Source organism: Sander vitreus, chromosome 21 (assembly GCF_031162955.1).
Source record: "Sander vitreus isolate 19-12246 chromosome 21, sanVit1, whole genome shotgun sequence".
In the NCBI taxonomy this organism is placed as follows: Eukaryota; Metazoa; Chordata; class Actinopteri; order Perciformes; family Percidae; genus Sander; species Sander vitreus.
Window position 1 is genome coordinate 10,407,313 of NC_135875.1, and position 72,089 is coordinate 10,479,401.

Below are 72,089 nucleotides of genomic sequence, written 5' to 3' on the forward strand. Positions count from 1 at the left end.
TATTGCTTATGATTTCAACTATTTATTTGTAAGAGAAATCATGTTCTATCCTGTTTCAAAAGTTAGATAGTAGGCTATGGCTTCAAAGGGTCACAATTACCAAAAAGGTATAGACTGTTTTGTAAATTGGATTTTCTAAATTAGCTATGCAATAAATGGGCTAGTGAAATATAATAGTGAAACCTGTAATTGGTCCTTACGCGCTGGGGAGATAGGTCTGGCAATGCGAGACACACACACACACACACACACACACACACACACACACACACACACACCCACACACACACACACACACACACACACACACACACACACACACACACAGAGCTGCGGCTGCAGCTGCAGCACCGCAGTTCAGCTGATGGATGGAGGAGGCAGCGTACCATTTGTACGGACTTGTGGGTTAAAGAGAAGCTTTCAGCTCTGAACTGTTAAAGATTTTTTATTCTGCCCGAAAGCAATTGGTCTCGGGTTTGAGGACGCGTGTCAGGATGGCAGCAGTTTCTACAGATTATTCAGGGCAAGGGTCCACCAAGATAACTCCTGAAGTGTTACAGGAGATGCTCCAGTACTACAACCTGAGCCGCCAGGAGTTCATCAACACTTACAAAATCCGGCCGCTCGTCTACATCCCTGAGTTACCGTACAGCGCCAAGACCACCTTTGTAATAATGTATATTCTTATTTTCGTGCTGGCTCTGGCTGGAAATAGTTTGGTCATCTACATAGTTGTGAAGAAGCGGGCGACACAGACGGCGACAGATATTTTTATTTGCTATTTGGCGGTCAGCGACCTGCTCATCACTTTCTTCTGCATACCTTTCACTTTGCTGCAGAACATCTCGTCTGAATGGTTCGGCGGTGAGTTTTAAAACGTAGGCTATATAGGCTTATTTGAAAGTCTACTTTTTAAGACCATGTCACGAATAAGAAGCACTATCTCTGATTTGATTTTTTTTTAATGAAGGCAATTAAGGCGCATTCAAACCTTTATCTTGTTATTTGCTCTTGGAAATCCGACTTCAACTTCATTAAAAGTGGAAAATTAGAACATGAAATAGGATTTAAAAATGTAGAAGCCTTGTTGCATTACACAATATTAAAAATGCATTAACTGCTAAATGCATCAGGATTTCCAAGCTATAAATACTAATAATGCACGCTATAAAACAGAAAGAAGTTTTTCATTTACCCCAACTATGAAGCACAATAACTATCGTGTAACTGCGACTTAAAGTAGCTAAATATTGAAAGGAACCAAACAAGAGCTGACTTGCTCTAACACAGGTTGGCCAGCAAACACACAAAACATTGATCCCTTCAAGGAATGAAGCTGCAGCAGGAGGCTATCTCGAAGTTACAGGTTGAGCCTTGTGTATTCTTTTAGGATTTTGTAGGCTATATCTCAAAACAGACAATGTGTTTGAGTCACACAACTGTGCTACTTAAAGAGTTTGAGGTGATGGGAGGAAGTGATGTGGGAGATATATTCAAAGAAATAGCACATGATAAAGGACTTCTACACAGATTAATACATGCATTGATGAGTGCCACATGTAACTTTTAGGCATTGGAATATTAAAAGCTGTTTCATTTCGTTTTTGCAAGATCCACTTTCTAGCTTTGCATCAAGCCAAGAGAAACTTTGCAATACATGAATGAAGAAGTGTTGCCGTCGCTGAGTTTGTGATGTTCATACTTTGCAGAGGATGGACACTCCTATTCATAAAATAAACACTTAATTCAAGGCTATGCAATACTCCTGCAAAAAAACACGTGTTGATTCAACGTTCTGATGCTCTAATTTAAGTTGCTGTCACATTACAGTCAAATGCATCATTGCTGTTGTAAATTACTGCATTGCATGACATTTAGAGGCTTTTATGACTATATACACAACTCTTCAGCCTCTAAAAGAGCTATATCAAAACATATTTTGCCTCAGTGTCAGTAGAAACTGAGCAGTATCAGCTTTACAGAATGTTATTGCAAGTAGATTTCATATCTAACAGTTCACAACATTGTGACCAAGATGCCAACAAAGATATTTTATTGAAGTGTGTATCATAGCAATAGAAGGCAAGCTCAAAGCATGTGCTCCTATTAAAATGTGGTCACAATTAGTTCAGTGCTAATTTACTCCTGGGTTTCAGCTCTGTGCTTTATTAGCTGTGAAATATGTGTTCAAGAGTAATCAGATGGACATTTTCATTTAAATGAGGAAAAACAGGAAGATGAAAATGGTGAGGGCATGCGTCCATTTTATAGAAATGCATGTTTTCTGCTGTTTCAGTACCTCATTGTTTCACCCCTCTGTTCTTCTTGCAGGGGTTCTGGTTTGCAAAACGGTTCCCTTTGTGCAGACCACAGCCATAGTGACAGGCATCCTCACAATGACCTGCATTGCCATCGAGAGATACCAGGGCATTGTCTTCCCCCTGCAAATGAGGCGGCAGTACTCGTCCAAGCGAGCACATAAGATGCTAGGTATTTTGTTTGCAAGAGTGGCTCAATCTTTAGTGGATGTGTTTGTGTGTTAAAGGAAAGACTGTAATCAACATCTGCACTGAAAAAATAAAAATTATATAACCATTGGGTAAAGCCTCTGGTATAATTGCTTTGAGCAAGTTCATGTGTGCATGATAGCTGCCTCACAGGCTATCCTGCGTTTCTTCTGAGTGTTATGCAGAAGAAATTAACGGTTTGTTTCTGTGAAATCCAATTATAGCAATAATTATACTTGTGTGTAGCTACGCCCAATCATATTTTTGGAGCTACACAAAGGGTAGTAGTTGTATTTATTTTGATGTTTCTCCGGGCTCCATGTAGATGAACATGAATTGGAGGTTTATTTTCTACCTGTATGGATTTCTCTTTTTAGGTTTCAAAATTTGCATTCCCAAATAGAGTGGGATTAACCAATCATTTTGCACAACACAGATTTGGGGCACGTTCAGCTAGTAGTTCTGACCCAGAACGCAGAGATAGCACACAGACAATGTAGAACAGTTTTAAAAGGTTTAATTAAACAATGTGTACTCCAAGTTAGTTGATTGTGTCAGGGTGGGAAAACTCCTGGCTGGTCCGAGATAGAGGCGAGCCAACGGGGAATAGTCCAGGTGGTTTCGGAACACAGGCAGAGGTGAGTACACTGGTGGTTTTCCCAAAATGGAGACTGAGGCTGGATGGTGAGGCTGGGAGCATGCAGGCACAGCGGAGAAAGCAGCAGGTCTGAGCGGGAACTAGTGAGACACAGGGTAAGTTTAAGCACAGAGAACAAAGGCAAAACTAGAATTGTTCTGGGACTTGGAGCCAAGTTACCACATGGGTTGTAGTTAACGAACTGGCACTGAGGGGGTGATCAGCCCGGGTTTAAATACTGCTGGGTTGAATCTGGATGATTAGCTGCAGTTGTGAAGATCGGCAGTGCATGGTAGAAGCGACCACGCCCCTTGACCTACTTTCCTCCAGACCACACCTCCAGCACGCCAAATGGAAGACACAGGAAAAAGCCATCCTGGAGAAAGAGCTGACCATAACAGGACCTCCCCCCTCCACGGACACCTTATGGACAGTGTAGGCTGGGTGGTTGTCAATCATGTGTACAGGAGGTGGAGGATCTGCAGGCGGGCACAGAGGACTGGACGAGACAGGTTTCAGTTGCGACGCATGGAAGGTGGGATGACACCTTATAGTCCACGGCAACTTTAGCCGCACAGCAGAGGGATTGATAATCAAATCAATAATGAAGGGACCCAGAAACTGAGGTGCCAACTTGCGTGATTCGATCCGCAGAGGAATGTTCTTGAGGAAAACCACACCTGTTGTCCGGTTGGTACTGGGAGCTGGGATCCTGCGCCGATCTGCCGAACTCTTGTTCTGCAGTCCTGAGCAACAGCTCACGGGCGTCGCGCCAAACCTGATGACAGCAACACAAGTTCTCCTGAACTGAGGAGACAGCCAACTCTTTTTCTTGATCAAGAAACAGAGGATGATACCCCAGCGACACCTCGAAGGGGGATAGGCCGGTAGCAGAGGTGGTCAGGGAATTATGAGTAGACTCAATCCAGAGAATGTGTTTCGCCCAAGAAGATGATGCTGAGCCGCCGTGAAGAGATGCTTCCAGGTCCTGGTTGGCTCTCTCAGTCTGGCCGTTTGATTGTGGATGAAATCCTGAGGAGAGACCCAGTTGCGCCAAGAGCAGAACAAAAGTCTTTCCAGACTTAAGAAATTAACTGTGGGCCTCGGTCAGCAATGTCTACAGGTATTCCATGGGACGGAATACATGCAAGACTAAGAGGTCCGCTGCCTCACTGGCAGTTGGTAATGCTACATAGTGAGCAGATTTAGAAAATCTGTCCACAACGGTGAGTATTGTATCATTACCTTCCAAGTCCAGGGCTATGTGGGACCAGGGATGACTTGGAACTGGCAGAGGCTGCAGTAAATCCGAGGGAGACTGTGGGAGGCTTTTTCCTCGGGCACAGCTGGTACATGCTGCCACGTAAGCCCAGACGTCAGTTTCAGCTGATAGCCACCAAAAATGTCTTTTGAGCAACGTTAGGGTACGTTGCATCCCTGATGACAAGTGAAACGGGAAGAATGGACCCACGGCAGCACTTCAGACTGCACAGACACAGAGCCGGCCAGGTGGTCATCTGCTGGTCCAGGATTGGATTCTTGGGCCGACTTGACAAGGGATTCGATTTCCCAACGGACTGCGGCTACGACGCAGGTAGATGGCAGGATGGACTCAGGCTCACTGGACTCTTCAGAGACGGAGAACTGGCGGGACAAAGCATCAGGTTTTACATTGCGAGAGCCAGGACGGTAAGTACGAGTAAAGTTAAACCTGCTGAAGAAGATGGACCATCTGGCTTGGCGGGAGTTTAGTCTTTTAGATGACTGGCTAAAGGCCAGGTTTTTGTGGTTGGTCCAAACCACAAAAGGCTGCTCCGCCCAGCCAATGTCTCCATTCCTCCAATGCCAGTTTCACAGCCAGCAACTCCCGGTTCCCCACATCGTAGTGTCTCTCTGCTGGTGACAATTTTTGGAAAAAGGCACACGGATGGAGCTTTTGGTCCGTAGGGGAGTGTTGTGAGAGAACAGCTCCAACACCTGAATCTGACACATTCACAATAAAAGGCAATGTGTCTGGGTGAATGAGCACTGGGGAGGTGGAAAACAGTTCTTTCAGGGTATTCATGGCTTGGTCTGCTTCCGGAGACCACACAAATGGGACTTTAGGGGAAGTGAGCTTGGTGAGGGGAGCTACTACCCGACTAAAACCCTGGATAAATCCCCTGTAAAAATTAGCAAAACCCAGGAAACGTTGCAACTGTTTGCGAGTCTGGGCCATTCAGTTACTGCTTTAATTTTTTCCATGACCTGCAGAAACCTGTCCCTTCTATGATGAACACCAGGAAAGGAACTGACTCACGATGGAATTCACATTTTTCCACTTTTACAAAAAGCTTGTTCTCCAAGAGGCATTTTAGGACTAGACGGACATGTTCAAGGGAATTAGAAAAAAAGTCGTCCAGGTAGACGAACACAAAATGATTTAACATGTCTCTCAAAACATCATTCACCATCGCTTGGAATACTGCTGGTGCATTTGTAAGTCTGAATGGCATTACCAGGTATTTGTGTCCAAGCGGCGTATTAAAGGCAGTTTTCCACTCATCCCCTTGCCGAATCCTGACGAGGTGGTAGGCATTGTGCAGGTCCAGTTTTGAGAAAACCATGGCGCCCTGAAGGGGTTCAATAGCAGAGTTTGAGTGGCAATGGGCATTTATTTTTCACTGTAATATTGTTCGATCTGCGAAAATCAATACAGGGGCGTAGTGTCTTGTCTTTCTTGTCCACAAAGAAGAAACCTTCCCCCACAGGAGACGATGGGCAAATAATACCGGCAGCCAGTGAATCACCGATATATTTCTCCATTGCCTCTTTCAGGCCTGACAGGTTGTAGAGTTGGCTTTAAGGCAAGGGGGCTCCTGGAAACTCCTCAATAGCCCAATCATAGGGTCTGTGAGGTGGCAAAGATAAAGCCTTTTCCTTGCTAAATACTTCAGCTAAATCCAGATATTCTTTGGGGGACCAATGACAAATCAGGCAGTTTCACAGATGCAGTCGGGGTTACAATTTTGGGAGGAATAGCCAAACCGAGACATGTGGAATGACAGAAACTGCGCCAACTGTTTATAGTATTGTGTTGCCAGTCTATTTGAGGATTGTGTAACCTGAGCCAGGGAAAACTGAGACAGAGAACGATGCTGCCACAGCCTTGAAGATAACCTCTCGGTGGTTACCGGAAAGAACGAGAGTTACTGGGACTGTTTGCTGAGTTACCTTTGCCAGTAACTGACAGTCAATGGTCGCCACATTGATGGGGGATGTGAGTGATTCGAGGGGAATGTTAGCCTTCTTAGAGTCAATGAAATTACCCTCTGACCCCGAATCAATAAGAGCTGACAGTGGTAGTGAACCAAATTGGAGAGTTGCAGGGAGAGAAACGAGGGGATGTGGGTTCAACTTCAGGAACTGGGCTCGCCAGTGTACCCACTCTCACTAACGAGCCTCTTTTGGGCGTACAGGACAACTAGCGAGGTAATGGGAGGAGTTTCCACAGTACAGGCACTCACCTGCCTGTCGGTGCAAGCGTTCAGCTGGGGGTAACCGAGCCCGACCCAATTGCATGGGTTCCTCCTCGTCCCTCGTAGTGGGGACCGGTGCTGCCGAGAGCTCTCGACAGGGAGATAAACAGGACTTTGGTGCCTTGGACGCCCGAACATGTGTCCGCTCCCGGAGCTTGTTGTCGATCTTAATGGCTAGAGAAACAAGACTGCAGGTTACTGGGTTCATCGCGAAGAGCAAGCTCATCTTTAACTGAAGGGTTCAAACTGTGCACAAAAACTCCCTGTAGTGCCTCATAATTCCATTTGGAATCAGCTGCTAATGTCCAAAACTCAATTGAGTACTCAGCCACACTCTCAGTACCCTGTCTGAGGTCCAACAGTCTCTTGGAGGCGTTTCCAACATAATCTGGGTGATCAAAACTGTTCTCAACCATGCGGAGGGGAAAAAAAAGAAAAAAAAGTTAGAGTGGTGAGGTGTTGATTAGAGCACATAGCTTCTGCCCACACTAGCGCCTTTCCCCTGAGTAACCCCAGTGCGTAACGTACCTTAAATAATTCCGAGGCAAATGACAATGGCTTCTGTTGAAAAATGAGTCCACATTGGAGCAGGAAACCAGAGAATGGCTCCGGTGGTGTCACTGGGGGTTCCCGGGTGAATGAAGCAGAGTCCATGGCTGAGGAAGCAGACAGAGAGAGGAGTGGGGAGAGGTGAAACACTAGGTGCACTGGGAAGAGACAGTAGCAATTTGAGCAGACAGCTGAGTCACTTGATTGAACAATTGCTGATTGGTCTCGAGTAATTTATGAATTAACTGGTCGTGCTGCCCTAACAAAGCTCCTTGATTTTTGATGGCACGAAAGATGGCGTTTTTCATCTTTTACGTGCGAAATCTCTGCAGGGTCCATTGCCAGCTCGTTCGGTTAGGAGCTAGTTCTGACCCAGAACGCAGAGATATCACACAGACAATGTAGAACAGTTTTAAAAGGTTTAATTAAACAACGTGTACTCAGAGTTACAGTTGATTGTGTCAGGGCGGGAAAACGCCTGGCTGGTCCGAGATAGAGGCGAGCTGATGGGGAAGAGTCCAGGTGGTTTCGGGACACGAGGGAGACAGGCAGAGATGAGTACACTGGTGGTTTTTCCAAAGTGGAGACTGAAGCTGGAAGGTGAGGCTGGGAGCATGCAGGCACAGCAGAGAAAGCAGCAGGTCTGAGCGGGAACTAGAGAGACACAGGGTAAGTTTAAGCACAGAGAACAAAGGCAAAACTAGAATTGTTCTGGGACTTGAAGCCAAGTTACCACATGGGTTGTAGTTAACGAACTGGCACTGAGGGGGTGATCAGCCCGGGTTTAAATACTGCTGGGTTGACTCTGGATGATTAGCTGCAGCTGTGAAGATCGGCAGTGCATGGTAGAAGCGACCACGCCCCTTGACCTACTTTCCTCCAGACCACACCTCCAGCACTCCAAATGGAAAACACAGACAAAACATAAACAAACACAGGAAAAAGACATCCAAAGCAGGGCGGAGAGAGAGCTGACCATAACACAAAACATCGCAACACGTTTATTTAAACTAAAACAGGGGTGCATTGAACATTCTGTATCGTGTGCAAGTGCTCTGCCTTTTTATTACATTACAATGTCATTTAGCTGACGCTTTTATCCAAAGCGACTTACAATTGCTATATATGTCAGAGGTTGCACTCCTCTGGAGCAACTAGGGGTTAAGTGTCTTGCTCAGGGACACATTGGTTGATGTATCACAGTGAGAATCAAACCCGGGTCTCTCACACCAAAGGCATGCGTCATATCCACTGCGCCATCACCTAAAAATTATGGCAGCGGTGGGATTCTGGAGCCTTAATCCAGCGCTTTAGACCACTCAGCCACGCTACCTTGATGAAAACACAGCGGTGCATACTGGAGAGAAACTTAAACTAAAGTATTGATCTCATTACACTGGTATTGATCAATATCAATACCAACGTTCTTTTATTACCACGAGTTTACCTACACATCTCTGCTTATTGGGTATCATCAAGTGAGAGACACACCCACCAAACGATAGAAAACATACCTCAAAGCCTGTTGCACACCGTTTGACACCGTTTGCTGTTTTGAAATTTAACGTGCCCCTGGTAGGCGTGCACTCCAAAAGCCCAAAGATGATTGGTTAATCCAACTTCCTCTTCGAGCCTTAATCTCTTGTACAGTGGGGGCAGAATGTAGGGAAGCAGATGACAAATGACAACAAATGACAGAAATTGAAATTCCTGCTGCAGTTTTCTCTCTCTGCTGTGATTTCAGCATAAAAAATTTAGTTACCTCCTCAAGTATTGACACATTTATGACATGTTTATGTTGTGCACAATTAGAAATTCTAAAGGAGAATATTCCTTTTGATAACCTCAGGATGATTTGGCCCTGTAAACAGCAAAGTATGAACAATGTCACTTACGTCACATGCACATTGAGAAAAATCAAATATATCACCAGCCTTAAAGGTAGAGCCTGACTGATATATCAGCAAATTAATATTACTGGCCGATATTGGCTTATCATACAGAAGCTATCATGTACTTTGACAAATATGCAAAGAGAAATATAGGTTTTACTGTATTATCATTTTGGATAGTAAAGAAAGAAGTGCAAATTTGTCACAACTTAATAATGTGTCTCGGATATGTGTCAGGCTCAAGTTAAAAGAACAATATCAAAGTGTCCTTATGAAACTCCACAACACTCAGTGTTTCCTCATCTGAAATAGTGAGTCAAAACCTCTTTATGTATGATTATTCAGGAAGCAACAAGGTTAGTAAGTGCTGATATTTCAGGTAAATAATGACCAAAATAACTGAAATTAAGTCCAATCATGTGAATACATTTTAAGTCAGTAGCGTGCCGTGCGCTCTCACGCTGTTTGAGTTGAAAAACAAAGAAATGAGGAGGAACCTTGCAGACATTTAACATGATTGGCAGCTTGTGAAATATGAAGATGAATTTAATCGTGCAGCTGCTGTGACTACAGTTTGGCATTAGTCACACACAGGTTTCTCACCTTGAATATCAGCGGCAGCTACCAAACTGTATTTAAACCAAGTATTATCTGCAGATTGTATCTGTAAATAATTTACTTATTTAACTTGTATTCTGCAGGGCTGGTATGGATTGCCTCTGTGATAGTGGGTTCACCAATGCTGTTTGTGCAGCAGCTAGAGGTAAGTGGTGCCACTCAAAGCAACAAAAGTCCTTCCATCAAGTTAAAAAACTTTTTCAGCACAGAAGAGCATATCATTTTTGTAAATATCAAGATTCAGAAAGACAGTTCCACATTATCTTGTTAACTTTCCGTCCCCAAATGTGTCCTAAGAGTCTTGCAATGAGTGTCTCAGACGAGCTAGCTAGCTATTTATCTTGCTATTTTATAAACAATATAATCCTGCAAAATTCTGTCACCTTTTAAATTCCACTCCTGTGTATTTGCATCCTGTCAGAAATCAGTTTTTACTGATTTGAAACACTAACCTCTCAGGCAGAAAACATATACTGTAATTAGAAAATCCGAACTGTCATGGTTGAGGGTTTCTGTTGTAGTTTTTTCCCATTTTATTGTGTTGATTTAGTCTCTGTTTCCTTGTTGTTTTACGTTTCATGTTTCTGTCTTCTGTGTTTTACCTTGTGTCCATGTGTCATGCTTAGTTTCCTGTTTTATTTTGTAGTCTCCGTTTCTCCCATGTTATGTCTTGTTTTACTGCCGTTGACCTGTACCTTTCTATTGTGGTGGCATTATGGTGTTCCTACAGTGTTGTCTGTCTGGTACCCCTTGAAGAGGCCTCTTGACCTTTATTTTTCTTTGCAGTTTCAGTGGACTTGGTAATTGAGTCTTTTAAACCCGTTTTTCTAAACCCAGAGTGAAAAGATTTTTTTTAAATGCTTAATTTTATAATACACTTAGTTTGACATAAATGAGTCAGTTGTATAAAGTACAGAATGCAGAATATAAAGAACACTATTTGTTGTAGGTGTTTTATAAATATTCAGTTCACCTTTGGCTGCATCTGTGACCGGCAGATTAATTACTTCCCTGTTATCTGAAGAGACTCTGGACAGGAGGCACAGACTGACAGCCAATATAATGTTATACTGATATGCTATTGTGGTGGCATTATGGTGTTCCTACAGTGTTGTCTGTCTGGTACCCCTTGAAGAGGCCTCTTGACCTTTGTTTTTCTTTGCAGTTTCAGTGGACTTGGTAATTAAGTCTTTTAAACCCGTTTTTCTAAACCCAGAGTGAAAAGATTTTTTTTAAATGCTTAATTTTATAATACACTTAGTTTGACATAAATGAGTCAGTTGTATAAAGTGCAGAATGCAGAATATAAAGAACACTTTGTTGTAGGTGTTTTATAAATATTCAGTTCACCTTTGGCTGCATCTGTGACCGACAGATTAATTACTTCCCTGTTATCTGAAGAGACTCTGGACAGGAGGCACAGACTGACAGCCAATATAATGTTATACTGATATAATATAAGAAAAATATCACAAACTCACTGTTGAGGAGCTACAGAGAACATATGTTATGATATGGTATGACAAATTAATATGAATATAATGTTGGGTATGCCGCAAGGTGTAAATACAACAGTGCAAAATCATAGTTCTTATATGATATGATTCCTATGTTCAAAGTGATATCAGAAAGTATATGCTAAAATGTGGTATTTTAAGTATTAATTACAATATTTTCAGCGCATTTTAAGTTACTAAATGTTGCAACATATGTCCTAAGTCCCAACAAAGATATGATTTTATAGTAATATTATCTTAAAATGATTAACTGTGAACTAGTGTGTCAATACTATAAGCATACTTTACAATTTCTATATTGTGTTTATCAGTGGCGGGCCATATATTTTACACCTGGGCCTTCAGTACTATCCTACAGCAATTAAACAACTTTCAAATAACTCATCACTATGACACTAGGGCATTATCGTGTGGGATAAAGTGATTTGACACAAGGTTCAACAGCTAGAGAATTGCAATACACTGCTGCAGACATATGAATACACAGTGACTGAATCCATCACTTTTATGCAGTATGACAGGATGCCGCATTACGACGCTGGTCCAAATTAATGAAATTACCAAAGAAACAAAAACAAACTCACAACAACCGGTCACATTTACTCAGACGACGACCACAAAGCAATCAAAAATGCTCTCAAATAACTCAATCAGAATCAAAAAGCTTCCCCACGAATTCACAATTAAACAAATAACCCTAAATTCACATATCCCACCACCCACACACAAAGGCGGAATCAGGTCAACATCTAAAAATCTACACAAACTTGAACCAAAGCCCGTCTACGGAAAGCCGTTCCACTCCCTATTCAGCCCCATTGTACCGAATTTGGTTGCAGTTCCAGCAGAGTTCCACTGAGGGTGATGGCGGTCCAGTGCTAAATGAATGGGACTCTATGGAGCTAGACGGCTAAAATTGTCTCTTTTGCCTGATTATCGTTGAGAAATCTCAGATTTGATTGTAGTTTTTGCAAGTTCAACATGGATTATAGGTCAAAAGTTGAATGAACGAGTACTTGTGTCCTTTCGATTTCTTACAGGTTGAGTTGTTGTTGCCCACAACACGCTAGCATTCTGCTAATGAATGCTGATTGGTCAGTGAAGGACTGATTACAATCGGAGATCCCGCTTGACGGCATCCAAAGCAGAACCAGAATGTCAGAGTGAATATTTCGGCGTGGTCTTTAAAACATTAGCAAACCTCTTTCTAGCACGTGTATTAACAGGGAGAGGCTAACCTGTCAGCTGTGTTGTCGATGCTTCGAGAGAACAAAGGAAGCGACTCAGAGCTTGCCGTAAAGCAGTATCTCTGGCCGTATATGTGTATGACGTCATTGACATTTTAAAAGGCTTTTTAGAACAAAAAAGCCACTTTAAAAAATATCTAACACCCAGCAGTGTGTATTTTCTTAGCCTCCCCTTTCGAATGCAACATTCAAATTACTAGACAAAAAATGATATCCTGAGAAAAGTGGATTTTGAGGGGTATAGCTCCATAGAGTCCCATTCATTCTGCACTGGCCTGTGAGCACCCCCTATATGGAACTCTGGTGGAACTGCAACCAGTTCAGAAGCCGGAAGTAACGAGAGAGTGAAACTTCTTCCCTTATTAGAAATTCTTTGCGACCATAAGCTAAAAAAACCCATAAATATGCCTCCTAAAAAGACAGAAGCTCCCAAACAGCCTACATTAATTGGACGATTTGGAACCTCTCTGAAAATTGAAATTGTGGGATTACCTAATGTTGGGAAATCCACCTTTTTTAAAGTGCTGACCAAAAGCCAAGCTTCTGCAGAGAACTTACCTTTCTGCACAATTGACCCAAATGAGAGCAGGGTACCTGTTCCTGATGAGCGATTTGATTTCCTCTGCCAATACCACAAACCAGCCAGTAAGGTTCCAGCTTTTCTAAACATCGTGGACATTGCTGGTCTGGTGAAGGGAGCTCACTCAGGACAGGGACTTGGAAACGCCTTTCTCTTCCACATCAGTGCCTGTGACGGCATTTTCCACGACTCGTGCGTTTGATGATGAGGATATTATCCACGTGGAGGGTAACGTTGACCCAGTGAGGGACATTGAGATCATCCACAAGGAGCTGCGACTAAAGGACGAGGAAATGATTGCTTCAATCCTTGACAAACTGGAGAAAACTGCCGTCAGAGGAGGTGACAAAAAACTCAAACCTGAATATATCATGTTAAAGGTGAAACATTGGATAGAGGAGGAGAAGAAACACGTCAGATTTTACCATGACTGGAACAACAAAGAGATTGAGGTGTTAAACAAATACCTGTTTCTGACATCCAAGCCCATGATCTACCTGGTCAATCTCTCAGAGAAGGATTACATCAGAAAAAAGAACAAGTGGTTGGCGAAAATCAAGGAGTGGGTAGATGCTCATGACCCCGGTGCTCTGGTCATTCCAGTGAGTGGAGCTCTTGAGTCTAAACTGCAGGACATGGAGGAGGAGGAGGAGAAGAAAAAGTACTGCGAGGAAATGAAGACACAGAGTGTTATGACCAAAATAATCAAGACCGGCTACGCAGCACTACAGCTGGAATACTTCTTCACAGCCGGACCAGATGAGGTGCGGGCGTGGATCATCAGGAACGGTACCAAGGCTCCTCAAGCTGCAGGAAAGATCCACACTGACGTTGAGAAAGGCTTCATCATGGCCGAGGTCATGAAGTACAATGACTTCAAAGAGGAGGGCAGTGAAAATGCAGCCAAGGCTGCTGGAAAATACAGGCAACAGGGCAGGAACTACGTGGTGGAACTACGTGGTGGAACTACGTGGTGGAGGACAGCGACATTATCTTTTTCAAATTCAACACACCCAATGCACCTAAAAAGAAACCATAAGACCATACAATCAGCAGAGGGAGAACTCAGAATATTGTTTAGTTGGGCCTCAAAGAGCTACACTGTCTGCTGGTTTTCATACTTCTCTTTGAATTCAGAGGACCAGCACATGGCTTGGTTGGCCAGAGGTTTTTACTCAACCGACCTCCCAGGTCTATTGAAATGATTAACGTTTCTGTACGAGAATAACACACATTCCTATCTGTAATATTTGGAGCAAATTTTCAAATGGCACTAACTGTACCAGTCATACATTTTTGAAAACACTAAATTCCAGCTTTCATGGTCGAAGAACGGGTATAATTGAACTGAGAAATATATAATTTTTGATTTTACTAGAAATAGACGTATAAACGGTAACAGAACACAAACTGCACATTGTTTTCTAATTGATGCTGGCACGGTCCATGTGTTTTTAATATGCATCAGATGATCAGAGCTTGTCCTCTTTTCTAGATATTTTTTGATCATTTAAGCCACAATGCTCAGAGGCTTTTTGTTGAAATTTATCTTTAAGACGATCTTTCATTCCTCTGAGTAATAACAGCTCGTCTTTCTGTCATTAGTTGACAATTACCCAAATGTGGACTGCTGATTAATTGGCGAGCTTTCACATCATAACGACACTTTTAATTAGTGCTTTATTACAGACACCTGTGTGCTCAATCTGTAAATCAACTCTTATGTCATAAAATAAATTTAAACAGTTCCACCATGAGTGATAGTAATATACAACATTTGTTGTTTGCCACAGGTGCCTAATCAGCATTAATTAGGTAAAGGCCATCTTTAATGAGTTTTAGGTATTTTCCCCTAGAATTAAAAAGACAAACTATTTTCTCAGTTCCTTTATACCTTTTACCTGAATTAAACTTTGTTTTATGCTATTGACAATAAAGTCTCAATACCTTTGCCAATTGTGCTGAAATATACTGTCTATAAACGTTTGACTTGTGCTGTGTTTAGTATTAAGAGAAAATGAAGGCCATCACGCAGTGTTGTACTTTGGGCCAGTACTGTGCTGTATTCTGAGGGGGAAGAATATTGTTATTTTAGAAAGAGCAAAACAGACATCCCTGAAAGTGCAGGAATAAGACACCTGAATAGAGAATGTTGTTATAAACACTGCTTTTATTGACTTTGGTTTGGGCTGGTTAAAAAAAAGGACGACATTTACTTTATGAACTCCACCCTGTGTTACGAGACAATGCTTTATTGTAAATCAGCTACAAGAGCACTGTGGATCACCTGGATTGTGCAGCCTCATGATGCCTCTTGTTTCACCTCACTGAATCCATAGTGTGAATCTTTAATTTCAAGAGCACCCAACGATCCCATCATTAAAGATTCTGTGGAAGATAGAAAATCCCATGAACCTTAGGGAGCCAGGATATAATAAATGTCATCCTCATCAATATGCATGTGTCAATAAAAGGAGACAAACATATATATATACATAATATAATAATCTTGAACTAACATTACTGCAACGTTACTTGCTTCAGTTCAAATCCTGATGTAGGTGGCTAGGCCAGCTACAAGGCTCCGGCCTGTCAAAGAATACGCCCAACAGGGCAAACTCGAAATTTGATTGGCTTAAGAATATGACAATCAACATTGTCCCTATTTGCTCAAACATCAGAGGGATTCACTCGAAATTTTGAAGGCCTGAGATTTTTCACCCGGAGACAGCACAGGGGGCAAATCTGATTGGGTAAAAGCTCCAATTAACCGAAACTTTTTAAGAAAGTAAAAAAAAAGAAGGGCACTAAACAACAGTCAGCGACATTAAAGAACAGCTTGTTTATTGCTAGGCCATATGGTCAAAATGAAATTATTTAATAATAATGTAATAACTATAACATTAACTTATTTCACTAGTAAATTGCTGTTGAATGAGTAAAAACAACCACCAGATAGGAAAAGGGCATTGAACAACAACTTTGAATGCACCACGAGACTGTAGGTTACCAGTTTCATTGAACGCACCGCCTGTGTTTTTCCGACAATGGCAGCTGCAGACTGTTACACCCGGTGTTGAATCCTCAACAGTAAAATACAGTCACACTTTACACCGTTTAGCGTTAGCTGTCAGCATTTTAACCGTGTTTAATCCAGCTACTAGCTAGCGGTAGGCTAACGTTAGCTGCTGTTGAGTATAGTCAAAGAATTTCTAATAAGGGAAGAAGTTCCACTCTCTCGTTACTTCCGGCTTCTGAACTGGTTGCAGTTCCACCAGAGTTCCATATAGGGGGCGCTCACAGGCCAGTGCAGAATGAATGGGACTCTACGGAGCTATATCCCTCAAAATCCACTTTTCTCAGGATATCATTTTTTGTCTAGTAATTTGAATGTTGCATTCGAAAGGGAGGCTAAGAAAATGCACACTGCTGGGTGTTAGATATTTTTTAAAGTCGCTTTTTTGTTCTAAAAAGCCTTTTAAAATGTCAATGACGTCATACACATATACGGCCAGAGATACTGCTTTACGGCAAGCTCTTTTTTCTCTCGAGGCATCAACAACACAGTTGACAGGTTAGCCTCTCCCTGTTAATACACGTGCTAGAAAGAGGTTTGCTAATGTTTTAAAGACCACGCCGAAATATTCACTCTGACATTCTGTCTCTGCTTCGGATGCCGTCAAGTGGGATCGTAATCAGTCCTTCACTGACCAATCAGCATTCATTAGCAGAATGCTAGCGTGTTGTGGGCAACAACGACTCAACCTGTAAGAAATCGAAAGGGCACAAGTACTCGTTCATTCAACTTTTGACCTATAATCCATGTTTAACTTGCAAAAACTACAATCAAATCTGAGATTTCTCAACGACAATCAGGCGAAAGAGACAAATTTAGCCGTCTAGCTCCATAGAGTCCCATTCATTTAGCACTGGACCGCGATCACCCCCAGTGGAACTCTGGTGGAACTGCAACCAAATTTGGTACAATGGGGCTGAATAGGGAGTGGAACAGCTTTCCGTAGACGGGCTTTGGTATAGTGCATCACGTGCAGTGATGTTTCTGTTGCCTGTAACATCTGTTTCAAAGCATCCGAGAGAAGCGCAGACATATCAGTGGCACCGAAATGAGGCGCCGAAATTAGAAATTTTTCTAAGTAAATGTTCCAATTAATGATCCAGGCAGCGCATTCTCGTCTCCCTCCTTCATTTTACAGTCGAATGGTGGCTAGAATGGCTCCGGGTCAAAGTTCAATATGGAATGGATTAAGTAAGGGATAATCACCTCAAGGCAGGGGGTTTAAACAGTTTGATATGCCCGGCTTCTGGTAACCTTCCACAAACCGGGCATATCAAACGGTTTATTGCCCTGCCTTGAGGTGATTATCCCGTTTATTCTACTTGCTTGCCAACATAATAAAACAATTCAAATACTTTAATAATTATGCTTTTTCTTATTCGTATTGCATGCTTATTAAATGTATACTCTGTTTGAGTTCATCTCCGTCAAAAAGTAGTCCCCTTTAGAACTACGGTGAATAACGTTAGCTCAGCTGTAGCTAATTAGTTTCTATAGCAACCACACAAGGTTCTTCCGCCTGCAGGTGTCCAGGTCAGTTGTCACTGTCAGTCTATCCTTCTGGTGGCTCTTCCACTCGGTGAAAACCTCGATAGCAAAGGCAGTTGCCTTTTTCGTGTTTGATTCAAGGGCCCCGTCTTCAATTGTGCGCAGCTCCTCATCTGTCAGATCTCGGAAACGGGTACCCTGGGCCTTGTCTTTTTCTTTTGTCATTCCGTAGTCCTCGTCGCTCTTTAACCAGTCCTCAAATGTCTTCCCTACTCCAAATATATTAAAATTGACCATTAATTCGTCCATTTTTAAAACACTGTAATGTTTAGAACTACGGCGAATAACGTTAGCTCAACTGTAGCTAACGTTAATGAGTTTCTATAGCAACCACACAAGGCTGCATCTGATTGCTACATTGTATCTTGCTTGCGAAACTATGTATCGACTGACCCTCCGATAGATTTCCGACACACTTTTTTAAACAAGGATTATTTTTACAATGGACCTCATGTTTGAAATTTCTGTGATAGAAAAAAAAAAAATACAGGCAGTGTATTGATCTACTTTTTGATGACGCTGTGCTCAGTCAGGGGGCAACCTGCCGGGTTAATGCCCTCCTCCCAGCCAATCAGAATCAAGCATTCTTAAACGAAGTAGAGTAATCGAAATGAATGCGTTATTTTGACAGCCCTAATATATATATATACTGAGATCTTCATCTGTCTCAATCATTCATCCGGGACTAAAGGCCAATTTATGCTTCTGCATCAAATCAACGCCGCGGGTACGTACGTAGGTACATGTAGACACGGACCCCACGTTGGACCCTACGCCGTAGCCTGACGTGCGCCTCTCGGCTACGGCCGAGCAGCATGCGTCGCTGCGACGCATGTCTGCGACCGTGGCTTGGTAGCTTGGTGACTTGGTAAAGTTGCGTTTCCCCCTACTCATTTCCAGTTTCTCCTTCTCCATAAACAACATGAAATCAAGAAGAGGGTTAACTTTTCCTGCTACAGATTTCCGACCGTGGTCAGAAAGCACAGGGGAAACACTTTGTTTCTCTTACTATGACTCTAGATACTCGCTCCGAAGCTAATCGCCGTCAATCTCTCACTCGCTCTACCACACACTCCCAACACACAGGCCGACCGTGCTATTCTCTTTAAGAGATTGAAGCACACACCAACACATAAGTATAAGCTTCAGGCCACTTAGTAAGGCTATGGCCAAAGCTCTGCGTGGAGCCTCCGCAGAACTATAAATCCTGCTTAATAGTTTTTTTCCCCTCTCTCTCAAAGGTGAAGTACGACTTCTTGTATGATCACTACCACATCTGCTGTCAGGAGAGTTGGCGTTCTCTGACTCACAGGCAGGTGTACACCACCTTCATCATGGTGGCTCTTTTCCTGCTCCCATTGGCAGCCATGCTTTTCCTCTACACACGTATTGGCATTGAGTTGTGGATCCGCAAGAGGGTGGGCGACTCCTCAGTCCTCAACACCATGAACCACAGGGAGATCAGTAAGATCTCAAGGTAGGCATCTTGAATCCTGTTAGTATGGATACAACTCCTCCAAGTGGCCTTTTTTGGCTTTGTTTTGTATTTCAAAGAACACAATTGGCTGTAGTTGTAGTTGTGGGAAGCCGGTGAGGGATCATGTCCTTGTAGTTGCACTACTGACTCCTACTGGTTGGACAGGGTACCTGCACAAAGGGAATAGAGAAGCTACATTTGATGTTAGCAACTTAACAACTTAAACCTTTGATTGTTACCAATCAATTTTTACATTCAGTAGTAAAACAAGAAGTAGAAAGCATCTTGTTACCTAGCAAAAGTTAAAGTTGGTCCCTTAAACTTGTCAAGTTCAGGCCACTTAAAGTAGGGACAGATCATCATGATGCCAAACAAAATATGGTAATGTTTAAGGAAGAATAAATTTAAACATAGACCTTTTATACACCCATCCAACCTGACAGAAAAAATTCCAATGGTCGTTTGGTGTCAATTGAAGCATGTCCAATGATACCACTCTCCCACCACCACTACCGATATGTTTTTTGCTTAAGTCAGCTTCAAACTCAAACATTTGTTTTGCTTATTTTAACCTCACTCGAAAGTTTTACCTTCACTGTGCAGTTTTACACTCGAAGGCTGGGTTCATATTCATCTGCTGCAGGAGGAAGGTTTTTTTGTGCTCTCCCTTAATATTTAATATACAATGTACACCCGTGTGGTGGAACCTTAAAACCACCAGTGCACAACCACTGAGAATTTTTCAGTGAAGTAGGAGATATCTGAAATTAAAAGTATTTGCATATGTATTGCTTCTGGTTATTCAATGAGGAGAATGGGTGTAATCTTGAGAATTGCTGCAGTCCATTTAGGTGCATGACTGCCAGGGTCCTGATATTTTCCTGGCTGACTCACCGCTCAAGGGCATTTTAATGAAAGAGTGCAATGATTGGTGTTCTTAGTTGTGGCTGTTCATTTCCTGCTGTAACAAGTCAACATGTCTACTGTGACCTTGTACAGGAAAAAGAAAAGAGCCGTTAAAATGATGATCACCATCGTTCTGCTATTCACCATTTGCTGGGCACCATTCCACACAGTCCATATGTTGTTTGAGTACTGTAAGTATGAATTTAAATGTAAAATGGAAATGGGAACTATTTCTTGGCATAGCTTGAGTGAAAATTGCCATTTATTTAAAGTCTGTGCAGCTCATTAGTTTGAGGTTTAAACTCTGTCTGTGTGCGTTATTGTCCAGATGACCTGGAGAACAAATATGACGGAGTCACACTAAACATGATCATCGCCATTGTTCAGGCCATCGGGTTCTTTAACAGCTTCAACAATCCCATCGTCTACGCCTTCATGAACGAGAACTTCAAGAAGAGTTGTGTCTCCACCCTCTCTCACTGCATCTCAAAGCCTAACCAGCAGGGCGGCGCCGTGGTAGCATCCAAACTGAGCGTGCAGTTCATCAAACCCAAAAGCAGAGAAGCCTTCCTGGAATCAGATGAAGGCGATAGCTCGAAGCGGGACTCGGCAGAGAAAGGACCTTCAAATTCATCGCATGGAGAGAGCTCGTTGGAAATAATAGGAGATAAAATCTTCACCATCCAAACAGAGCTCCATGCAAACAACTCCTCTCAAGTGAAATGAGAAACTGCTCCAAGTTGAGCTGTTTAGCCGATGAATTAAACCCTCAGCCAGCTGCAGTTGCCTCCATATGAGATTTCAGTTCTCACAGCTGCAGGTGCCTTATATGGGATTCCAATTCTCACAGCTGCAGGTGCCTCATATGGGATTTTAATTCTCACATTTGTGGCTCAAAGATCCCATAAAGTCTTGGAAACAAATCTCTGCAGTGCCAGAGGCAAGAGCGTTTTTTAATTCTGGTCTGGAGAACAGCTGAAAGAAATGAAGGAATACTTAAAAGAGGCAGTTTTGCTCTAAAGAAGACTTTTGGAAACCGCCAGGAACAGCAGTCAGACACTGAAACAACAATTTGTTGCCTGAATGGATAAATAATTTCAGTTGAGATGTCTCTGAAACCTGCAGGCCACTCAGCCACTTAGTGAGCCTTTCATGATGTGTCGGGTGGAACCACGTTCAATGCCATGCCAAATAAGCACTACCTATTACCACTGTACTGTTGTGCTACACTGAGAACCGTTTGAAGACACCATAGAGCAGTGGTTCCCAACCTTTTTTCCTTGGCGCCTCCCCTACACATGCCTAAGAAAAGGTGAGGACCCCCCCCCCACCCCGAAACTGAAGTTGAGGTAACTCTCGAGATAGAGCCTTACTTTCTTTTTTGATACAGAGGAGTTATCAGCACTTTTACGTTTCTCCGCCATGTTTCATTCATAAAATAGTGATGCTGTGGCGGCAGGACAAACGAGGATGATAGCAGCTAGCAGCTGACCTGATGACAGCAAGGGCCACAGGTTAAGAGGTCCCGGAGGTTTGGCCTACTAAGTAGCCTGCCTACAATTTTAAGCGAGAACAAAAATGTATAGTTTATATACAGACTTTTGTATACATTATATATTCTAGTGTATTAGTCATAATTTGTTTAACATGTGCAAATATTTTTTTTAACCTCAAACCAGATAAAGACTTGCGCACCCCCTGTGATCTTTGCCTTGAGGGGTGCCCGGACCCCAGGTTGGGAACCACTGCCATAGAGGACACTGAATTTTACAGAGCCGTATGCCTTTTAGCAGCAAAGGATGACGCCTCGGCTTTCATTGCACTGCTAAATTTGTTCAAGTCAGAACGAAACTCGGTTTGGTTCAGGTTCAATTGCAAAACGTTATTTTAATAGGTTGCTCTTAGGCATTTTTATTGATTTCAAAATCTTCTGGAGAAAAAAAATTCTTAGTTCATATAATGTGTGAACAACAATTTTTTACTAAACTGAGCTGCTGGGATAATGGGTTAATTGAATTTAATAATGCAACACGAATCACAGCAGCTTTCTTCTATCACTGTAGTAACATATACATACATCTTACACAGGAAAAACATGAATAAGATGCACTGAAGGGAATTGTGGCATTACACACACACACACACACACACACACACACACACACACACACACACGTGTTTGCTTTGGAATATTTTTGTAATGTTGATATCTAAACGCTATGCTTAAAGTGAATGTTATCATTTTGGTGTACCTTTAAAATTAGTATGATGTTCTGTTATATGTTTTGTAACAATATCTTACAAGCTTTGCTTTTGAACACTGTTCTGTGCCGATTGTTGTTTGTATAGATGTTGCTCGAAACCTAAATTCCTTTAGTTAGTAAGTTATTAGTAATGCATAAGCGAGACAAAGCATAAAGAATTGTAACATAATGTGCCTCAATTTAAACCATAGTAATGTTGGAATCATAATATTCACCACAGCCACCAATGGGAACATTAGAATTATAAAATGAAGCATTTTTGACAAAATTACGGCTATTACCGTCACTGAATGAATAAACTGATGTTAGCCCTGTGGCTGCTGATGGACTTGTAAATGTTTGTACATTTATTGGGGATAGGGGATCACCAAAGTCATTGTGATTTATCCTGTGGGGATCATGAATGTGTGTTCAAAATGTCATGATCATCCATATTATAATTGTTGAGATATTAAATTCTGGACCAAAGCGGAGGTTCAACCAACCAACAGTGATCACTAGAGCCTTGCTGCTAGCATGGCTAATGGTGTCAAGAAGTCAAGCAATGATCTGATATGTTCAATTTAAAATTGACAGTTGTGATGGTATCTGACACAGGGTCGCTCAATAAAGATTTTTTGGAAACTTGATGTTACTGCCTCTAGAAGTTGATTGGGTGCGCTAATCACTGGATGTACACAGAAATACTCTCATTATTTCCTGCTTCATTTATTTTATTACATTATATACATTATAATATGAATAGGCTTCACACGAAAACATTTTACCTCAATGAACCCCTGCTGATTTGAATCTTGTATGAAAACAAATACTTTTTTTTTTTTAGAAAAGACAACCTGAAGTGGGTTTTGCAGTGTTAATGAAAAGTCTCAAAGCTGCAATGCTAAAAACAAGCAGTTCATACTATAATGCAAAACTAAGTGCCAAACCAGAAGAGATCAAGTCTGCTTCATGATTAAAGGGTAATCTATCTTTCTGTCTGCTGCACACTTGTTTAGCGCCATTACATTGAGGGAACATAGGATTATAAAAGATCTTAATAACAGAGGAAACACACTGTTTTACAAACAAGTAAAAAGCAAAAAACAAAAAAGCATCAAGTTTTCTGTATTCTCCTCACAGTTATCCAAACTGAAATCTGAACTGAAATAATAAGCAACTACCACGTCTTACATGCAAACAAACTGTAAAATAAAATGCAGCGTCCTCACAGTCTGTGGCATCAACAACAACGTCCCGCCCCCAAAAAAAGAGGAAACAATCCCATTATCTATTCTATGACATTAGCTTGAAACTTTGGCAGGCACTTCTGTATTTGCTGAAGATAATCTCAAGATGTCTGTAGACAGCAGGCTCTGAGGGGGAAAAAAAACTTCAAAACTGCTGCTCCTTTCCTCGCTGCTATGTGATTAGAGGTATATGGAAGTCAGCACTGTCAAAGAGCAGAGGCCTTTTGACTGGAGAGGGCTGCCTGTCAGCCTTGTGTAGGAGTTTAAACAGTCCTGTTCCGATATTCATAGGTATCCCCATAATGATGCACTCAGACACACCTGAAACAGAAGCACAGGACACATTAAGACCCAATTAAGACAAAGAGTGACGCTCAATTTCACTATAGAGATGAAGCATCAGTTTACCACAGACTGAGTCCTTTTGTCCGAAGTAGGCAGCATCGAAGAGATGATCCGCTGTTTTCTCGAAGGAGGCCAGCATGAGGACACTCTCCTTCATTTTGGCTAAACCAAACCTGGTGATTCCCAGTATCTCCCCCTTTATGGACAGAACACACACATGAAATGACTTCTAACTACACACAAAGATATATATCAAGACTTCAACTGGTCCTACCTTGTAGGACATGAGATCTGCTAGAAGCATGACATGGCGCCGGTCAATGCTCATTCCATGGTTCACCATGGTGTACTGGATCTCATTGATGATGGTGGATCTAGCTGCCTCAATACCCAACGTCTTCTCAACCTAGAAAAAAACAATACAGAAAAGCTTTTAACAGAGTCCCTGCAGTCAATAGATGAATCAAATCATCAGCTCAGGAATGGTAATTACATATTCTACTATAAAGATTGACTTAATTATGTATAGTAGAGATGTGGAAGCATTCTCAAATGTATCTTTTTTTCTCATGCATACCAAGAACAAGCTTCCCACCCACAACAATCCAGATACTTTTTTATAACACTCACAATGTGAGTTGTGGTGTAACAAAATAAAAAGTAAGCCACTGCTTGAACTGAATCTCACTCAAACTGACTTGACCTACATGCATTATAATTATTGGTTTAAAGGTGCTCTAAGCGATGTTGGGTGACGACACTTCTTGTTGACATTCAAAGTATTTTCAAACAAAACGGAGGCTAGCTCCTCCTCATCCTGTCCCCTCCCCTCCCTTCCCTTCCGTGCTTCCGCGCACTAACCCCCCAACCCCCACCCCCGAATCCTTCTTGTCTGTTATTGGCTGGAACGCTGGAACTCTGTTTGTTATGTTTGGTGGTGCAGGTTGGCGAAGTTTGTTTTTGTTGCCGTTTGTGAAGCCTAGGCTGTCTACAGAGACCACGGTGTTCAGGGGACAGGCAGCTCGCGGATAGTGAGGAGATGTTTGCTGTATGTGACAAAAAATGTTGTAGCCTAAAAAACGTGCGACATCGCTTAGAGCACCTTTAAATGTCAGAGCAGGTGAGCGTGCAGAACACAATCTGTCACGGGTATTAGGTTCAGTCTCAAAATTCCTGGTACAGTTAGGGCCAAAATAAGGAAGCATGCAGGGCTCTAATCCAAGCTTCAGCAACACTGGCTTTAAATCTCCCTTTACAGATACCTCATAGGTGTTGTTTGACGTGGTCCTGCTTCCATTCACTCCGTGCGTTGCCATGACAGATCTCAGGTTGTCCCCCTCCACCAGGAGTTTGTACATGGTCTTGCTGCTCTGTTCGTCAATGTGAATGACAGCTCGGGAGACTTCAGGTATTCCTTGAACCACCACCTTTTCGAGTGAGAAATGAGAACAGTTTAAAAAAAATTAACACAGGGTGCCACGTTTCCTTTTTAACTTCGGGCACAAGTTTACGAGTACCTCTCGAATTAACATCCAGCACAACACATTCATACTCTTCATGAGTGTTACCGATCAGTGCTTTGGAAACAAACCGTTTACTCTAATTATCAAATAACAAACAACCAGATTTTCACCTTAGGAAGTTCCTCTTTTAATGACTGCAGCACGTAGTACATGGAGCTTTTGCTGTTCTCTCGTGGAGACACACACACCACCGCCTCGCCGTGCACAGCGATGTCCCCTGGTTTCACTCGTAGTTTAGACATGCAAATGGAGTAACGCACCGTTTCTGCATTTACCTATAAGACAAAAACAAAACTCAGAGGCAAAGCTACCATTTTTATTCAAAACACACAACACAAAAGCACAGATATATATTGTAGCTTAACCAATAAACTGTGAGAGCACCTTGCTGTAGCTGCTGCTGTTGAAGCAATAGAGTAAAAACCTTCACATTTTGCATTATGTAGGATGAGAAAGTAGGAAGAAAGACTTCGGAGCTCCATCAATGGCAGTTTGTTTTAACTTCAAAATAGGTGTAGTACTGTGGTTCTCTATCTGGCCCAAGTTCATTTAGGATTCTTTTGTAACCATGGCAACACGATTTAACAAATCATTACTTAAATGTGTTTTTTTTCCCCCGTTTCCATCTATTTAAGGATTATCATAATTTTCTAATTTATATAACTCATTTTCATAGTTTGTGCAATCATATATAATCAATGTGTAGGTGTGAAAGTGGGGATACAGAAATATTCTGACACTGTGTCAGTAAAAATAACAAATCTGTGGTACCTCCAGTCGCAGCAGCCTTATTCTCTCCAGTGACAGTTTCACCAGGATGAAACAGTCGTCTGGTAGAAAAACCTCTTCTATGTACTCAGAAATCTGTAGAGGACAACAAGAGACCTTGGCCTTACTACAGCACTTCAACAGTCACACAAAGACTCTTCAGAAACTACTCTCCTTCAGTCGATTCCATGGATTTAATGTTAAGCTCAGTACAGAACAAAGATTCGCGACGAGACGTCTGCAGCGTTCTAAAACCTGCCAGTTTACACCAATGTGACGAGAAGGTGCATCATCTCCATAACAACGCCTCTTTGTACTACTAACTTTAGACTTTTAGGCTTTTTTGTAGCTGGATATATCATTTGTTTCATCTAAATATGAATGTGGATAACGTTAGTAATATTGAGATGCTTGGTACAGTTGCATTTCTAGTGATGAATCGGCGAAAACACATTTTATTTCTCCGATTATCTGCTTTGTTCTAACGCCGCTGGGCACTCCCTCTCTTCAGTGGTCGCTTGACCATATAACGTTACCGTGCTTTCGGGCGGTCATTAGTTGTGTTTCCATCAACGTATTTTCATGCGCATTTTGAAGTATCGCATTAGAAAATGTTGATGGAAATGGCAAAAATCAAGTTCAAAAAGTTTTTATGCTTGCTTGAGGTGGTTTTGGCCTTTTTAGAAAAAGAGTTAATGCGCAAAATGGGAGATGGAAACAGCTTTGCTGAATTAGTTGTGACATAGCGAACATGTAACTCACATGACTATAGTCCCGGTATCCATCTGATGGGGGGAAGGATCGGGATATGGGTCCCATCCAGTGCGCCGTACACTTATGGCACAAGGTGCGTAGTGGAGTTGCGGTGCGCTATAGCCTGCTCCTCAGCCACGTCGGGTAAATTGACGAATTGGTTCAACAGCTTGGATCGTACGGCCCTGCACACCGCGTATAGACAGCGGTGAACGGTTGTCTTGCTGACACCAAACGTCTCTGCCACAACCCTGTATTCTGCACAGGTGGCCAACTTGTACGATGCTACCTCTCTCCATTTAGCCAAAGAACTTGACTCTAAACCAGTTGATGGAAACGCTTCTAATTCACATTTTCTTTTGCTTTCTTTTTTGCGACATTTTAAAAGTTTGCTTAAAATTCGTTCGACAATTAGATGGAAACATGGCTATTATGGCTCCGTCCAAAACTCTGCCATTTCGACCAGCTGTTTGTAACATAAAACTAAAATGGATTATGGATCATTTTATAGTTTATAGCTGACTTTACCAGCTGACATCTCTATTGGTGGTTGAAACAGGTGACGTCTCTTACTTTGTAAAACCAGCCTATGCGACTTGAACTGCTGAGTTGCAGCAAAACCATCAGCTGGCTTAAGTCGAGCAGAGACGGGCCGGTTCAGACCGCTGCAACTTTTCCCTGCGACGTTCTAAAATGGTTTTGTCTCGTCGCGAGTCTGAACTGGGCTTTAGCGGTTTATTGATAAAAGAGGGGCAGACACATGCTGCAGATTGGAATACCTCTCCGAGAAGAGTTTTCTCGATCCTTCCCTTCACCAGCCTGGCAAAGTCAGCGTCGTCTTCCACATCCAAATGAGCAGTGATTATAGGGGTGCTGGGAAGAGAGGAGAGGGCTTCCAATGGATTATTCAGAACAAATTAGGGATGTATTCATTAAGACACTATTTCTGTGGCCCGGCAGTGCTCATTCAGCTAAATGCCCTAATTCGGTGTCTAAACCGTGTGGCTTAAGCCAAAAAGAGAGAAAATTTGAAGTGATTCTTCTCCCCCCCCCCCTGCTCACATGACACAGGTAACACAAAGACAACATTTCTGTAATTATATATCATACCTGATGTTCTTGGAGGCATTGATGATCTCTTTGATGCGAGGCACCCCCAGAGTGATGTTCATGGACGCTACACCAGCAAAGTGGAAGGTTTTCAGGGTCATCTGAGTACCGGGCTCTCCGATGCTCTGGGCACACAGGGCCCCTACTGCTGAGCCTGGTTCCATCTGAGCTCTTTGCGAGTAAACACATGATAACAGAGAGTCTCTCAGCGGAATCAACTAGCCATGGCAGTTAGTATACAAATATTAACTACATCATTAGCTCAATAGCCCTCAGGTGATGTAGATGAGTGTGCATGACAGTGTGATAAAAACAAGCCAATCACTTGATAAAAACACTACTCTTACAAGAGAATATCAAAGTATGTAACTTAGGCTCACTATCTTTGTTTTTGCAAGTGAAAGTCTGTTTTTGTTAAACATTTTTAATATACCAAAACAGATTAACAGATTGGTTTTGGTGAGTATATAAAATCAATGTATTCCTTTTAAAACACTGTTTTGTTGAAAACGGGTATCAAACAAAAAGTTCATGCACTTAGGAGTCGTGTACCTCATGTACTTGTCTCTGCAGGTTTCAAGGAACTTCTCCAGCTGGGTGGGGGTTATGCGGTCCAGCTGATAAAGAACTTTTGGCTGCAATAGAAAAGTAGAGAGAGACAAGCAATTAAGTTTCAGACATAGCGGAGCTTTCGTTACATTCAGCACATTAATCGACGGCGGGGGGAGCCTACCTCGCTGGTGCCATTGTCGTTGATGCCGTACTTGTCTCTGGTCTTCTTGATCCTTTCGGAGATGCTCTTAATAAAGTTCTTTATCTCCTACAGTTGAGGGACGTGAATACAACTGTTTCAAAGATCTAGTCAAAAGGCTCATTAACACCTTTCAGAACAGACAATGAAGTGAAATGTATGCTGACACAGAATACACTGTCATGCAGTTGTTAGAGTACAGTGACTCACATCCTCTTTCACAATCTCGTTAAAAACCATCAGCAGTGCTTTAAAGACAGCAGTCAGATGTCGATGACCACATGAATCTAAGCACAATGACGAGGGCTTTTCAAAAGAGCGTCAATGGGGTTATTAAATAAATGATCACTCTGTTCCAGGCAGCTCTCGCTGACACACCATTCTCGATTCAGTTAAACCACAACTCAGCATGCTCGGTCACTATACCTCCAGGTACGTCCCTGAGTCTGTGTCAGTTAACTCCTTCACAAAAGGGGGGAAAGGTTCACATCAATTACTGCCAGCACAACACTTAACTGCATGTAACTGGCTTTGACTTCATGTAATGAATCGTTTAAATCTAATAACTACATCCTTTTTTCTAAAGAAAGTCTAATAACCTTTCATATGTCATTGCCATGTTATTCCTCATTACAGCATACTGTCAAAAGCAGACCATTTACCAGACTGTTACTGCACCTTCAGTCCAGTCCAGTTTTTCAAATAAACTAAAAAGTAACGCACGCGCTGAAATACAGGTGAGAATGTGAGTGTTTTTTTATGTTCATTTTTTGTGCTTCCATATCCATTCAGCAGTTGAATTTGCTATAATGATTGTTGTTTCCTGCAGCAGGGTGAGGCACTTCTGCATGACATGGACAATAAGTTGTTTTATCAACAAGAGAGAGAATCAACAATCCTTTTTTAAAATGTAAAAACATATTGAATCATATGTTAATGGGGGTAATTAATCTCAAACCCTTTTCTGCATTCTGCAAAAGTGAACAACAATCAGAAGTTCCAAGCACTTCTATCAAAGTAATAGTAATAAAAACATATAGAATAATAGAAATAGTTTATTCTTATTTATTTCTTATAACGGCACTGTACTGTGATGAGGTTACCTCCAAGAAGGTCTCTCTGCAGCACAAGAAGTCAGCTCTCTTCATGATGACATCAGCAGTGAGGACCAGCTCGTTTTGACTGAGTGCCGGCTCGTCTGGACACACATAGACTGCCTGGGGGGGGGGGTCAGAAGGAGATCACTGGGAGCCAACACAGCAGAAGCACTTCACAGTCCCTGATAGCTCCCTCACTAAGAGTTAACAGAGCCTGATAGCCAATTCTCATCTCAAAAACTGCCTTGTTCACTAATCAACTCTATTAGAAATAGTGTCACTCTACAGTCAATATTCAATCTATGAGCAATACAGATTCTCAGCTGAGGGAAGATGTTTTAAATGCAAACTAACATTACAGTATATACGCTACTGAACACAGCCAGGCAGTTACAGTAGCGCTTACTGTATGCATCGCGTTGCAGGGTTTCTTGCCACAGGAACATATCAGTTATGCAGAAAATCTGAGTATGAACATGGTTTGATTTTATATGTAAGGTTGTTGTTGCTCCCACTAAACTACTGAATATGTGTGGTGTGTTCTATGGTCATTTGCCCACGCTGGCTCTAAAATGAGCTTCTATAAAATCACAGGTAGCATACATTAATAGTTCACTATATTATTAATCAGCACGTACGTTAACGTTACACATGAAAATTGGTACAGGAATAATGTCCTTGGTCCTGAATTGCTGAAGTTCGTTTTACACTGCTGGTATATTGCAGTTAATAAAACAACGATTTCAAAAACGTGACAGCCTAATGTTAGGCCTATTCATCACAGATAATATTCAAAATTATTTCACTTTGATTTGTCAAAAAACTAAAGTGATTTCCATGTCTCCTTCAATTTGCATTGAGAGTGCATCGAGTAGTGAAATAAATATATTCACTTATGAATTTACACAAAAGTAATAGCATTACTCTATTGCCTTATTTGCAGCAACAGTGTTGCTTTTTGCATTTTTTTCATATTCTTCATAGATGGAGGTAGGCTGCACGCAATCTGTCCATTTTGTTTGTAGAGGAGTCGCCCCTTTTATGTGGACGTGCACAGAGCCTGAAATAGAAAGCCTGGGTTAACGGAGCAAGTTGATAACCACCGTCATGGTACCCGTTATCTCTGATTAGGTCCTCAGGCTTTGTCGAGCCAGCTAAGGCAAAAAACACCCTGCCTCTGTCGAACTTGCTTGGTGGTACACCCCTCTGGAAGTTCATCTCCTGTTGACCAGAAAATCAATTCTAAACTACTGTTGAAATAACTCGGCCCACTACACCACTTCCCCGCAAAAAAACAAACTTCATGCAATTTTATTCACGCCAGGGGTCGTTAATGCAGAAAGGTTTTTCAGTAAAAAATTTATTTGCTATAATTTAAGCTCCTGTGTGTTTTCACATGCTAATCAACTGGCTCTCTGGCTGGCAGTAGGCTTCTCGCAGTGGGGGAATATTCACACTGGTGTTTGTTCTCCCAGAGAACCAACATTTAAAAAAGGCTTCACTGAACCAATGCTATGAGACAGAGAAGCTTGGCTTTCTTAATGAATGTTGCACAGGGCTGATAACACATCCGTCCTTTGCTGTGCCTGTTTTGTATCTGTGAGGTTGAACTTGCCCAGGCAACAGTGAAGACACTATTTGAGAGTAATAAAAATCAGATGAAGGCATAGTTGGGGCACTGATTTGGACGCTCATTACCATGGCAACAGGCAAAGTTTTGAAGCATTAAAGTCAGCCCGGGATATAGTAAATGGCAATATATTCATGGTTTCTAGAAACACATACTATTGCTACAGAGCCAGCACCTACTCCAGCAACTGGATGCCCATTTTTTTCCTATTCATTCCTGCTTCCAGCTGGGCAGATGGATTTTCTAAGCTTTATTTACATGCATAAAACAATGTTTTTAGTGAAACACAACAGACTGAACATTAGCATACCAAACTCTGAGTAGTGTGTAGTGCACATTCATTGTGTTTATCAAAGTTGAGATACGGATATGTGAGACAACAAAACAAAAATGAAAGACAATTATTAGAGTTGAATGTCACTGCACTAACAATACAGATTATCTGACCTAAATGAACTATTCTGTTGATTTGCACATGTGTTGGTGTATGGGTGTGCAGGGAAGCAGGGATGCATCTGTGTGGATGTGTTTTAAAGAATATTTCTGGGGTATTTTTAGGCTTTCATTTATAGAGGACAGCTGAAGACATGAAGGGGAGAGAGAGAGGGAATGACATGCAGAAAAGGGCCGTAAGTCGGAGTTGAACCCGTGGCCGCTGCGTCGAGGAGTAAACCTCCATATATGGGGGCGCCTTCTCTACCAGGTCAGCTACCCAACCGCACTGTGTGGATGTGTTCAAGGAGCAAGAAAACTAAAAAAGAAAGAAAAAGAGGGCCGAAAGAAAATACCATGCCGGTGCAAAAACTGTCCGCTCACCCGCATGTTGTCTAGGACTCTCTTAAACTCCAGCGGCTCATCCTTTCCCTCCATGGCAGCTGGATCCAGACCATCGCCGCCATAAATAAACTGGATGACGTCGCCGGTGGAGCTGCGTACTGTCAGGTCATACTGTGAGCACAAATCCTCCAGGGACTTAACCAAACGCCTCTGTCCAAGCACAGGCAGGAACACAAAAAATATCAGTGACATATGTAACCGACGTATGGAAAAACGCAGCCTCTGTCTGCACTGACCTGAAAGTATACTTACAGTTCAGACATATATCTGAAAACACATCTGAGATGCAACCTAATTAACTCATAAGATAAAAATGTTCAGACTTTTATGTATACATATCATTTGCATACGTGAAGACATACTTTGATTAACTGAATGACGAAAACGTTTTCATTTTTTATAATCGATAAATCATGTAGGTAATTTGTCATGCAAAAATGCCAAACATTCACCAATTTCAGCTTCAAAATGTAACGATTTGCTGCTTTTCAGTGTTTGTATCATTTTAAATTGAATGTAGTTGGGGTTTGGACTGTTGGTTAGACAATTAGCAATATAAGGAATTCATCCTGGGCTTTGGGAATTTGTGCTTGGCATTTCTGGCATTTTTGTTTTTAGACAAGTTTTAGTAAGATGGAAAAGCATAAGAGCAGTGAGAGTAACCAAAACAGTAAAGTTATGGACGAAACAGCTAAACATTTAGCTGTAAATCCCTGTAAAGCTCTATAAAGAGATTTAGTAGATTTTACTAGTACCAGTTTATGCTACAAAATAGTGTCTACTACTTAAAAAACCTGCATAAATGCACACCAAGGTCTACTGGACAAACAATAAACCCCAGACAGGCACACACTGTTATTCATGTGCACTATTCATGTAGTAGAGTAAACTGTGGGGGAAATAATCATCAGGCATTACCTGCATATACCCAGTCTCTGCTGTTTTTACAGCAGTGTCCACCAGACCCTCCCGGCCAGCCATGGTGTGAAAGAAAAACTCTGTGGGCGTCAGGCCAGAATAGAAGCTGTCGGCCACAAAGCCTTTAGCAGCAGGCAGCTGTAGAAAAATCAATGTCAAGTCATTAACAGGCCTGAGTGTTCTAGTGTGCTTATTTTTCTACAGGTTTCCATGAAAAGTAATTCATAAAAAAAAACATTGTATAGCTCAACAAACAAATTCAGAATAGGACATGTATGATGCCTTTGAGAAAAAGATAGCACAATAATTAAAATGAATAAATTGGATCTTACTTTCGAGTGCTTTTCAAAGTGAGGGAGGGAGCGGTTCTCAAAACCATCAGGTACTCGAGAGCCACTTATGGCCTGCTGGCCCACACAGGCAATCATCTGAGAGATATTTATGAAAGATCCTGTATGTGTACAGAGGAGGTACACAAACAAAAATGAATAACGAACACATAAAGAACACATGCAAAGATACCAAATTTAGCATCCATTTGAGCAGAAGAGTCAAGTCGATTTCATTTGTTGTTTAAGATGGAGACAAGCATGTATTTGGAAGTTATTGTTAGAGTAACAAAGTCTTAACAAGTGTAGGAGGATATAGGAGGATAATCAGTTTAAAAATAACAATTGTTAAAGCTTCAGCTGTGGTTTTTCCCAGCTTCCTCAACTGCCTCAGCATTCACAAATAAATCTTAAAATGAAAAAATATATGGAGCCAAAGTGAGATTTCATTATTGGTTAAGTTTCCTTTCCAGCGAGCTTACCTTTGGAGCCGCAAAGAGCCATGATCAGAGGGCTGTTGCTCTTGTCAAGCTCCCTGAGGCAGGCACTGCCAGCTCGGTCTCTGATGACGGACAGCTCTCTCAAAATGAGAGCCTATTGAGAAAGACACACAAAATAAAACAACCTTGGTGGCTGACATGCAAACATTTAGTAAGCGGATGTAAAAAAAAAAAAAAAAAACTGTCAAAAACTGTGTTGTTAACTATGTTCAGAGCCTTTTCAAACAGATTCTACAAATGTTCCAATCCACAGCGAATGAGTAGTGCGTGTTAATACGGGACCCTTTCTGCAAAGTCTCTTCAATACGCTAAGATTTTTGTCTTGTGAAAGCATCAGTGCTTGTATCGGTGCGATGTAGATCTGTGAATGTAGATGTAACTCACTCTCAAAAACAGTAGCCATAAATTGGCTACGACATGGGAGAATTAAGGTACCACATTAGTCATTAATTAGTAAACTAGCAATCTGTGATTTCTTGCATTGTGATCAGACGAAATCACAGCATTCAACAAATATCTGAAATATATTAACATATTACGGTGAAATTATTTTCGCTTTTTGGACAAGAAACACACCAATGCAGCAATGCATTCAAAAGGAAAATGAAGCAGAGGCTTGTGAATTTTGTTTTCCATTTCTCTGTCCAAACTTTAGCCCAGTAAAGGTTTTGGTTTTTGCAGCCAAAAAGATGTCTTGGCATGTATTAAAACTGGGTATTCTGTTTTTTTAGACATCTAGATTACATGTAGGCTTGTTTTTAACACTTCAGTGACTATATTTCAACAGGTATATTTACGAGACGTTACCACAGCATTAATGGCACGTCTTTATACTTCCAAGATGTAGCCTGCTATTGGTCTACTGATTTGATGATAAAAGCCTGACCCATACTGTATTTTTGAGGCTATTGCCAGTGCCAATACAGATATTTAGAGTTTAAAAACTCTCCGACTTAACGGCTGAGATTTTTTATCTGAGCACATACCATACACAACACTTTTAGTAAGGATCACTTAAGTTTGATTATGAAAGAAATTCACTGAGCGTGCAACATTTTTCAGTTGAAAAATTGGCTCTTCAGTTCTTTTTATTGAACTATGGAATGTCTACTAAAGACATTCTGTCGTGGGGCCATTTCTATTATCAGCCAGCCTGTTCTTTCAGCAGCTTCAGTTGAAAGGAAATTAGAAAGCTAAGCAGTTCATATCTTAATTCACTTTCAAGATCATCATCAACCAGCTCTTCCTCTACAGGAAGTCTGTCCACCGATGAGTCACTTGTGGTGTGAATAATAGTTAAGTGCCATGGGGTGAGAGGTTGTGAGCTGCAATCAAATGTATTGAATGACATATTTTAAATGTGATGTGGTGTGCACATTAGAGTTGAAGATCTTTGCCCGAAACCGACGGGTTCGGTCTTAATTTCTATCATTTTACACGGGCTTGGGCTTGCGGGCCGGGCTCGGGCTTGCGCTCCGGGTTGCGTGGAAAATGAGCGGTCAGGTGATGTGTTTCAATTAGCGAAAAATGGATGCTGAGGAGGTGAAACAGAGGCTGGCCTCTGGAGGACTTATTTTATTTCTTTGTTCCTACTTCCAAGTGGCCTATAGCCTATGTTAGTCATGAATAAATGATGTTAAAAAAATGTATAAAAGACTCATTCTTGACAAAAGAGCTGTGTGCGTGCGGTGCAGTCTCTTTTTTTTTTTCTCTCCCTTTTCCGCCGAGTGGTGCGTGTGCCCGCTCGCGGTGTGAAGGGCGGGTCCACGCTATTCTCCGACACGCACTCTAATCACTGCTGATAGACGGCCTTTTGTACAGTCGGGCTGTAAACTGGTTCGGGCTTTTAAAAAGCTGTCAATCAAAATGTACTTGTCCTGCTCGGTCCTTTTCGGGCCAAACTTTTAAGGCCCGATTACAGCTCTAGTGCACATGGCTAATTAAATGACCGCAGCAGTGAGGACCCAGATGACGCATTTAAATTCACGTGGGTGTTTTTGTTTTTCCCTGTATGAATATATATGTACCTCCAGAGTCTCCTCTGCTGTGCAGCCTGGCTGCTGCTGCAGCTTTCCTGTGGATAGAGCTTCGATGTATTCGTCACACTTTTTGTAACCGTCATCCAGCAAGTCCTGCTTGGCCTTCAGCAGACCCTGGCCAGGTGTCACATCACCAATGCCAATAGAAAAGCCACGGTTGGCTAAAAGTTGGGAGTAAAAAAAAACAATACATATAAAAACAATATCTCTATAGACTATCTAGTATGCAAAATTCTTTTTGTGATTGACAAACTATTTTAAAAGGTCTAATATGTACCAAACTACAACAGAGATTAAATCATTCTATAATCATTTTTGAGGTATATTTCTGCAGAGATTGAACGATATATGTCTCAATTTTCAGAACAATGTAAGAGATATGTTGTGATAACCCAGGCGACCACCTACAGAGAAACACCGGAGCGAGTCTTGCGAGGCGGGACATGGCGTTAGCAGCCTCCAGCTGTCCCCAGTCTCTTAGCAGGATGTAGAAGATGTTGTTCTTGGAGCCGGATCCCAAAGTGCCCTTGTCCATGCTACCACACATCAGCTCACTGTTGTGAATCACCACGTCTGAAAATGTGACAAAGGAATGTGACAAGAATTGACGTCATTGGGTCCCAGAATAGAAAAACGACACAAAGGTGAATAAAACACAGCGGTGTCCGGCTGGAGAGGGTCGGTGACGGCTGAAAGACATTCCGCTTTGGAGAGGAGGGGGGATCATTACTAATCATCAGTTTCATTGAATTCAATTGTTGAGGTAATAGAAAAGTAGGTTGGCCCTCTTAGGCAAGGGGAAAATGACATTAGCATTTTTATTACAGTCTCCTAGGGATGGGCATGAATAATTAATATTATCATTTATCGACTTCCACTGGAACCATTGTGATAATAGGAATGCATTATGTTGTCCAAATTGATGAGAAACTCACAACTATGTTTTTATTTCACACAAACGTGACAATGAACGTACACAACCATGATTCTGCTATGTTTTTTACTTTCTCTCTTTTGTTTTTGCTGCTGTATTAGGGTCTTCCTAGTGTCTCGCTCAATCAATCAATCTTATTAGATTACCTGATTGAATAAAGGTTATAATAAACTTATTATTAAGACTTGGCAAAATAAAACCTTTTCATTTGGTGTGTTCCGTGGACATTTTTACTGAAGAAACTCACATGAGTCGTTGTGACAGAGATCCTCTCCCTTGCCACAGTACTGTTTGCCCTTGGTCCGCAGGTTGGCCTTGACGGGACATTCCTTACTCGGCTTCAGAATGAGGCTGAAGATCTGTTTGCCCGTCCACAGAGCAATGGGCTGATGGACAAACAGCAAAATATTAGTGCCAGGCCACAAACACTGAGGGCCCGATGTAGGTACATTTGCGAAAGTAGCGGTATCAGCGCCATGGCCAACCCACAGAAAGCGCACGCTGTGATACATCAGCTTACGTCGTATTTACCAAACCTGCAGTTCATCGGGTAATCAGCGCCTATCTCCACCCACTATACTGTAAATTGCGCGAATTGAAAAGAGCAATTGAATGGGCGATGTCAAAGAAATTCTGCTTGATGCGTGTTATTTCGGCATTAGTGGTGGGGAAATGTAGGCCTATGTATTGACTAGTGCGCTGTAGCAAAGCGTTAAGTACTGGTGCTATGATACGGCTGACTGCAGACTGTGATATTCCCACTGCTGATATTCCCACTGCTGATGCTATGACTGTTTGAAATGATCCTGATGCCAATATTTGTAATGTAGTGAGGAGTTTAACAGCTGCTGGAATGGAATGTGAACGCTGAGTCAGAGATTCGATGTCATCTTTGATTTCTTCCAGTAACTGTAATATTGCATGGCTGCTTAATCTGTAACGCTGAATGATTTTGTGTTCACTCAACTGAAAAGTGTGATCCTTGTGGCAAAAATCTTTTCAGCTCGTCTCCTTGGCCTATGTCTCCGTCTTGCTTGGATTACTGCTGCCATTTCACCAGGAGGCATATGCGAGGAAACCCGTTGCGCCTGGTTTACACCTGCTTTTAAGAGGCGGAGAATTTTCACCACAAAATAGAGGCACGCTTTCACAGGCGTTTTTTTGTACATACCGCGGAATACATAATTAGGCGCACTTTACACTTACCCTCCCATCTCTTTATGGGAAACTCCCACTTTCCCCTTGACCCTCCCATGAATGCATATGCATGACACGGAAAAGCGCTTTTACCTCAGTGCGGCCTGTTTGTACATACCTCACCATGCTTTTACACGCACGTTGCGAAACAAATACGCCTGAAGTGGGCGCAAAAGTGTTAGTACATCTGGCCCCGAGTTATGTAACGTAATTATGTAATGAGTTCAGTACCTTCATGATAGCCGGGCGGGGGAGACAGATCCTGATTTTTTCATCTTTGCCCACAAGGATTGATGCCACTATCTGACAGGTTTTTGATCTGTCAAAGAAAGTGTCCTTCAGCGTCAAGAGGTAGGCACCTAAGAGGTAGAAATAAGCTATAAAGTTAATGGAAATCAAATACAGTGGATTTTTTAATTTTTGAAGTGCTTCCCCCATCAGGTAATACAATGGTTATTCAATACCAGGATGATTCAAATATTTAAAGAAAAGAGAACTAAATGAGCATTTTCTTTAACCATCAGTGACCAGTTTTCCCTTAATTCAATGATAAACAAAAAATCATTGAGTAGCATCACCAGTAGCACCACATCATATAAAAACACTGCCCTGTGACTATCTGCCACATGTGACTGCTCTGACCTGTCAGAAAGTCCTGAATAGCAGCAATCAGAGGTTCGCCATTTCTCGGAGTGACAAGATTTGCTTTTGTCTGGGAAAAAAAAATAAATAAATAGTAATTTGTGTCAAAGTGCAATCAATTTCATACGGACAATACAGTTCCCAGAGACATCTTTTCATTGCTGAATGTCAACACTGATAGGTGTGTATTCTGAATGGACCACATGCTGTTATAATATACCCCCATCAGAACGAGAGCCTCAGCTTTGGCTTCTTCAGTCTGAGGTAGATGAAGGTTCATTTCATCACCGTCAAAGTCGGCATTGTAAGGGGTGCACACACACTCGTTGAACCGAAACGTCCTGTGAGGTTTGACTCTGGCCTGTCAGATTGGGAACAGTAAAAGCCAGTGTCATGAATAAAGAAGCAACGAAACTAAGACTTACTACATGAGTAATCCCTCAAATTTTGTACTAAGGTTTTTATAGGAGTTAAGGAATGAATTGTAGTCCAAAACTGAGCTTACGATGTGGGCCATGATGCTGAGTTTGTGCAGGGAGGGTTGTCGATTGAAGAGGACGATGTCTCCATCCATCAAGTGCCTCTCCACCACATCACCAAACCTGAGCTCCTGAGCTATCTTCTCACGGTTTCCATATTTTAAAAACCTGACAATTAAAATGATATATTTTCGGTTGGTGAACCACATCAGGAAAGCACTGGTTTTTAATTTGCATAGGAAGCAGCCAGCCTCACCTTTTTATCTGAGTGTGACGATTCTGGATAAAGTTGGCTCCGGGATGAACCTCAGGACCATTGCGGACCCGTTTCCTCAGTAACTCCAGATTGGCTTTGTTCACCTATTACATAGTATCAAATTTAGATTACTTAGGTTCTGGCATGAAAGTGGTTGTTTAGTGTTGCGAGGCTCACCCTCTCTGGGTACGTCAGGATTTTGGCCACATGCACGGGGACGGCCACCTCATCGATCCTCAGGTTTGGGTCGGGAGAAATGACAGTTCTGCCAGAGAAGTCCACTCTTTTTCCTGAGAGGTTTCCTCTGAATCGACCTGAATTTTTACAGTAAATAAATCTTAGCCTGCAATTCAAAACGTGCACTTTGTTTTCGTCACTGAGTTGAACAAGCAGAGTACAAATTAAATACCTGCCATGTGCCAAATTACTGTAAAATGTGTCTTAGGGGTTATATCGATTGATAGGAAAACTCACACAAGCCGTTAACATTTGTGACAATATGACTGAAATGCCAACATAAAAATAACTCTCACTCTCTTTCTCTCATACGGTGTATGGGTGAGTAAGCTTGAAATTAGTACCCACATTTGCTTCATTGAATGTTTTACACTGTACCTGATACATCTTTTCTCTACATAAAATAAAAGGCTGGTTAAGAGATTTTAAAGAAAATGTTAATGAGTCAGTTTGTCAGATAGAAAAAATGTTCTTCTTTTATTTACTTGCAATTGGCATTTACTGCACAAAGTTAATTATGTACACTGTGTCCAAATGACAGAAAAATAAAATAACACATTTGAATATACACTATACCTTGTTTCCCCTTAAGTCTCTGCACAAAGCCTCTGGTCCATTTCTTAGGTGCCATGTTGAGGGGGATGCCAGAAAGCTCGCTGTTGATGTAAAGAGCACACTGCAGCTGAAGGAAGTCCCAGTCCTCCATGATCATCTGGGTCTTCGCCCCTGTCATACGATGCTAAATGATAAAAGAGTTTGTTAATCTGGGCCGTCACCATGAAAATTAAGACATCTGAAAACTGCATTCAAGACCATTTTTAGCTGTAATGCAGGTCAAGATCAGATCAAGGCCTCTGCAATCATCGTATAACAACACTGAGCAATGTTTGGTCTGTTACAATTTGTTGAGCAGGTCCATTTAGAAACAAAGAACTGTAAATCGGCAGGATTGAAGGTGTAGGGAAGGGATTTGATCATTTAGGACGGTATTAGACACAGATTTTGCCCTCTGTCTTTATTGTTCAGAAGTTGTATGCTCAAGAAAATGTGATTTATTGTAGCAGGAGGCTGCTGGAATCTGAAGCAACTGTTTTCCTTTGCTAAAGGCTGATATCATTAGCCCGCCACAGCTCTTAAAAAAAAATAAAAATTAGATCCATATTGTAGTCGTAGTAATTGAAATCTACAGTCATCAAACTAGAGGCCCAAGTCTTATATATATATATAAGTCCCTGCAGATACCCTGTGTGTCAGTAGCCGCCGTCAATGATAAGATACAGCACCAACCTTTTTGATGACATCGTTGAGGAAGATTATCTCTGTGAGCTTCATGGTGAGGTCGTCCTCGTTAGTACCTGACTTTAGGTCGCTGACCACAGATGGTCGTATGCAGAGAGGAGGCACCAGGAGGCGGGTGAGAATAAGGTCCGCAGGTTTCCCCGCCTCAGGGTTCATCAGCAGCAGGGGAATGTCTTCTTGGGGAATCCTCTTGAACATGTTTAGCACCACCAGAGGGTTCAGGTTTTCCTGGAGAGGAAATAAGGGCAAAATACAGGGTTGTACAGGGCTTCCACCTGGGGTTAAGTCTCACTTGAACATTTTTGATAATGATACTTATACATTACTTATTTCCATACCTTTTTTGGGGAAATATACCCATGAATTTTTTTTCATTCAGTAAAATATGCCAAACTTTATCAATGAATCAGCTTTTGGTGTTTATTTACATGAGTAAATATGTTGTTGAGCAATAAATGAATAAGACTAAGAATCTGACCCATTGTTCAAAGCCAACTTGTAACACTTATTTCATCAGTAGGCAAAACATATTAAAGATACCTTGCCCTACTTCTGTTGTACCTTTTTATCCTACACAGGCTCATCACTTGCCATACCACACATGGTAGGACACTAATTGACACTAACTGCATAGTGTGAAAGAGTATACAAAGTTCACCTGTGCTCTGGACAGCAGAGGTTCCACCACTTTGTTGTGCTCAATGGCAGTATCAAAGGACTGCAGGAAATCTGACACAAAAACATCCACCACCTTCTTGTTTGTTTTATACTTCTCATGGATGATTTTAAGCAGGCCACACTTTTTCACTGGTCCTGAAGAGTAAAAGAGACACATGACTCAGCTTTTTTCCCCCAATACGACATCAGCAAATATCACAAATTAAATTGTCTCTTTTCACCATTAAAAGCAGAACAATTCAAACAGATTGTCTTTTTGCGGCATTTATCAGAGATCTTCTTCTTCAACCCTCGTTTCTGGAGATAGGCCAGGTTGGGCCTTTTTAATAAATCCATGAACTGCAGTTTGTCCTCTTTCGTCAGCATTATGCTCGAGCATGTCTTGCAAATCATCTGGAGACATGACAAAATACCACAGCACAATGAGAGAGGTGAAACAAAACAAAAAATGGTCACACACAAATGCTTAAATTATTAAGCATTGGTGATATTATGGCTGGATTGTTTACTGCTATGAAAATATAAAAAAAACAAGAACTTCAAGAATTTACAATATAAAAAAAACACATACTTGTTTTAGCGATAAGCACACACACACACACACACACACACACACACACACACACACACACACACACACACACACACACACCTGTCAAAAACGATATATTCTAACTAGTCTAATTTTGATACTCTAGTGACACCTGGAGGAAAAATTATATTTCTGCATGCTGCATTCCAGGTATCTTGTTCAATTCAACTTTAGTAATATCACTGCTTCTTCTTGCACGGTGTGGAACATGGGCCGTTTGACAGAATGTTGGTCTCCCAATTGATTATGAAAAGCATTGATATTGTTTTACACAATGTGCGTCCCCAAATTAGCATTTAAAAAAATATACCATCTAATTTTGCAGTTTTATTGCATAAGACTGTAAACTTGCCTGTAAGATTCCTATTGTGGCTTTGAAATAGCCGACGTGAAAACATGGCAGCTCCAGATCCAAGTAGCCGTAATGTCCCAAGCAATCTGCCAGATTCTTCCCACATGTCAAACATGGTCTGTCTTTCTCACTGGTGCCCTGCAGGAAACATGAGAACAGAGAGATAAGCCTGTAGTATGAGGGTGAATTGCAGAAGTTACATCTGAAATGGCTGACAACATTTTTGTATGTTCACATATTGTGGTTCCTTGCCAAGTGTTTTCATGCATCACTGCGAACAAGAGTAAAATGAGTTTTGTGTCCATGTCATACCATACGGTGGTCCAACACTCCATAGGACAGTGGAGTGTGTTTGGTGTCTTGGCTGTACAGATTCTTACTGACCACCTGAATGTGGGCCTGCTGACGCATCTGTTCAGCAGATTTGATCCCGAAGCAGATGTGGCTTCTGTAACGTTAAACAATAATGAGTAAATCAAAGAAAATCACAGGGTTAATATCTCAAAATTAGAACAGGCTAATGTCTGCCTCACTGCTTTGTCAGCAGCACTGGTTGACCAAACTAGCTAAACAAGTATTCATGTTGTGACACATTTTTCAGCAAGCAAGGGGTGAGCAGTGCAGAGACGAACTTGTCAATATAGCCTGAGCCACATTGCAAACTGACTAACACTGGCTAACCGGCATGCTAACTAGCTAGCTACAGGAGCATAGTGTTCATCAGTCTAACGTTATTATAACGTTACTCACATTTTTTGGGCTACATCTGTCTCCCTGAACTGCTCCTTCACCATTTTGGCAGCTTCTCCCAAACAAATAACAATACGACTGCTATTTTTTCATCATTCCAGCGAGCCAGGCTTTACTTGTAACCAGCACGCTGTCACTTCACTTTCCAATGTTGTGGTAATGCTAGCAGCCAGCAACATGCAATGTGTTGAGCATGCGAGCTACAGTAAGCGCTGCCTACAGGGATCGGTAAAGTACGTTAGCGACTTGACACCTAAATGGTAAAAAAAAATTAGTTTAACATTTTTTTTTATATATGCTGACTTATGGCTTTATGGTATCGTCTATATTGTAATAATATTTATTTGTGTACAATCCAGAGTATGCTGAATCTGCTGGTAAGCCCACGAAAACCTGTATTTGTGACTGATTTGCATAAAACCCGAGTTCACAAGAAGTACCTGAATGCAGCACAAGCCTATGCACAACAACAGCAAGTAAGAGAAACCACGGGAGCACGAGCACTATCAGTCTCAAGTGAGTGCTGACACCTAACGGCTAAAATGTGTAACATTTTCAAAGGGGGTTGACGAGGTGAATAACTTTCATCTACAACGCAAAATCCCTGAAATAATCCTAACTAAAATATGCTATGGGGAGTTATTTATGTATTTAGGAATCAAATGTGAATTTATTGTCAGCCTTATCTTGCTTCAAGCATACAATTCTGACGGTTGCCAATTTGCACTGCTTAAAAAAAATATTATTTACATTTTTACTACTCACATTCAAACACAGTGTAGTTACTATAGTTACAGTGGTTCAGTGTTGCTGAGAGACAGGTTGCTTCAATCTATTTGCAATGTATGATATTTTTTAAGGTCAGATGTCAGGATACAGCTGGATGTTTGACTTTGAGTTAGTTAAAGTTTATTGTGAGGTTTATGTTTATGCTTGAGGTAAGGTCAGGGAACAAATGCACTCTAGTAGGCCAGGATATTCTCAAATATAACGACAAAGGCCAATAACAACATGTACATGTGTTACAATACATTTTGTTCTGTCCCTTTTTGTGCTTATATATGCATTTATTCAGTGATGAAGTGGCATGAATAGGATAATGAGGTTTGCTTCCTAAGGAATTTCGACTCACAAAAGACATCACTGTTGTCCTGCCTCTAGATGGCACCACATTCCAACAGCTGGAAATGTCAAGACAGAGGAGGTGCAGAGACTAAGAGAGAATAAACCTATTAAACTACCTGTGTTGTTTGATGCATTGACGTGGAAGTGCGGATGGCGACTGATGACTTCCTGATGAGGATTTCCTTTCACAATGTGCTTGTGCTGATTAATTGTTCTGTCAACTGATAACCACCGACAGTGAAAATTGCATGGCTGAATCTGATTTTCCATTTTCTTATTCTGCTGCTACTTGCATCATGAAGGACCTCTAATATCGTGTTCAACATAGTCTTTAGCTTTCTAAATTTGCCTCCCAAGGTAATGTATCCCCGAAGAGCTTGGTCTCTCTAAATGTTTACATCTGGGGGTCATCTTGGGATATACAGATGTATCACTCTGTGTAAATATAAGAGCATAAGGAATGATCTTCATAATCATTTGAGGGACTGCTGCTAACAATGTTTTTCAGCTTGAGAGGCATCTCAGTGTTCCCCCCTCAAAGTGCCTCTTAAGCATCTCTGTGCATAAACAATGTATGAAATACAGTGGGCCAATCATCCAAACCCAATCAAACACACACACACACACACACACACACACACACACAAACTGTACTTCCTGTGGAGGAATTGAATATCTCAGACTGTCTGAGATATTCAAGTCTCACTCAGGACTGGGGAGCCAGGGATTTGGTACCTCTCCCTGGTCAATACTAAATAATAACTCAATAAGATTGAAATTCTGAGAAATGTTCTCAGATTACATATGCACAATTCACCTTTGCTCATTTGTATGTACTGAAGCCCTCAGGGTATGTGATGACCAGATAATTGCCAATGTCTACCAAATCTGGAGATTAATCAGTAGTTGTAGCTATGATTATTTAAATTAACTGACCAATCATTTAGTCTATTAAGCCAGAAAATAGTAGGAAATGTCTATCGCAAGTTCCCAGAGCCCAATTTGATGTCTTCAAATGGCTTGTTTTGTTTGACCTACAGTTTCAAATCTAAAATTCAATTTACAGTGGAATTAAACAGATTAACAAGTGGCTAATCCTCACATTTGAGAAGCTGGAATGATGCATTATTAATCAATAATCAAAATTGTTTTTCTTTTAACGGGCTAATTGATTAACTAATGGTTTTAGCACTAAATGATTAGAATTCAATCAGAGCCGAGAGAAGTGCTCCTCTCTCCTTTCATCTGATCAGTGCAGGGCGTCCATTTCAATACTCAAGTGCAACCCAGTGTTTACTCATCATACCATTTACATTATGCAAAACTTATTTGTAGATCAATGTGACCACCATCTTTGTGTAATTAACATGAGTAATTACTGTGCTTAATTTACAGAGCCACCCAATGTTCATAATAGGGCTGCAAAACATTGACCCATGACAATTGATTGATCCCTCCCTCCTTTAATACCTTGCCCCTGCTAATGACTAAGTAATGAGCAGATAGTGTGTAGCTAGGGTGGCTAATACAGCTTCCATATTGGCTGATCCACTTCCCCCCCCCCTTCTCCTTCTCCTCCTCTTACCATGTTTTCTGCAATGGTGTCATCTCCTCGATTAGAGGCCCCTCTTCCTCTTGCTCGGTGTGTGTTTGTCTGCAGTGCATGTTGTGTGCACTGCTCAGTAATCAGCCACACAGACTCGCCTTTGGTGGCTGGAGACTGATTCAATATTCCACGGGGTAATTTATGCAGAACTAATTCTCTATAGGAATGGAAGGGCTTGGAGGAAGACAGAAAGAGAGAGGGAGAGAGCAATGCGTAGAGGAAGAAATCTGTGGTGAAATAATTATCCCCGGTGTCACTGTGGCAACATTCTGTGAAGTTGATGTCAATAAAATATTGAGCTACACAATCCATTTCAATTTCACCTCAAAAAGATGCTGCAGAAGGTCGGTGGCTGCAGGAATAGGGAGCACTGTGCACGTGGAAAAAGCATGCACGTCCACAAACACAAGCACACAGCGAGGATGTGGCTGGCTACGTGTGCTGCTTACAGACTGGCAACTGGGAAGCACATCATTGCCTTTAGTCATTTAACTTGTCAAAACAGCACAGCTCTGTGTCTAGCTCATATTTGGATTTAGTGGGTTTGAATTACTGGAAATAAAGTGAAAGAGGATGAGATGAAAAATGAAATGAGGGGAGCTTCCCAGGAGAGCCACTGGGAGCACAGTATAGATTATGGTCATTTGTGACGGACGGGTTTGTAATAACAGCCCTGTGTCAGAGTGCATTTGTGTGTATGGGTATGTATGTTGTGAGGGCGGGGATGGAGATGGACTTCATTGTATTCTTCTCACAACTTGTATTGATTAGCACAATGCATATGGAGTTGTATGCCGTTGGTCTCACAAGAGCAGTAATGTTTGATCTATGAGATGTGGTTGGTCATCAATCAGCACATCCTGCTTGTGGTGTTAGTCAATAATCTTTTTTTAATGGATGCAACTGTACAGACAATAAGAGAAGACAGATTCTGGATTATTTCAAAATAGAGATAGCAGTGCTACTAGTACTACTACTAGTAGTACTCAACAGTATATGTTTTGGCATTTTTGCTTAATAAATGACTTTTCTTAGTCTTTTTATATTTTAAAACAATACTCACATGCTCATATGTACATTACCAAGTTGACTGTTTAATTGTTCTTCTCCTCCATACTGGCCATGAAAAGATCCCTTTTACAGTTTTACTGGAAGAGATGGAGGTCAAACTGTGTCCTTGTTCTGAGCAAAAATGCATTCTTAAATTCAGCCAAAGCTAATATGAGGCTTCAGCAGTTTAAGTTAGACAAATTAACTTTCCCAAGTAACAGTCTTTTTGGCACAAAATTCCCTATGTATGTACCAGCCACACTGTGGAAACACAAACAAACGAAGAGGGAATTTTTTATTTAAATGACCATAACAATGGAGCAGGTGACCACATGTGACACCCAATGTGAGAGGCTCAAGATCAAGTGTAAACAAAAGTGGACTAAAAGGTACAACCAACAAGAACAACTTCAGCTTTAGGGTCATACTGGAGTAGATGGCTCCAACCCCAAATGCTGCAGTTCCAAGAAGACCAACTCAACCTAGAACAACAGAAAAATAACTGTATTTGTTCAATATGTGACTGACTTATGATCTGACTTTCAATACCCATGTTAGTCAGGCCATCGGTTGTCACACATTGCAGTTACTGAACTAAGTGAAATAATACTCTGGCAGAAGTCCATGACTGTTTTAAAATTATCATGACTTTTATTGATCCCTGAGTGCATGTTGGGCTGCTGTAGAAATAAATAAACATACTGATTCATATTAAACATAAAATATTTTGTCATGTCAGCACACTGTCCCTATTGGTCACTAAGGTTGACTATGAACAAATTTAAACATTGACACAGTTATAGTTTGACAAATGCTTAACACGTATAGGAGTTGCAAATTTGCATCACTGGGTATTCATAAAGGCATACAAATGTGGCAGATTTTTTTGTAACAGCCACATAAGTCCACATGCTGAAGAATAATGTTATCATTTCTCTCTGTCTCTCCACGGACACCCCTGCGCTCTCCTCCCAGACATCTCATTATTTTGCATCTTCGTCACTCTTATTAAAGCCATATATCTTAACTTGAAGCCAGTGCCCATCGATGCAGTGGAATACATACATGTCAAAACATTAGCAACGTGTGTCAAACTGCGCTCTGTCCTGCACTCAGGAGAGCCATGTGCAAAATGAATAATTTATCCAAATGAATTATAATACCAGCATCTCCCCACCAAGGCTTTTGTCTGAGTGAGATTCCTGCTCACATTTCAGTTCATACAGTTGGCCTTGCATAAACTAGATACCTCTCTGGACAGATTTGCATAGAAACACCCTGCAATATGGTGAAAAGGGAGCAATTAGGATTCATGACATCGCCTCCCCTCCGGATGCTCTGCTGCCATGTGAGACGGCAGCAGCTGATTGAAATGGAGGAGCATGGCCTTGTTCATGTGCCTCTGTCTTTCTTCTATCTCTCTGTCCTCCTGGGGGGAAGCAGGGTCGACTCCAGCCTCCAGGTGCAGTCAGGTCCTCTTTTTCTCTTCCTCCAACCTTTTCATTGTTGTCCTCTTCCGAAATACAGATTAGCAGTGGCTTAGGGCTGGTTGGAACTTTTGTAAGGAGCCTCAGGGAAGGAACCTCTCAACCAGCGGGTTAACAACATCATCAAACACAGTGTGATTAGTAGTTAACGGATGCAGCGGGTCACATTGTGCAGTTGTTTGAAACAGGTGATGAAGTCCTTGCTGTTGGTGTCTGGCTGCTTGGAGCGTGTGGGAGGTGTTTGACACAAACAAGGCTTCCAGCTCGCAGAACCAAGAACAGATGGTGCTGGAAAATGAGGCACCTCTCAGAAGCATTGAAACCCCCTCCAACGACCCTCCCCGCACTTCTTTCTCTCCTCCACGCACACTCTGTTTTTCCCTCCTCCTCTCTCTCTTTCCTCCATAAATGAACCTTTTTAATGCCAAGATTATTTAAGAGCACTTGTTATTGGTCATACAAGTGTCATGTTTTTTTTAAATCAAAACCTGAAAAAAAGAACAAAAAAGCAAAGCTGCTGGACGATGAGGATGTCTGATGTCTTTTTCTCACAGTGGGAATGCAAGGTGCTTTTTTGTTCACCTGGATGGAGCCAGCAGATGGCAGGGTTGGGTCTGGGCCTCTTCAGGGAAAAGACAGCAGAAAGCCAAGAAAACATTTCTTGAAGCACTCACTGCCTGTGCTCCTTTAATCCACCACAGATAAATGCCAGCATTAAATAAGAGGATGGATATACAAGTATTTCTATGTATGTGATCTGTGTGACATGGCATAGCGCTAATGTTAAGGTAATTTGACCATACTTAATTATGCTGAAGGTTTTTGGAGTCATGATAAACGTGTGAAGGTATTTAGTAACAAGCGTGGTATTTCTTGGGCGTGCATTGCACTAATTTAAGCAGTAATGAGAGATAATAGGGAGCCCTGTGAGAATTGATGGACAGTTTGTACTGTGCAATTGGTTACTTGATAAGGATGATAAAAGAGTAGCCTAAATAATATTACTGTGAAATGGGATAAACATCAAAATGTCCTGTTTGCTAGGCCGCAAACCCCTTGGTTACTGTTGCAACGCCTGTCAAGTTGTGAGGTAGGCCCATATAGTTATACCATGGGTCCTTGATTTGATGCAAAAGTACACAAAAGCAGACTTCTTGTTTTAAGTTGAAATACAATAACTCTCACTAGTGGAGTTGTTCAGCTTTAGCTAGCTAGCGTAAGCTAATGCAAAAATGTTGGGAGTCTGCTGGGACATGCTAAATTTTAATGATATTACGTCAGGCCATTAGGGAAAAGCGAGATAGACCTATACATTCTCATGCATGCTGCTCAGAGTAATCACAGTCCACGGTTCTTTTGCCAACAGCACTGGTCTCTTGCTTCTCTGCCCTGGCCGGGCCCTTGATCAAGCATTTGTGTTTTTTTTTATCATTACTTTATTAGCCTAATTGGGTGGGGAGAAAGCTATGCCATAATCAGAAATATTATCTATATAGGCTATATTTAGGCCAAAGTAACAAATGTGTCCAAAAAGTTACACAAGTTGGACTACAGTTACAAAATGCAACACGTGTCATGTGCGGAGTCTCCTCCTCTTGCACACATCACACCGGGGCTGCTTGGCTGTATGGTATAGCTTAAGTGCAACATGGAGCTTGAGGATGTAAAGAAAAAAAGAAAAACAGGAGAATTACCTTTGAGCAAGTTTGGAGGAAAGGCGGAGGTATGGAACCATTTTAAACAAGTCGTGGGCAGTGACAACATATGTGTCGGCTTTGTCGATTGCATTAGGCTAAGTGCGGCACGCTGCTTGCCTGTGACAGCAAATAAAACGGGGACTTGGATGATGAACAGACACATGAAGCAGGCTCGCCATGGCAGAAAAGATGATAGTCAGCCTTCAACGTCCTCTTTTGTTACTTCTCCAAGCATGAGGGCGAAGCAAGCCCTCACAGAGAAATGCGTTGAGTTCAAATAACTCTGAATTGTAGTTGAGAACGTCAGTTACAATGGCGTCAGTTAAAAAGTGTCGGGTTGAAATCGCACTCGGGCTCATAATTCCAGTTAATGTGTCGGGCCGGGCCGGTCTCGGACACAACGTGGACGGGCTCGGGTTGGGTCGGGCTTGATTTTTTGGGCCCAATCTAAGCTCTACTCTCGCTCCCTCTCCTCTTGCGCAGCAGGCAGTCGCCGACACTACGGAAGTACAACGGCCGACACCTCTAAAGGCCGTTTTATGGTTCTGCGCAGGCTTCATGCCGTCGATTCTACACAGAAGCATAAACAGGCCTTTAATACATCCATGGCCGACACAGGTACAGAGCTTTATGCAAATAATATGCGATGACATCACCAATATGCAAAATGACCATTTGACGTCATTTGGCGACGTTTGGAGCTAGTGCTAGCTACTTTCATTGGAAATTAAAAGAAATTGGCAACACTGGTCTGCTAGCAAACAACAGAATCATGCCTTAAAGCTGCTTTGTGATGGGATGCACTACCAACAGATAAAGAACTCAAAAGGTTTTATAAGCTGTCAAAACTGGAAAAACTGAGCAAAAGGAAAAAAGGATACAGGCAATAAGACGTGAGACCCCCGGCATGTATGGGAAAACTGGGATCCTGACACTTATGAGTGTAGCAAGCATTTTTTCACTGGTAAGTCAAATAACCTCATGTCAGTTTTTAGGCTACCTATATTTCTGTAAGTTAAGCTAAAGCATTTTGACAGTATGCAACTTGAATAGGGTAATGTGGATTAATCAGAAAGCTATGCAGTAGTACGTTTGCAAGTGCCTTAGCTTGCTAACGCATAGCTAGCATTAGCTTGCTAACTGCTAACTTGTCCCATCATCTTTTTAGTTACCAACTACATCCACACTTCCCTCTTTATCTGTTATTAACTAGCTACAGGCGCCGATTGTTTTCCTTCCCGGTGGCCGTGGTTTTCAGGGTATGACCTATGGGTATGACATGTTGAGCTCTGGCTCTATGGATAATGGATATGTGTAATATGTGCTATAAATGATGATTTTTATTACGTTAAATATAACTGAGCAAATGAGAACTGGATCTGGAATTATTAGTTGTTGTCAGCCCTTCATTTACAATGCCCCAATGATCCATGAATGGTGTATTAGCATGCAATGCTTCCTACCACAGTTTACCCGGAGTCATTCTCATAAATGTTTAAATCCTACACATAGGGGCTTTAAAAATGATCATTTTACAAAAAATTCAGTTCTTTATAATTTGTTGAAGAAAAAAAGTACTCTTTGAAATTAGATTACAGTTGCATTGCTTCATTCCTGGCACGCCCCACCTCCATAGCAGTTATATGCGGGTGGATACCACCAGGTCTGTTCCTGTTTATTTTATCCAGCCAATCAACTCTGTATAAATTAAGGTTTGAACAGTTGCCACGTTATAGTGATACAGGGAAGTCACGGTTTTAAATGAAGAAAGTAACATTTGTCCTTTGCTATGCTATTTTGATTATTAATGATGATATGTAAGAGTTGGAAATTGGCAGATTATATAGAGAAGAAGAAAACGTTGTACACTATCATTTAAGTGTGTGCGATTTGTTTTGTTTATGTATTTATCAATTTAGATGTGTGAGCTGCACAGCTTGAAGCATAAACCTTTTCTGCACGGAGAAAAATGATGCACTGTGAATATTAACGCATGTTTTTTAAAGGTGTCTGTTACTGTTCAATCCCATGTGGAGCAGCATGACACTCTTATAGTTTTAGGTAGCAAACAGCAAACAGCAAATACGGTAGCAGATTAAGGAGTCAAAGATGCATGGTGATTCACAGTTTATTGTATAATTGGTTGAATAATGTACCCAATAAATGAGCATGTAGGCCTATTGCATGTTTATTTGTGTGAATAAGCAGTCGCATCATGACACAGATAAATCAGTCATGCTTATGAGAAGAAAACAAAGTTTAAATGTTTCTGTCATTACATGTTATCCAAACGTAGCTTTATGTGAAGACGTCAAAGATTTATTGAACATGTTATTTTGGCTTTGCAAAAATATGAGATGAATGCAGCTTTCTTTACAGCCAGCATTGCGGTTGGCTTCATTCAGCAGATTATGGCTTGTGTTTCATTCTAGTCGTGTTTGCTTCCCTCCTGATCTCCTGTCTCCTGCTGCAATCTGTCTGAAAAATGCATACATAACGTCCTGTAAAAATAGCTTTCTGCAGGGACTCCACTAAAAAGCCACGCTGCATCAAATGTTTCTGTCATTCTCCACTAGGCTGAGTTGATGGCAAAACATTAGCATACTGCACAATCTGAGAGATCAGGGCTGTGTGAAAGCGTGTCGAGTATATCTGTGTGTATTAATGCACATCGCCTGTAATCCTGTTTTTTATGTAAAGGGTCAGTTAACCTTAATTACAAAAATTGCAAAACATTTTGGGGCGGTGGCAGAAAATATTTAGAGGCAGATATTTCAAAATCTCTGCACAGAAAGCCAAAACTATTTGCATGCCTACGGTAGATACCACAAGTAAGGGAGACAATATGTGGGAATATAACTTGGGTGATCATTTTAAAGAAGAATATTAAATATATTGCTGGAAAAGCCATCTCATGTTGTTGACAATATCAAGCCTGCACATTTTTGGCTTAATTTATCAGAAGCTTGATAATACACGCCCTAATTAAATAATACATTTAACAACAACCCAACTCCTGAATCTGTATGCCATTGGCCAAAAAGACAATTAAGGCAGAGATGAGGGTTATTTTATTACAGACTCCTCTCCCTGGTGGAACAGGAGTGTGGTAGTTTTGATTCTCAGGCTGTGATTACCCAGCCCTCGGCTATGAGATAGATGACTATGAATCAATTGTTTTCAAGGGGACTCTCACTGGGGCGCTTTAGCAGTTAAAGACGAGAGGGAGTCTACTGAAAAAGCAGCCGACCTTGGTTAAACAGACCATCAGGTAGTCTCATCGACTGCATGCAGCACCTTAAATATTCATGCATACTTAAGGGAGAAATGAAACCAGCCACAGTGCTCAAACAAACGCCCCCCTTTGCCTCAGTATCTACCATAGTTAAATGAGCAGTCGCCATGACTGGATGGGAAATGTTTAGTCTTGCTTTGTCATCCTATGAGGATTTAATATGTGCCCAAGACCATACTAGGCCTAATCACGCCAGGCTGCTTCTCATTATGGGTTTAGGTAATGCCTATGAGAGAACGCTTGGCCATGTTTAAGACTAGAGAACAACAAAAAATAAATCTTGCCTACAAGAGCGTATGTGCAAAGGACTGCTGCAACGTACAAGGTCTGCCTGCTGCTGCGTGGCGGCTTGTTGTGTATCATATATTGCGTCATTTAATGGAGATTCATGCTTTGGGACGTGTGTCTTTATCAGAAATGTTTGACATTTGAGGCTTAAACTATGCTTTTATAAGCCGACCTACAAGTAGCATTACACAGTGTGTTTGTACTTCCCTCTACAGTAAGATGACTCTAGATCTAATGATACCACTTTACCCATCTATACTCTTGACAAATTCTTACTCTGTCCTGCCCAGCTGGTCCCGGCCTTGTTTTTTGTTTTGTTTTTCTCTGCAGTCTTGGAATGGATCTGCTCGACTGGAAGAGACCTGGATGCTGTTCCCCACCCACACACACACACCACCAACCCACCTCCTCGAAGTTCTTTTCTCTGACACATTCAATACCACCCAACACTATTGACCTGACATATTGATGTGAAGGGGCCTGGCTGCTAAGAGGCATCTGGCCGCAGCATATTGAGCATGCAGTCTACAAGAGGAGAGGACTTGCACCGCAGTCCAGAAGATAAATTGTACGACAAATCAAAAGCAGCGTGATAGATTTCATTTCAGAATCCAACAATACAAAATATACATCAACAACAGGTGGCGCTAGCTCACCAGTCATCATGTTCCAATCAGGCCTCAAAGCTGACACACTCAGTAGCATCAGAGTGTTATGATGACACATAGTGAATAAAAGCATGGGCTGCTACACTGGGTGCAGTGAGAAACGACATATTTTCCCCCTTGCTGACGTACAGAGGCTGACACTGAGCCATACCACCCCCAACACTCACACACACACACACACACACACACACACACACACACACATGCGCACATACACTACCACCAATCCCATCATGCTTTCTCCCTCCCCCATCCCCTTGAGGAATAAGAGGGGATTATGTCAATGCAATTCAATTGTATGAGTGGAGGTAATGAACTCTTCCTTTTATCTGTTCATTTGCGTATTAAAGTATTTATTTGTGCCTGTTCTCTCTAGATATAAATCAGGAATGTGAGGATGTAAGGATAGGACACTTTTGATGACACAAATTGGTAGAAATTTCAAATAGAGCAAATTGGCTGGTTTTGGATTGATGTAATTGTTGCCTCCTTTCTCACATTTCTATGAAAAATACTGTCTTGGAGGTGGAGTATTTTATTGTCCATACAAATAGCACACATATTTTCCACTCCAACGATAAGACAGCCATTCCATGTTTAGAGTTGGCCCTTTCTTATTTAGGTCATTGGTCTTCAGTCCATTTCATGTTCTGTTGCCTCTACAGTGTCTAAATTGCCCAGCAGGCAGGTGCCATTAGAGCAGTTTGTTTGCAAGGTAAGCAGCTATGAGAAGTGACAGCAGTAGAATTACTAATGCACTTTGGCTGTCATTTCTCTCTGAAAGCCCCTGCAGGGAGGGCTTGATTAAATTGATATTCAACCTCCTGCATGTTGTGTGCCCAGGCCTCATTAGCATAGGGTTTAGATGACACATAGAGAGGAATGGCATTAGTGTTGTAGGAAGCAGTTAGACACTGTGCTGTAACTAATTTTCCAATTATAATGGGTGCCTGCAAAGTAGCGTATTAATGATTCAAATCACATTATTAACAGAGCATGTATGTTTAAGAATCAAGAGAGAATGTTTGAGAAAAGAGGAGGCATTTCACACAGTGGTGGTTCACTGGATGTGTCAGTACACATCAAAAGGGATCAAAACAAAAGAAAGCGTTGTGCAAGCCATGTGACATGTAGACAAAGATTGCATCCTGTCAATGTCGACTCGACAACTAATAAACGGCAAAATGTTACAAGCGGATACACTGTCGCACCTATTCATTTTGAAAAAGCAAATTCCAAACACTTGACCAACCAATGGTGTAACTCAGCAACTTCTCATGCAGGGACAGAATTTTGTGTTGGTAGGGCTGGGGTCCAGCCAAAATTTTTTATTACATGACATTTAACTGACGCTTTTATCCAAAGCAACTTACAATTGCTATATATGTCTTAATTATGGGTTAAGTGTCTTGCATTGGGTTGATGTATCACAGTGGGAATTGAACCCAGATCTCCCACACCAACGGTATGTGTCATAGCCCCTGCGCCATCACCACCCAGATGTCATGATCCTGGTACTCTGTGACGACACTCCCTCTTCATACCAGAGAAGGTGAGGCGTAGGGCTGGGTATCGGAACTCAATACCTTTAAGGTATCGACAGAAATAACCTAGCACCAAGTAGTATTGAAACTTCTTCAGTCAAACGATACCTGCATTCAATCCTTTTCATACCTATATTTGTATGGTTTTGCTCGCAGCCAATCACCGCAAGCGTTTTTCAATTTAATGCGATGTGTGATTGTCCCACTACAGCAGCTACAAGCCATACAGTCTGTGGTGTGGTGAAGTTGAGTGCAGTGTATTTGACGGAGTTGGCAGTTCAGCGTGCCAAGATGCCTTCATTCACATGATGGGTATTGAATGAAGTTGAAAAAAAGGTATCAAATGAAGTACTCTATTTGTATCGTGATTTTTTAAACAATACCCAGCTGTAGTTAGACATTTTATTACTCAGTTTAGTCAAAGAATTTCTAATAAGGGAAGAAGTTCCACTTTCTCGATACTTCCGGCTTCTGAACTGGTTGCAGTTCCCCTCTGGTTCCACTATAGGGCGCTCACGGGCAAGTGCAGAATGAATGGGACTCTATGGCGCTATACCCCTCAAAATCCACTTTTCTCAGGATATAATTTTTTGTCTAGTAATTTGAATGTTGCATTTGAAAGGGGAGGCAAAGAAAATACACACTGCTGGGTAAGTCGCTTTTTTGTTCTAAAAAGCCTTATAAAATGTCAATGACGTCATACACATATACGGCCAGAGATACTGCTTTACGGCAAGCTCTGAGTCATTTCCTTTTTTCTCTCGAGGCATCAACAACACAGCTGACAGGTTAGGCTCTCCCTGTCAATACACGTGCTAGAAAGACGTTTGCTAAGACCACGCCGAAATATTCACTCTGACATTATGGTTACGCTTCGGATGCCGTCAAGCGGGATCTCTTGTCTTAATCAGTCCTTCACTGACCAATCAGCACTCATTAGCAGAATGCTAGCATGTTATGGGCAACAATGACTCAACCTGTAAGAAATCGAAAGGACACAAGTACTCGTTCATTCAACTTTTGACCTATAATCCATGTTGAACTACAGTCAAATCTGAGATTTCTCAACGACAATCAGGAGAGACAAATTTAGCGATCTAGCTCCATAGAGTCCCATTCATTTTGCACTGGACCGCCATCACCCCCAGTGGAACTCTGGTGGAACTGCAACCAAATTCAGTACAATGGGGCTACATAGGGAGTGGAACGGCTTTCCGTAGACGGGCTTTGGTTTAGTTAAGGTCTGCTTATGTAAAATCCTCTGGGTTAGGGGGTTGTACTATTAGTATTTTTCATTAATTGTTTTTCTTCTTCACATTTTAGGCCTAAAGGAAGGATAAATCATACATGTTGTACATCGTTTGCGAATATTGAACAGTGTGAACCATAGACATAGACAGCCCGATCTGCCGGCGATTTGATTTCACCCTGAAAGCTTGAGCTTGGTCTGGTGATAGCCAGACTATGTGAACCATGCATTGTGTATTTAACTTGACCGTATTGCTTCCCCAAGTCAATGTGTACATAAGTCTTTTAACTTGAATCTTGTCATATACAGCAATGCAGTACAGTAATGCAATGGGAAACCCATTGCTCACTGACCTCTCTTTAACCTGAGTGGCTGTTTCACTGGCCACACACTGAGACAAGCTGTCCATCAAGTGTGCACTCATTGAAGACAAATGCAGCCTGACCCATGCTGCTTTCATGGGCGGACAAAGTGCAGGTAAGACTGATGTTGTTTACAGAAGATTTAGTGTACTGTTTATCCACTTTCTGGGCAGCATGAACGTACAGATTAGAAGATTAAGAAATGGAAGCAAAAAAGTGCACACTTAGGGCATTAATTTGCATTGTGATTTGATATTTCATGTAAATAGGCTTAAATTCCATTCGTTTTTTTTATGTATGTTATGTTGCGTGGAATGTAAATAATCTTGACAACATCCTTCTTTACACATCCAGTTGAACCTTGAAAAATCCTCAGTGCTCCCTCCAGCATTAGCTGCGAGTTAACATCACACAACTGTGGTGAAAGCTGTAGTTAGCACTGAGCAAATATTTAACGTCACTGCTAAAGACATCATCACCACTGCAAATAAATGAATTGAATTTTGCTTATAGCTTCCCCCCTCCTCTTACCTAAATAGATATTTGATCCCTGGGGAACACCTAGTGCTTTGCAATCTGCGCCAGCTTTCTGGTGGCGCTTCCCCATCTCTCTGAGATGCAAGCAGTGACTTTGAAGTCTGTGAAGCTGATGATAAATATGCTAATGTGTCTGGAGGTGACTCGACGTAGCAGATAGCGCTTTGAGGGGAAAGTGCCACCCATCGTTTAATATATGGAGAGAAGGAAGGAGAGAGAGGCAGAGAGGGTGGAGGAGGAAGCATCACTCTGCTGATAAGGCGTAACAAGGATAAACAATGGGATTAAAGAGCACTTAAATTGTTGTTTTGTCTGATCCAGGGCCACGATCTGTAGATACTGTATATGACTGTAGTGTGAAGTCATAAGCAGAAATAGTAATGTGATACATGTCTTTTGTGTCATCATATGTGGTTATCAACCTTTTTGGCTTGTGAAACCTTGAAACAAATCAATGCCTAGTGATTTATCCATTACTTATTTTCATAAGTATTTTATCATTTTATCAGTTATGATAACGTTATACTCATCAAAGTAATTGTTTGGATCTAGGAAATGATGACATTGCTAAACAAGAAATGAGCAGTAAGATGATCTGACAAATTGTAAACAAGCCAACAGTTTAGCTAGATGTTCCAGAACAAGAGAAATTGAAGGTGAGCTCATTGAACAGGAAAACCAACCCTATCACCAGACACAAACTTCAATATGTGACGATTACGCAAAACCCTGTATTGCTGTCAGTATCAAGGTTTTCTTTACATCCAAAGTCAACGTTTTTAAAATACTTGCTGTAATATCTGTGCATGGCAACTATGGTATGGTTGAGGCTATAGGGAAATATTGTGGTAATGGAAAATAAAATATGATTAAAGCTTTAGTGCGTAACTTTTTTATATTAATGAACGTCCTTTACATTCAAGCCATTGCCAAATGAGTTGCTACAAAGCTAATTAAGACAATCAGCTCCACACAACTCTCTCTGTATTTCTCAGTATGGCTATGTTTAGAACATGGTGTCGTCCGGCGAACTTCGCACGCATATAATCGAATGAAGATAATTTCCTCTTCTGAAGAGTCCATCATGTTTTTTTAATACTCCGTGTCCTCCTTGGCTACTAGCAACTGCGCCATTACTTAGCATTTCCTCATGGGGGACACAGAAAGTACGCACTATAGCTTTAAAGAAGAAGTGTGTTGATTTTTACCCATCAAAGTTAGTTCACAGGTCCTGGGGCAAACAACTACATATGTGAAAAGAAAGTTACATTTTATGGCTTCAAATTGAGCTCTCTGATAGATTGTCTTAAGTGATGTCACTTGAGTCAGCATCGGTTAGGGATTAGACAGCGAGTTTGAAAATGGAAAAGAAATCTGGATGTGTGGAGTCGTGGAAATGATGACATTGCTAAACGGGGCAAGAGGTGATGTTACCAGACCTCTGTAGCCCGCTCCTCCTCTCTATTTGAGGGTAGCGGCTCAAGGCTCCATTAGCCACTATTAGCATAACACACTCCGACCAAACTGTTAGTGGTTGAGTTGGATTGTAGGTAAAGTAGGCACCATGGCTTGACAGAGAAGAAGACTGCATTGGGTAAAAAAGACAATATCTCTAGTTCTGCTACATTCATTTTTAGACTGTCCATCATTAGTCTGACAGTGTCATAAGAGTGCAATGTTAAATTAGCGAAGTACTCTTTTAATCATCTCAGAACCCCTCAGGTTTATCCTTGAAAGGGTCCGACCCCTATGATGGAAACCCCTGTTTTGAAAGAATATTTTTTAACCATAGAGTGCAAAGAAGAAGAAAAAAGATCATCACTAAAGTCATGTAACCGTGACATCAGCTCTCAGACTATCATGAATTATTTAAGAGTGTGAGTGAACCTGATTGAATGAGTTGTATATTTTGAAATAGAAAACCTTCACATCAACCTGAGGCTTAAAGAAGGACATGTGGCAGTTAATGGAATTCTGCAATTCATACATTTTATGCCTCTGAGTTTTTTTTTGCAATTCTGTGTGCTCCTACCTCTGTTTACTTCTCTGAGTGAGACCTTCTACTTGGTCTTCTCCTTATGTCTGTTCCCCTTATGTCTGTATAGTGCAGAGCGCGCCAAGCGCACAGTCTCTCAGACTGAACACATACTTCATACCCTCAAGGTAACAGCAGAAGATCTGTTGCAGGTGTCGGAGGCAACATCAGGGTTGTCAGAAAGCATCTCACCAATTGACTCAGATCTCTGAGCAGCTCAGACATATTTAGGATAAAGAAAAAAACAGGTTAACACTCTTCTCAGCACATTTTTGAGTGTTTGTTATGAAGATAAAAAGTAATACTTTTTGGTGTAAAATGTACTTGCTGTCTGGAGAGAGATCTCATCCCGAATCTTAAGGCAGTCTTTGATATTAGTGCCTCATGAGTAGCCTTCCACTTCAAGTGTGTGCGGGCAAGCTGTAGGTGTCACTGTCGACGTGGCTTTGAGCTCCACCAGCCGTGGCTGTTGAAGTCCAGAGCGCCACCCAGCCCCCTTTGTAGGAGACGTCGTAAGTCAGATGTTCAGAATGCATGGGGCATTGTCTGCCTGGATGTTCGATGGGCTGGCAGCAAAAGGTGACATCTGGTGACTAATGTGCTCAGATGTGAATGCTGCTCCCTCAGTTCTCTGGGCAGCAGCTGCTCTGCAAAGGCATAAATGAGACAGGGGGAGCGAGAGAGAGAGAGAGACAGCCAGGGAGAGATAGGCGAAGAGGGGGTGGTTGCCGGGCTGAGGTGGGGGGTAGGGCTCCGGGTTTGAGGAGCCTGTTTGTATGTGAGATGGTGTGCATGTTCACCACGCCAGCCGTCTGACTCTGAAGGGGTGTGTTTTGGGGGGTTGGGTATGTCATGGGAAAATCAATGACTTTCTGTCTGATTTTCGAGGAGGTGAAACACAGCGTCCTCCCCCTTCGCTCCCTGCTGCCTCTCCACGTCCGCCGCACCACAAAGAGACCACACAGATCTACCAGAGCTCGTTTTGATCTGCTTTGTGTTTCCTGCAGCCATGGGCCTTCCAGTGAGTGTGTCAGCGGCCAGTTGAGTCACAGCATCTCCTCGAATACTGACTGCGTGTATGGTTGAGTCATAAGCCTTGTCATGAAAAGATAAATGATGTGATGTGGCTGTTGCAAAGGTGAAAGGGCTTAAATGGCCACTTCACCCAACTTACAAAAAGACAGATTTTTCTACTTACCTGTGGTTGTATCTGGCCATGAGGATAGTTTTGTGTCCAGGTTTTAAGATATCTATTTGTCAGATTGCTGTTGTGGAGGTGAGTAGGATTTCATTTGTGTGGCCTAAATGAATAGTTCAACATTTTAGGAAAAGTTAAAGTTAGATGAGAGGATTGACACCACTCTCATATCTCAAGATACAGCCAGCAGCCATTTAGCTATAGCCTGACAAGCCAGACCCACATCAAAATGTTGGGTCTGGGAACTCACCATTGGCAGGGCTCAATCCGAGGGGCGGGATAAACGGTTGTCTTTCAAATTCCCTCTGCACTCATAGCCAACCAGAGCAACGCTAGTTGATAGATTAAACTTTTGCCGTATCCGGTCGGCAAAACTCAGAACACATCTTCCTTTTTTAAGAATGACTTCAGTGCTTAACTCCAAGTCTTCCAGAGTCATGGGCCGGCTAAAGCCAATTCGAAAGACCGCTGTTCGCCATCAGCAGCAGCCATCTTCTTTGTTTTCAAGTAGCAGGGAATTCACGCGGAACCGTCGCAACTCTGCCGTCCTTATGTTAAGCCCGCCCACTAACTCTATACACCACGTGATTAGCCTTACCAGAATTTGTTTTTTCCAGCTTGCAAGCCAACAGAGAGTTGCTAGACTGACCCTGGATGCAAATTACATTTGCTGCTGCTAGGGTGCGTCTAGATTTCTAGGCTAATTTAACTAAGCATAAAGACTGGAAACGGGGAATCAGCTAGTATGGCTCTGTCCAGAAATCCACCTACCAGCACCTCTTAAGGTCACTAATTAGCTTTGGAGCTTTAGACATTGTGTTTTATGATAAATCATGCACAAGTTGAAGAACTGATGGTATTACATTTCACTGGAATTCTACATACGATTTCATTTTCTTTCATGTGACAAATAAAATGTATTGATTGGTTTTGTATCAGGCTAGCTGTTTCACCCTGCTTCTAGGCTTTATGCCAAACTAAACTAATCACCTCTAGTTCCATATTTATCATACAGACACAAGAGTCTGTCATGTAACTCTCAGCAAGAATGCAGATAAGCGTAATTCCCAACATGTCAAACTATTTCTACCATTAAAGGATTTAAAAAACCTTGTTACTCTGAATAATCCACTGAAATCATAGTCACCATTTTTTAGTAATGATCAAATTGAATTCCATCCACCTCCATTGTATTGACTCTGGAAGTTTCAGAGACAGATATCTCAAAACTATTTACAGATGATATACATTTTTGGCAATTTTGGTGAATGACTCCTTTAAAGGAACTCAAAAGAAATTCCTCAAAGGATACACATCACAGATAAATAACAAAAACAAAAAACATCCTAGTAACAAGACATCCCTACATCAATCACACTGCAGAGATTTCCCATGAGCCAATTGGATTTGGGGTAAAAAAAATCTACCGCTAAAATAGCTTCATCCTTCTCATTTAAGCATCCATGTTTATTGAGCTGCATGTCACTACTCAAAACATCACAAGTGTTTGGATGAAAACCTGTCTGTATGAGACCCCTTTGTGTGTGTGTGTGTGTGTGTGTGTGTGTGTGTGTGTGTGTGTGTGTGTGTGTGTGTGTGTGTGTGTGTGTGTGTGTGTGTGTGGGCTCTGACCCCAGAGGTCACTTCAGTGTAGAGGTCCTCACAACCTCTGCGCTCCTTGGCGTTCTAAACGAGGAAAGGGCCCCCTGGCTCTGCTCCAACAATGAGAAGGGTTAAAACATGGAAGAGGGACCAAGATTTGACAGTGAGGGAAAACAACACCAAAAACAAACATGACAAAAATTACAAGAGAGGTTCCGTTTGGAGACACAGTCAGTTAATCACCTCTACAGAGCTGATATGGCGGCACACGTTCACGTCGTTTCTGTCCCATAATCTTGCCAAAATGATTTGTATCCTTTCTTTCTAGTGAGGGGATCACACCCTCAAACATGTGGTCATTTGTGGCATTCATATGGACATGCTGCTTCTTTAGAAGACACTTGAGCCCCACTTAAAAGGCGTCATGGGCTGCTTTAGATTAGGGAGGCGGTGGACTGCTTTAGATTTGATGAACAAGAAGTGCATATGCATTCCACAAAGAATGTTAATGAAACACATTCTTCCCGGTTTCTCATGGAAACCAGCTTGGATTTAGGGATAAGGAGGTGGAGAGAAATTGGGTCCCCCTTGTACCCCTCCTTAGAAGAAAGAAGAAAAAAAGCTTACAAAATGCAGGAGGGAATGCCTCTTCTCAGGAAAAAGGAAAGGAAAATTGTGGGGAATGAGAGTGTATTGAGAGATTTTCAATGTGTGACCTATTGGGGTCCCATAGGTCCACTTGTGTTGTATTTGTTGTGACAATAAAGAAAATATACAGAATAGTATAACAAACCCAAGTGGATTCAAGTTTTTTTATTCAGATAATACAGCAACCTCCTTACAAAACAGGCCATAAAATAGAATAAAAGCAGTGTCCCTAAATCCTTATTAAATAGTTTTTTGTCACACTTAAAAGTAGGTGTATCGATAAAAATAACATAACGGAAACAGACTTGCCATATAAATCATGAAGTGTTGGTGAAGACCAAAAACATTAGATCATTGTGGAGTGATGAGGAGAGTGTAACCTTACATGAAACAAACATAAATGCCGTATTTCCATCACATTTTCTACGTCATTTTCTAGCGTTTGAGGTTTGACTGCTGCTCTCTTAATTACGTCATCCTGCACTCTTCATCTTCTGCAATGGTTTAATGGCACCTAGCTGGAGAATGAGTCCCACAAAGTATTTATCTTGATGCGCTAGACTCCTAAAATTCATATAACAATAGACAATGAATGTGCGCCATAATTTGCAATTTCTTTTGCCGATTTCTTTGGAAATTCTGTGTGTGTGTGTGTGTGTGTGTGTGTGTGTGTGTGTGTGTGTGTGTGTGTGTGTGTGTGTGTGTGTGTGTGTGTATGTGTGTGTGGGTGTGCGGGCGCTAAACTAGAGCAGTGAAGTGTTATGGCCCGGACACACAGAGCCAATAATCGGCCGACTGTCGACTGGCGAGGTCAGTGACTCGAGTCTGTTCGGTGTGTTCCGTGCCGTCGTCCGTCTGAGGGGCCATCGGCCTTCATTTTGGCCGACCTGACATGTATAATTGGTGGGGCGGTCACTGCCGGCAGTCGGACTCAAGTGACCCATCTGATTGGTAGAGTGCTAACCCAGAAACGGGGGGCGGAATGAGCGTGACTAGTCTCTCAAAATCTGACGAAAATCTTTTAAACTGACCTTTGTCGATCTGAAATGAAGACGGATTCAGCAACTGCATGGCCTATTTCTCAGTTAAAATGTTTTCAGAAACATGTTTCGGTGAACTATTTTAGTACAATATGAGATCGTATTCTGAACAAGCCGCCATGACAGTCTGTCTTTTAATATCCGGAGAAACAAGACCCACGTGAAGCGTTCATCCAATCAGCTGCCGGTTTTCATTTTTGGGTGACAATACAGATTAGTGGCGCCTGCGTCGCTTTGGTGCGTTCCGAGGCACTTTTTTGACCAATTTGGGGAGAATGATCAGCCCAACTGCCTTTTCTGCCGATGTTTGGCCCTCGGCTCTGTGTGTCTGGGCCTTCACTCATAGGCGCTTTGCCCAAGAGCACTTGAATCCTTATTCACTGCCCCTTGCACAGAAACTGTGACGAAATCTACCAGAGACATTCAACTCATCTCTGTGTACCCTAACCCACAAAATAACTAAAAGAAAGCTATAAAAAGGTCAATAAAATCTTTTTTTTGTAAATGTGAACAAAGAGGCTGTTTAATTATTTGCTTGCCATGACTAAACGTAATATTTACAGAACATTAATATATTAAACCCTGCAACTATTATGGAAGCCTAAACCCTACGTTATACTCATTAATGGCCATGAGGAGTCGACTGCTCCGACATTTTATTTCCCTCATTCTTGGGCTTCAGTGCTTGTGTCATTGAGCTGTTTTTCTGTTATTGATGTGTTGCTCACCTTCTGTCCCTGTCACTTTGCGGTATAGGGTCAGGTTTAGCTTTTAACTTCCACATGACGTGTGGAGTCTTGACTGACAGACTTGTGCCCTTCCTTCGAATTAACTGTAACCCCAGGAAGTGGTGCAAGGGTCTGCGCAAGCCTATTAAGTACAGTTTAATTGATCATTAGATACATTTGCTAGATAGACATAAAATATATATAGAAATCATTAATGGTTAAACACTTGGTGTACATTAGTGTTTTTTTAAAGAAAGTGTAATTTCATTTGGCGGGCTTTTTGGGTGGCCACTTGACTCCTGAACACTTGTAAAATAATAATAATAATAATGTAAAACAATTCAAATCAACCCACTGGAAGCACTGGCAGACTGCAGTGCGTCAAAGTGGCAGGCCGGCTATCTTGTTGCACAGCGTATTTTGACGTTGGAGACATATTATGATGATAATAACAAATAATTTAATCTGGACAGCTCAGATACTGTATGAGTGACTTCCTTCATGTATGTGAACTGCAGTACCTCTCCTAATAAGAACATAATTAATTCTTCTTAGTTTGCTTAAGAGACAATCTTTTCAGTCATTAAATATTATTAGTCATGCAATTCAAGTTTTTCCTCCGAGCCAAAGTCTGATTTTTATGGAGACACACACACACACACACACACACACACACACACACACACACACACACACACACATACGAGTGACGTGCACTACAGATACAGATATACAGTACTTATTCAAACAATTTAATAGAATATCTAATATAATATGTGTTGATTAATTTGCATGGGGAAGTTTCTGTCAAACAAAATGTAACAATATCCAGCCACAATGTATGTGCAGGTGTGGCTGCACTGTATGTCCTATTGTTTATATGTAGGCATCATGTTTGAATAATGGCAACGCTAAACAAACTGCTCTGCATTCATTTTGCTGATCGCAGAAAAAGTTTGTTTTAATTACAGCGGCTTCTATCCGACGCAAATGAAACACTTTGCCAATTAATGAATAATGCTAAAACAGCCTCGGCATCGCCATTGATAAATACAATGTTACACCAGGATTATTGACCCAGTCTGATTATTTTCTTTCCATTTCACTGACCTTTTCCTTGTGCTGAATATACGGTCAGGCCATTATGTGCTGCTTTAGTACTTTAACACATCAATCATGTGATCATTTATACAGTGTGTCCAGATCATAATTCTATTTACCAGGGCCACTGTAATGCTGTATTGATTGCCAAACCATTAGCATTTATACATCCATCAATAGTAAAAGGTAGTTCTCCTTCTGCTCTCTTCTTCACTCTGCCATGTGGTAGCAGCTATAAATGGCCATGTTATTGAAAATTCCTTTTTCCTTTCAGTGCAGAGAGGGGGAGAGGCCGGCCAGATCTCTATTAGCAGACTGGGATTTTCTCCTATGTGTCACTGTGAGTGTAATTGCAATGTCACACTTCAAGGACTTCGTGTGGGTGGACTGGTGGTCTACCACAAGAGAGAGGACTGTAGTCAAAATACCAATTAATGAAGGCCAGAGAAATATGACCTGAACCGCTTCAGGTCCGTACCTACCAATGACTGAGCCTGTCGATTGAAATTGTATCCCATCCGCCCTTGGTCGTGGGTCAGTGCTTAGTGTCAGTGCTGGCAGATTACACTGCCCTCTCGCTGGATCCTGGCTCTTGCCCTTGAGCGCACAACCAGGAGTTCATCCCGTACTTACTTCATGATGATGAATTCACAACTTTAGAGAGAAAATGAGCTCCAATTCTTCAGAAACTCTCTCTATTATTATGCAAACCACCAAGTCAAGCTGTACCTCCAAATGTTTTACGGTTACTGAGGTCACCCAAGGAAATGCATTACTCTCCTGCTATTCTATTCAGCTCTAAGCAGAGGTACAACCAAACCACTTATACTGAAGTTGCCGAATGAGCCTGTCTGTGGACTTTCCGCCTCTTGTGATGGTCAGCTGCAGCATCATATTGTTCCAGTAGCCCTGGGCTGCAGACTGTGGCGTAGTCTCGGAGTATCTGACCACACATGTGAGCCCTGAGGGATGGCACATCCCAACCTTGGTGAGCATACAATCCACCACTGCCAAAATGAATTACCACAGTGGGCTGTGACCTGCCTCGTCTGCTTTGGCCCCAGCACCATTTGGAGATTAGTCGTCATTTGCGTGTGGCGCCAAGTGAACCTCAGATATTGAGCATGCCTCATGTGAATGCCCTGTGGAGTGCACAGGCAGGGAGGCCTGTTTCACTGCCATGCAACAGATCCCTGTAAATAAGCCAAGGAAGCATCCAGGAGTAAACTCCTCCCTGGTGTTTGCCCTTACAGCTCCACTAATTAAATATTTTTGGTTTTACAGCACATTTATTGGAGAGTCCAGTCTTACTGCTCTTATGAGCCTTGTTCCAGAAGCAATAAGCAGCTGTTTTCACTAGAAATCTCTGATTAACCTACAGCACGCTACCTGCCCAATGCCAAATGCCAGACAGACAAAGTTAGTGGCTAGCTGGTTAACATAGTGGATCATCCAGTTAAAGAGACAGATATTTTCTCAGGAGTTGGTGCAGACCAAAGCAGACCTAAAACGAGAACAAAAACTGGACATTAATAAGGTGGGCATGAACATGACTCAAAATGAATTATAATGCTGCTACGTGTCTGCTGGATGTGTCCTGTAAATAGGCAACTGCTTGCTAAAATGTGACTGTGGCCTGTGTGTTTGTTGTGTCTTCTTCTACGGTATTCTTGTAGTATTTTTGTTTCTTGTACACCAGACCATTTGTCCCAATAGTAAGTTTATAGTTTATTGACCTTTCAGCATTATCACAGTTTCTTAAAGACAATTGTCAGAATGACTAAATTATTTGACTGTTACATTGAAACATCAATACTAGACCACAACATTTCAAATTAACTAAGGATTACAAATATACTTACATTTAAAATGATCTAAGCTAAAAACTAATATATCTTAGCTAAAATCTGCTGTCATTTAGGACTGCCCCTAATGGATTGGTGATATCCTATATCTCTCAGTTGGACATTTTGGGATGGTCAGTTTGTTTGAGTACCTTGTCTGAGGACTGGGGGGTAGCCAGTTACTGAAGTTGGGCGTAAGCAGCTTTCTGGCAAAGTCAGGACCCAGTTGAATGTCTCTCTCTGCTGAAGTACTGTATTTACCTTTCTGAGAGTGCAGAGAGTCTCTGGGTACCCTGAGGACCTCTGGCCAAGTATCACTTTACAAGCCCGATTCTGCAAACTTCACAGCCTTTTAGCCCAGTCTACAGTCAAGGAACAGTGCCAGACAGGGACTGCATACTCAAGCACCGGATTCACAAAGCCTGTGAAGATGGAAACCAGTTCAGGGTTTCGAACACCAAATTTCTTTAGGCAATGCAGAGCCAAAAGCTTCCAGGTCAGCATAAGGTCCACCTGACTACTCCATCACAAGTTACCCTGTATTGAACCCCCAGGATTTTGTGTCACAGGCTTGCAGTACACTATGTTCTGATCAAGAGAGTCTGCAAGGCTGGTGTGTGTCTCGTGCTCTTGACATGTACAACTTCCTTTCTTGGGTCCTAGTTAAATCTGCAAATGTAGAAAATATACAAACCTTCAAAATATATGACTCAAATATGTTGTGTTACATCAATTGGTGATAAAAAGCACCACATTGGTAATTTTAATCGTTTTTCCTAAAATGTCACTGATTATTACGTAACATTTGTTCTTGTGTGACCCAGGTGACACCTACTTAAAATTAACTTTTCAAGCCAATTATCCAATGTATTTACCATTAGACAAACTGTACATTTAGCACTCATGGGTGTGCCTTACTGTGAAACTAAGGTGAAAATACATTTCTCGACAAAGAGTCTGGTTTCTGTTTCTGACAGCTGGGTCCCATTATGACATGAAATCAGAGCCTCCTCAGGGTCCACTGTGAGGACTCTCGCACTGCCCAGTTATCAAAACACAGCACGGAATCCACTTAAGCCTGGTCACTGGCTACATTTTAAGTCACCGCGTGTAACATAAAGAGATAGAAAATACAGAAATAGTGGGAGGAGGTGGTGAAACCATTTCCACTGTAGCCTACGACAGTAATTATACAGTTTAGAAAGGAACTAGATGCAAAAAGGTGATGCATTTAAACTTACAATCTAAGCTAAATGAACGTTTTGATTGTCACGCTGCATGCTTCCTTGACATTGCATGAGCTCCAACATTATTTATTTTGTCATGATAATAATCATGTACAAATACAAAAAATACATCAATGTATTATGTGAGGAACAACCAAGGTTACAAATTCTGTAATGCTCTGGATTCCTCTACACAAATCCACACACCCAGGTCGTTGCTGCGACTCACAAGAATACACCATCCAATGATTATGTCTAATTAAATTAAATGTCACTTACAGGCAATGTGGAGTGGTTCCACCACACACACACACACACACACACACACACACACACTCTGCTGCAGTCACTGCACCAATATGGTGGCAGCATCTAACAATACCAACCAAAAAGAGTCTTTAATGATGCTGTAACAAGGAGGATTTCACTTTATAATACCAAAAACTAAAGAAGCCTGTCTCTGCTTTGCGAGACGCTGAATATTTCATAACACCACAGGCTGACCTGGGGTCATCCTGTGTAGAGGCCAAGATACTCAGACATATAAATGATGCATTTACAACAGTGACGTGCACTGTGGACGACATTAAGGGGCCTCATGGAATTACTGCACTAACTGTTTGTGAGAAAGCTGCAGGGACTTTTCTGTGGAGGCTGGCAATGAATATGATCCATGATTGGATGATTCATTGAGGCCAGTGACAATCTCAGTGTGTGGGACGAGACCTGGTGCTATCTTTACCCTTCCCTCTACCTCTGCTCATCTCTCACTCGCCTCTATTTATGGAGCACTGCAGTGTATATGGCGGTTCAGTACTGGACTGCAGCCCACGGGGGACCTTTCTCCATCTGAAAAACCTGCACAAAGGCAGCATGAAACGACAAAGGGATATGGCTGTTTCACCCCCTCCCATTAGTGGCAATTGACTACAAATACTCACATGTACAACATACATCCAAATGTGAACACAGAGTGCAAGATGCCGCCCGACTCCCAGCGTCTTGTTTTCTTCGCCTACCAGAAAGCTCTGCAGCCGTGAGACAAATTGCTGCGTGGTATTAGCACTACAGTGAAGGATGAAAGTGCACCGAGCAAGGCAAACAAGCATCCCATTACAACCGCCACTTAGCAACAAACACATCTATTACAGCAGCTGAGCAAGGCTGGAGGTGAGCCTGCACACACCTCCAACAAGCTGCAATCCAGGGCAATGAGATTCAGAATGCACTACGCTGGGAATTTCAACGAGAATGAGAAAAAAGGGAAAACAAATGGCCCTCCCACTTTCTCTCCCCACTGAGGAATCAAGGGCCACAGCCGCTGTTTACATACTTGAAGAAAGAGTCTCTTCATCAGATGATGTTTTATGATTTTTTTGCAGCCCTGCTGAGAATAGGAGCAGCCCCTTTTCCACCATCATTTTTTACTACGGACATGAGCATGACATCACTTCCACAGAGACGTGGCTGCTCTACTCATTGGTTCCACTGTATCATAGTGATTAATGGAGATCTTAATACACTGACCTGATAGAGATTCCGCTTTTCTCTTTGTGTGCTACTGGAGCTCTGATATTTTTTTTGTCCCCACAGGTTTATCCCCATGGCTGCACCTTACACTCTGATGTGTGTCATATCAATTCTCAGACAAAAACGCATAATTCCCTCCTTTTTTTTTAACCACACTAATTACTGTGGTGCAAATCCTGACTGCTGTTGTCATGGTAATTGCCTTTCGGGGGGTTATGGCGCCACTAAAGCTCAAGTGACTGAGAGTGAGAGAAAATGAGAGGAAGTGAGGGGTAGTTCACGAAGGAGACACACACTGCTCATTGTGTGCCAACATATTTCATGTTTCATCTTGTTTCATGGCGTGTACTATTGGCAGTTTACCTTGACTCAAAATGATCTGACCACGGTGCTGCTCCGCGTCAATGCCAGAAAATGAATTTGATGTGGGTGAGTGGGGATAAGTGTTCTTTCAGCACCGAGCCGAGTGCCAAGAGGTCCCAGAGCAGAGACCCGCTCCCCGCCATTTATCCACTGCATTAAATGGATGTGTTGAGTTCAAGGAGGGGTCAGTGAAATATAGGGGACAACATATGTCAAACAATACGTATAGGAAGAGAAAAGTGGGATCATAAAAAGCTTTTTATCATTTGGCAAACAGGTCTCCCG

At 41.7% G+C, this 72,089-nt stretch overlaps 2 protein-coding genes and 1 pseudogene across 2 annotated transcripts; 2 read left to right on the forward strand and 1 right to left on the reverse strand.

Moving 5' to 3' along the window:
* Positions 1–494: 494 nt before the first annotated feature.
* qrfprb (pyroglutamylated RFamide peptide receptor b) lies at positions 495–20,798 on the forward strand. The gene is made up of 6 exons (XM_078279779.1): positions 495–864; positions 2,332–2,490; positions 9,805–9,866; positions 18,931–19,166; positions 20,166–20,263; positions 20,401–20,798. Exons 1-6 carry the CDS (start codon positions 495–497, stop codon positions 20,796–20,798), a joined length of 1,323 nt encoding a protein of 440 aa, XP_078135905.1.
* On the forward strand, positions 12,869–14,205 carry LOC144536486 (obg-like ATPase 1; annotated as a pseudogene).
* Positions 20,799–23,034: 2,236 nt separating the features above from the next.
* polr3a (polymerase (RNA) III (DNA directed) polypeptide A) lies at positions 23,035–43,983 on the reverse strand. The gene is made up of 31 exons (XM_078279147.1): positions 43,582–43,983; positions 43,144–43,279; positions 42,832–42,969; positions 42,109–42,280; positions 41,868–42,022; positions 41,198–41,437; positions 40,487–40,649; positions 39,851–39,987; positions 39,674–39,777; positions 39,444–39,585; positions 39,159–39,299; positions 38,939–39,008; positions 38,528–38,655; positions 37,347–37,485; positions 36,574–36,738; positions 36,154–36,326; positions 34,109–34,220; positions 33,630–33,748; positions 33,298–33,435; positions 32,359–32,529; positions 29,919–30,032; positions 28,798–28,884; positions 28,617–28,699; positions 28,065–28,235; positions 27,734–27,827; positions 26,205–26,297; positions 25,544–25,708; positions 25,173–25,337; positions 24,185–24,316; positions 23,974–24,106; positions 23,035–23,886 (listed from the first exon to the last, which is right to left on the reverse strand). The coding sequence occupies exons 1-31, from the start codon at positions 43,623–43,625 to the stop codon at positions 23,738–23,740; spliced, it is 4,173 nt and encodes a 1,390-aa protein (XP_078135273.1). The 5' UTR covers positions 43,626–43,983; the 3' UTR covers positions 23,035–23,737.
* Positions 43,984–72,089: the final 28,106 nt, after the last annotated feature.

Coding starts and splice junctions, on each gene's coding strand:
- qrfprb (XM_078279779.1), top strand. CDS start 495: ATGGCAGCAGTTTCTACAGATTATTCAGGGCAAGGGTCCACCAAGATA. Junction 865..2,331: donor CTCGTCTGAATGGTTCGGCG/GTGAGTTTTAAA, acceptor TTCTTCTTGCAG/GGGTTCTGGTTTGCAAAACG. Junction 20,264..20,400: donor CCATATGTTGTTTGAGTACT/GTAAGTATGAAT, acceptor GTTATTGTCCAG/ATGACCTGGAGAACAAATAT.
- polr3a (XM_078279147.1), bottom strand. CDS start 43,625: ATGGTGAAGGAGCAGTTCAGGGAGACAGATGTAGCCCAAAAAAT. Junction 38,656..38,938: donor TATTCAGGACTTTCTGACAG/GTCAGAGCAGTC, acceptor TCTACCTCTTAG/GTGCCTACCTCTTGACGCTG. Junction 36,327..36,573: donor ACTCGCTCCGGTGTTTCTCT/GTAGGTGGTCGC, acceptor CCCAACTTTTAG/CCAACCGTGGCTTTTCTATT.